The sequence below is a fragment of the Macaca nemestrina genome, chromosome 14 (genome assembly GCF_043159975.1).
Source record: "Macaca nemestrina isolate mMacNem1 chromosome 14, mMacNem.hap1, whole genome shotgun sequence".
NCBI lineage: Eukaryota > Metazoa > Chordata > Mammalia > Primates > Cercopithecidae > Macaca > Macaca nemestrina.
Genome location: NC_092138.1, coordinates 85444296 through 85514369, shown reverse-complemented (window position 1 = coordinate 85514369; position 70074 = coordinate 85444296). Strand labels below are relative to the sequence as shown.

General features: G+C 42.0%; 1 protein-coding gene across 1 annotated transcript; it reads left to right on the top strand.

Moving 5' to 3' along the window:
* Window positions 1-9407: 9407 nt before the first annotated feature.
* On the top strand, window positions 9408-30574 carry LOC105487089 (TNF superfamily member 15). The gene is made up of 4 exons (XM_011750390.3): window positions 9408-9740; window positions 22032-22074; window positions 23143-23190; window positions 24644-30574. The coding sequence occupies exons 1-4, from the start codon at window positions 9531-9533 to the stop codon at window positions 25096-25098; spliced, it is 756 nt and encodes a 251-aa protein (XP_011748692.2). The 5' UTR covers window positions 9408-9530; the 3' UTR covers window positions 25099-30574.
* The last annotated feature ends 39500 nt before the right edge of the window (window positions 30575-70074 follow it).

Here is a 70074-nt window from a genome sequence, read left to right as displayed (position 1 = left end):
TCTACTTGATCAACCTGAGTCCTGGGGTGAATATGGGTTGGAGCAGAGTAAAGTTGTTTTAGCCTGTGTTAAATACATAGCGTGAGCAGAAAATTAACCTTTGCTTCTAAGAGCTCCTGAGATCTTGGATTTGTTTGTTACTACAGCATAACCTAGCTTGTCCTGACTAATAACACCAGTGAAGGAAATGCAGGAGATTGACCCAAAGAAGAAAGAACATAGTTGGGAACAAGGTTGTTATCATCAACAACCTGAAGAGCCAAGAGAAAAATCAACACTAGATTTGCTCATGTGTCACTCCCAAACTGTGGAAATCACAGGGATATAGCTCAGTTTAAGGAATGATGTTCTGGAAGAGTAATGAGCAACTGGTGATTGGAGTTAATTGCAGAGGAGCAAGCAGCAGTCTGAGATAAGAGAATGGGAGATGGCTCCAAGGCCTCACTCTTCTGGTGCTAAGATGCTATCATTACATGAAAAATCTGTATTAAAGGCAGCCTTTGGCCCAGGAGTTTCCACATGTCAGTGAGTACTATGGTCTGAAGGTCTGTGCGCCCCATAAAAAAAAAAAAAAAAAAAAAAAAAAGATATCTTGAGGCTTAATCCCAAATGCAATAGTATTAAAGGGTGGAGAGAAGTGATTAGGTCATGAGGGCAGAACCTTTGGGATTAGTGTTTTTATAAAAGAGGCCTGAGGGAGTTGGTTTTTCCCTTCCTCCATGTAAGGACACAGCAAGAAGGCACCATATTTGAAACAGAGAGCGAGCCTTCACCAGACACTGAATCTGTTGGTGCCTTGATCTTGGACTTCCCAGCCTCCAGAACTAAGACCAATAAATTTCTATTATTTATAAATTACCCACTTTACGGTATTTTGCTATAGCAACCATAACAGACTAAGACAGTGAGGAAGGCACAGAGACTTAGGACCATGCAGTATCTCAGCTAAGCCAAAGAACCCATCCTCCTGGGGAGGCCCCAAGGCCCAGGATGCAGTACTTCCCAGGAAGTTTCACTGTGTTTTCTCCTTTTTTTTTTTTTTTTTTTTTTTTTTTTGAGACGGAGTCTCGCTCTGTAGCCCAGGCTGGAGTGCGGTGGCTGGATCTCAGCTCACTGCAAGCTCCGCCTCCCGGGTTCACGCCATTCTCCTGCCTCAGCCTCCCATGTGTTTTCTCCATTAAACACAGCTATGCATTGGGCATTTGTGTCATTGGGCCGCTTCCTCTTTCTGTCTCTGTCCTTTTCTCCCTGTCTCTGATTCTCTCTGTCCCGGTTTCCTTTTGTCCCTGGACCTCCGGTCTGTTATCCTCCTCTGTGTCTCTGGGTTACTGTATTTGTATTTCTTTTGCCTTTGTGTATTCCTGCCTCCATCTCGGTCTGTCTTTCTGTTTCTGTGTGTCTTTTCACCTCTTTCCCAGTCCTCCCTCTATCTCTCCCTTATACAAGTTGCCTCCATCAATAAATCACTCAAACACTTTTTTATGAAAAATGCACCCGTAGGAAACTGGTCCTTGAGCATTTCTCTCTCACCATAGCTGGTACTAAAACCATTTACTTGTTCAACTGCATCTTCAGTTTCTGACTTGTTGTCTTTTTATTTTTTTAATCACTTTCTTTTCATCCCTCTAATGAAGTTTCTCCCCTAACCAGGCAGACATTACTCATCTCCAGCCCCAGTGACTGAAACCTTGTGCTCAACCTCTCCACTCTAAATTCTAAAATTGTTGTCTCTGGCCCTGATTCCAGGGCAGCACTTTTCCTTCCATTGACCCTGAGCTCTGTGTCCAGTTCCAGAAACATTCCCCAGCAAGGTCATGCCAAGGGTGTGAGCTTCCTCAGAAATGAAGGAAGAGAATGTTCCTGAACACAGATGCCTGAATAGGGTACTTTATCCACTCCAGCCCTAAGGACCCTGCTAGACCTCTTCTAAAGCCATATCTCCTGCTTTTTGCCCACATTCACCCTTGGGCCTATCTCATGGCTCCTGCTCAAAATCCAGTAGGCATCTTCTCTCTGATCCCTACTGCCCATACCTTCCAGAGAGAACAGAGCACAGTCCTAGCAACTAGGAACCTGGGCTCAGCTTCAGCTCCAGCCCTGCCACTCGTGTCACCCTTCTGAGTCTGTTTCAAAATTGAAGTAATAGTGCCTACCTGTCAAGGTTGTATGAGAATCAGCAAAGGTCATATACAAAAAGGTCCTGATACAGAGCTGGAATAAAGGTGGTGATGCTGAAACATTTATTCCCATTCTACCACAGCACCATCATGGCCCCATGCCCCTTCTCATCTTCAGGGCTGACCTGTAGCTAGGAGGCACAGGAGTGGCAATGCTGACTGTTTACAGCCAGAATCTACTCTGGTGGGTCAGCAGGGATGCAGTTCTAGTTATTACTTTGAATATCCCCATACCACCACCACCACCAATACCAAAACTCCCTCATCTCCACCTTCACTTTCCCTATCATCTCCATCCATAAAATACACTCAAAGCCCAAGCCAAACCACCCCTTCCTCACTCTAAATTCCCCTTGGATCCCTCCTAACCAGTGATCATCTATCCACACCTTGAATTTCACTCACCAGGCATCAGCTACGAAGTGTAATGTACGGTGTCCCCTCAAAACACTTATTTAGCACCTACACTGTACCCTGGACTTGGGAGACTTGGCAATGAAAAAGACAAAACTCTATCCTTGAGATGCTCACAGGCTAGTGGGTGGCAGCCACGGGTAAATAAATCATGACAATGCAATGTGATAAGAATACAGTCATAGAGATGTGGGCTGCAGACACACTCAAAAGAGGGAGCTCTAACTTTGCCTGGGGCTGCCACTGTAAATGCAGTCTATAGCTAATCCCTTTGCTCCTTAATAGCAAGATCCACTCAACGCAGCTCAGCACTAAAAGCTAGTACTGTCCTCGTGAGAAGTATGGCTACAACCATGGAAAAATAATAACAATCTCCAACTTCAGATCGAGGCTCCATCTATATCTCCAGGTTCTGAAAGAGTCTGGGCCACAGAGTCAGTATCCAAGGAATGAGAGATGGTCCATACTCTCAGCCAGGCCTCACAATTTAGCAGCATTCTTAGTTAAAACTGAGTAATAATCTCAAGGCCAGAGAAGGAAGAAAGGGTCCAACGAAATAGTCTGGTTGGCCAAGACTCCTTGGGCTCCACCTGGCTGGCTCAGAATTGCAGATGCTCTGTCACTACCAGGTGCATCTCTCTACCTCGGTGCTGGCTGTTCTCTATTCCTGAATCTCTGCCAATCCTCTCTCCACATGGACACCACTCTCTCAACCAGAGCTTGTCACCCACCCAGAGACAGGTCTACTCCTACATTCTAACTGGAACCAAATAGCCATCAAATTCAAAGTCATAACTCCAGGCTCTTTCAAGGAAGTGCTTATTAGCTTTAAGAGTGGGGCCAGGTTCTGCAAGATCTCATGTGTCCGGCAACATCACCTGCCTGGACCAGCGCCAAGAACAAAGAAAAAGAATTTAAAAATGTTTCTCTGTGAAGCCAAAATAGACACTGTGAAATCTGTGCACTAATGCTCATCCCATGACTCAGGGAAAGTTTGTTAGGACCGCAAACAGTGTCCACTGACTCCCATTTCTTTTCTATTTTTGGATCTCAGATACACAAAATCGGAATCATCATCATTCTCAAATTATGTCACATTGTCATCAAGGTTCATACCTGGACTTATTTTTATTAAGTCAATTAGTTAATTAGTTGCAATGCTATAAGTACCTAATAACTCATGACATAAAATGAAAGCTAGGACCTGGATGGGGCATCAGATGACACCATAAGAAACCCCTTGCCAACCCACCCTCTGATCCCCCTGCTCAGAGTATCCATCACCCAGATTCCTGTATTCATCAGTGCTTTGCTCTCCATTTCAATGAGTGCTATGTACATATGTCCATATGTGTGTGTGTGTACCACAAACATGCACTTCTTATTTTTAACTTTATGTAAGCTTTGTTGTAGATAATCTTTGGAAATTTACATCTTCAATTAATATTGTTATGTTAAGATTTATCCGCATTGAAGCATGTTGCTGTTGATCCTTTATCTGGATGGCTGAACAATGCCCTATTGTGTGGCTCACCACAGTTTATTTGCTGCCTCCCTGATGATAGGCATCTGGTGTGCATCCAGGTGTGAGGGCTTCTTTCGGGTATATGCCTATAAGTGAAATAGTTGGCTTTTACACTCTTGAGAATTTTGATTAATCCAAAGGGAAGCTAGATTTAAGCAAAGCAGGAAGAAAGAAAATAATTAAGAAGAAAGGAAAAGAAGAAAGATTTCTGAAAGCCTGATTTTCAGGGCAAATTCCGCATAGGAATAACATTGCTCTTTGTGATTCAATAAGTGCAGAAGACTCAATTGTCTTCTATTTCTTTAGTTTTCTAAAGTTAAAATGTTACTTTTATAATCATAAAAAATAAACTGCTTTAAAAGTTTAAACCATATTTTAGAAAGGTTTCTATTCAAAATGGTTGCACTTTTTCTGTTGCCACTTAGAAGACAGTGAGTTAGCCACTGAAATTTTCTATTTCATCAAATAGCTCTTTTCCCAAGAGAACCAGAGAGGGGAGGTCTTGCCAACCATCAATGCCAGTCCAGGAAAGTAGCGCTATGCCCAAATAAGCACCCTTGCAGAAAGGCTGTGGATATTGCTCAAGTCCAAAAAATAGCTAGAAGTAATTGCTGAAAAATGAGCTTTTTTTTATTAACTAGAGCAACAGAGAAAACATCTGCTGACCCAACCCAGCCGCCCTTGCTAATCCCTCATTTGCACATCATGAGGAAATTGCTATGGCACATTCTGAAAAATATATTACTTAGCAAACAAGGATGTAAGCAAAGATGTGCAGAAATGGGTGGAAGGAACAACCAACAAGCAAAGAGAAGACACAGGGAAGCACGAGACCCTGAAAACGTTAATGGTAGAAGCATCCTTAAGCTCCCTCTTCCCATTTAACACATGGAGAAAAGAAGGCCTGAAAAGTAGAAAAAATGTAGAGTCATCTTGTTTAAATAAGAGTAGAAGCTGTAAAAGACATCAACTCCAATCACTTTTCCAATAATCAAATTTCCTCTAAAATATTCTCAATAAGTGGCCATCCAGGTCCTGTCCTTACCCTTGAAATGGAGAGCTCCCACCTCTGGAAAAACATGATTTATCTTTGGACATTACTGACAAAGTCTTTAAATTGAGCTGAAGTGTGCCTTTCAGTAACTTCTACTTATTGCCTAGTTCAACCCCCTGAATGCCATACAGAATGGTAACAATAATAACAGCAACAATAATAATAATACCAGCCCATAAACAAAATCCAAAAATCTCTAAAAACTGAAAGCATTTGGCAGCAAAAGCTGACCTGAGAGGGCATGTGTTGTTGGGAATCACTACCTATTGCATTCAGTATGAGCATGTTGGGCTGCAAAATTATTTCTGTAGTTGATTATTAGGTGTTGTTTCAGACCCCACCAAAAGTGTTATGAAATATAAGGTATGTGTAATGGATTATTCAGGAGAACCATATATAACTATTATTATTACAGGTCCAAAATGACCAGATATATGCAATTTCAGACAGTTCAACTGAATGCTTTTTGAAACCTGGCTCCAAGGACTTGAGATACAGGATTTGAGGGCCTGCAACCATATGGAGAACCTCCGCTTTGAGCATTAACCGTGTGGTAGGTGTTGTGTCAAGCATGACTCTCAAATTAGTATCTCCACGCCACCCTCTGCCTGGAAGCCCCACATAACCATCCATCTACATATTAATTGCCTCCACTTGGTCATCTAAAAGTCCCCTTAGACTTTGTTTATCTCAATCTCCGCTCTCAAGCATCTAGCCATAACCTGCCCTGCCTCCATTAAAGACGTCTTTACACACCCCATGCTCAAACCAAAAACCCTCAACTCAGACTTTTCTCTTTCTCTCTCACTCCACATCTAGCATAATATGAAATTATGTCTGCTCTAGTTTAAAACATTAATATGTCCAGGATCCACTATTTCTTGTGACCCTCAGTGTCATCACCTCATCCAGGCCACCATCCTGCCTCTCCCGGATGATTGCAGTGGTCTCCAAATGGGTCTCCCAGACTCCACACTTCCTGCTCCAGACTGTTCTCAACACAGCAGACAGGATGATCTTTTCAAAGTAAAATCAGAGCCTGCCACCTCTCCGCCCGTCACCTTCCAAAGAACCCCTACTCCACTCTCCACCACCCCTCTTCCCGTCAAACTCAGTGAAGAAGAAGCCAAGTCCTACCTGGACCCAGGAGGATATACACGGTGAGCCTCCTCCATCACTCTGACCTTGTGCCCCGCCCCCGCCACTCACCCTCACCCACTGCCCCAGCTGACCTGGCCACCTTGCTGCTCCGTAAATACACCATGTACACTGGCTTCAACGCCAGGCTGTCTTCCTCCTGACACATCCATGGCCTCCCCCACCCCATTCAAGTCTTCACTCAAATATCTCCTCTCAATGACGTCTATTCTGACAACTCTATTTTAAATTGCAATTAAGATCATTTTCTATCTTTTTTCTTTTTTTTCTAAACCACTTAAGGCTATCTAATATACTGTAAATTATTTGTTTTAATTACTGGTTATCTCCCCCCACCAGAATATAAACTTCATGAAAGCAGGGGGTTTTGTCTGTTCTCTTCACTGCTTTATCTACAGTACCTAGAACACTATCTTGTACATACTCAAGTGCAGTAACTCATCATTTATCTGTAAGTGATTTACCTTTTGCCTTTGAATCCACTGAGATTCAAGAAGGAAACAAGAAATACCTCGTGACAGCCAAAATAGATCTCTGTGTTATCAAAGAGGATATACAGATGGCGAATCAGTATGTGAAAAGATGTTTAACATGATTAGCCATTAGGGGAATGCAAATTAAAACCACAGTGAGATATGACCACACCCTTATCAGAATGGCTAAAGCAAAATATAGTAAAGGCACCAAATGCTGGAGGGAGGATACAGAGAGGATGCTGGATTTTTCACACATTACTTGTGGGAAGTAAAATGATACAACCACTCTGGTTGTAGGTAACTGCCATACAGTTACCTACAAAATTAATTGTAGGTAACTGCCATATTTAAGCAACTGCTTAAATTTTATAGGTAACTGCCATGGTATGTTTTTATCATGGCAGTTAGTTTTACCATGGCAAATTAAATATGTGTTTACCAGACAGCCAACAATTTCACTTTGGGCATTTATACCAGAAAAAGTGAAAACATGTTCACACAAAATAATCTGTACACAAATATTTGCAACAGCATTATTCATAATAACTCAAAACTGGAAATAACCCAAAAGTCCTTCAGTGGGTGAATGGTTAAACAAACTGCTGTGTATCCATACCATAGAATGCTACTCAGTCATCAAAAGAAAGGTTAAGTTACAATAGCAAAGATTTAGGTTAATCTCAAAGATATTTCTTAATAGATTTGTTCAACCCGGAATGAGTAACCATGGGACCTGAAAATCATCCTTCACTAGAATTCTTTGAAAATACATTAGATGCTTATTTTAGTAGGTGGTAATGAGTCTGTTGCATAACAGTTAGGAGTAATAGTCATGGGAAAGGGATATGACTTAATACCTGCTCTCCCAGACCTGATGGGGAGACAGAAGAAATGGTCAAACATGGTCTAGTAGGACGTATTCAATGATAGGGAAGAAAGGGAAGCAATAGGAACATAGAATATGAGCATCTTACCCAATCTTGGAGGCAGGGAGATACAAGAATGGTTTCTCCACACAATTAAGGAACAGGAGCATAGAAAAGAAAGGTTAAGTTACAAGAGCAGAGATTTAGGTTAGTCTCGAAGACATTTTTTAATAGATTTGTTAAACCAAGAATGAGTAGCCATGGGACATGAAAATCATCCTTTGCTAGAATGAGCATAGGAGCATAGTGATATGAAGGAAGAGGACTGAACACTTCCATTTTGCAACAGTACAGCTAGTCAATAGTGTATCCAGGGAACTGCAGCTTGGGAAAGTAGTAAAAGTTGAGGCTGGACACTGGGGAGGGGTGGCAGTGAGCAGGGACCAAGCCATGAAAGGCCTTTCCAAGTAGCCTGAAGAGTCCAGGCTGTGAAATAACCAGAAGTAGCAACTGGATGGAGGCTCTAGTCAAACTGGTTTCTACCATACATCACAGGCCATTCCTTAAACTTTCCTATTTCTAGAACCCATCTTTTCCCAGGGTCCTCTACTCTCCTCTGAGATCAACCCTCCCTGAGCTCTAAGGCCAAGTTCCAACACCACCTCTTTCTCCAGGAAGTCCCCTCAGCCCCCTCACTGCAGGGTATTACTCCCTCCTGGTTAAGAGGGTGCAGATATTTATGAACATACATGATCCAGCAGCACCTACAGTGAAGTGTGATGGTGAAGAAGCCAGCAGCCAGCCTGCCTGAGTCCCCATCCTGGCTCTACCACTTGCCCTCTGTGCTTTATTTCCTTATGTGTAAAATGAGAATGATAGCTTTATTGTCACAAAAGTTATCTCAGGATAGAATAATTTTATTGATATATTTAACTTAGAGCAGTGTTTGGCACAAAGTAAGCACTTAATAAATATAACCTTTTATTACATGTTGTGGCCCCCACACCCAATTGCAGGCAAAGCACATCACATGATTAATTAACTTTAATCAGGGAGTAGCGGTTAATGTTCTACCCTCACAGACAGTCACCTCCATATGTGACCTCGTACTCTGATTAAACAATGGTCAGTGCAGGCTGGAAATACACTTTCCTTTCATAGGCAGTCATGTGCTAGAGGTTACAACTCCAAGCCGTGATTTGGAACTAGGTCATCTTCCTAGCTCCTCTGTCTTCATCCTTGGATGACCTAGGACAAGTGCCTTCACCTTTTAGAACTTTGCTATTCCCATCTGTACACTGAGAATGAGTTTCTAGGAGGTTCAAAATGACAGAGGGCTAGGCAGCACTTCGCAAAGGGCTGATGCAAATGTGATTTCCGTTTCCCAACCTGCAAACCACACACCTCCCATCCCTCACTTTCACTTCCAGAAGCACACTCCCCAGACTGGCACAGCTGGTAAGCCTCCAGTGCAGGGAACAGGTATCTTTTAATTTGCCCCACCCACTGACTTGATGAATTCTTTCTCTCCTCCTTCAGGGACTTTCCTAACTTCCTTCTGTAAACGAAGGAAGGAGCACATGATCATACTGTATATAAATATGCTTGGGAAAGCTTTCTTCTTCTCCTTCTTCTTTTTTTTTTTTTTTTTTTTTTTCCTTAAACCAAACTTGGTTTCTGTTGTAGGCGGTACATTCTCTAGCAGGGTAGGGCCACAGTGTGCTCTTGAAGAGGGGAGGGGAGAGGAAAAGGGAAGGAGGAGACTGAGTGATTAAGTCACCCACTGTGAGAGCTGGTCTTCTATTTAATGGGGGCTCTCTCTGCCCAGGAGTCAGAGGTGCCTCCAGGAGCAGCAAGAGCATGGCCGAGGATCTGGGACTGAGCTTTGGGGAGACAGCCAGTGTGGAAATGCTGCCAGAGCACGGCAGCTGCAGGCCCAAGGCCAGGAGCAGCAGCGCATGCTGGGCTCTCACCTGCTGCCTGGTGTTGCTCCCCTTCCTTGCAGGGCTCACCACCTACCTGCTTGTCAGCCAGCTCCGGGCCCAAGGAGAGGCCTGTGTGCAGCTCCAGGTAAGCCACATGCCACTCTGACCTTGGGGGAGATCAGTGGACTCTCTGCAGGGAGCGGCCACTATTTCAGCTCTGGACAGAGGACAGAGTTTCTTGGTGTATCACATTTCTTGTTTCTACATGCAGAGGAAATGTAGAGTGGGAGGGGTGGAGAGGTTCAATTTGGTGTTTATTCTCAGTATTTCTAGGGAATGAATAGTCCCTTCTTTTAATACGGGAATAACCTTAAACCTCATATTTGTTAGATAATTATAATCATAGTATACTGGTAATTTGGGAACATTCTTTTTATTTAAGAAAAAAACTTTTAAAATTACATAACTAACACATGGTCATTGAAAAAAAGTTGGAAAATACATATAAGGAGAGGAAGAAAGTTATCATTACCCATAATTCTTATAACTGACCACTGTTAACAGTTTGGGATATAGAATTCTGTACAGAATTCTATGTAAGATGTAAAATGGAATTTTTTTAATGAGATAGATTATTCTGAGTCTCCTAATATATTACAATTTTATTTATATGCTAATGAATTCACAACAGCATGATGCTATAGATACACATTCCTATATGTGGAAGCTATAATTTCTTACCCACTCTTTTTCTTGGGTTTAGAACTTTTTCTCTTTTTAGAGCTTAAGAAAGAACCTCCTTCCTTATTATCTATCTCTAAGGTCTTGCTGGGGCCTGGGAGAAGCCTAGTCAGAAAAAGAATATACGGTCTAGGGAGAACAATGGTAGGGGCAGGGATAGGTGTCAAGAAGAAAGCATAATTCTTGGCTAGGAACATCAAAGTTGTACCTCAAAACCTAAGGAATGTGTCTTTCCATTAATATCCTTTTTAAAAATGCCCCTTCATAATCTATGATGGCTGATTTCATTTCACTTCAAAGTATTAAATTGCAAAGGGAAAAAAATTGGGTTTTCAATGGGTGTAACTGGAAACCTCGTCTCTAAGCAATCCTGGCCAGCTTCAAAGCATAGACACCATGAGTAAGCCATGGAAAATCTGTAATTCTCGCTGCCCCATCAGGGTCAACAAACAGACTGTGATTCAGGCAGCAGCGTTCATAGCCAGATGCCATTGCTTGTAAAATGTAGAAATATACAGACAACCCGGAAACACTGTTTATGATAAAGGAGAACCGCAGGTCATGGGAAGTCAGACTTTGACCCCTTGACCACCAAGGGGCCAGTTTCTGCTAGAAGTCAAGCTGCAGCCCCCAGTTGGTGCTCTGGGACTCTGTCCCTCTTTAGCCAGGAGGAGACAGTTGTCCTTGAATGAGACACTGAGTGGCCTCCAGAAACCTGCACTGGGGTCTGAAGGAAGCCCAGAGGCATGACATGTTCCCATTGCCACCAAGATGATGTCTGAGAGCCCTTGGTCAGCAGAAGGCAAGGAATACTTTTGTCTATCTAGAAAACCAGCAAGCAGAACGTCACAGTCCAAGAAGGATCCATGACTTGCCCAGCCAGAAGGTGAGATGAAGACATGCGCTGTTACAAGACAGGAAGCTCAGTGAAGAAAGCCACGGGGTCTTTTTTACTCACTGCTACCCTGCCAAATCTATCACTGTGCCTGTCCAATTGCAGATGCTCAAGAAATGAATAAGGCTGACACCATCCATTCCATTATCATTAAACTCATCTTCCTGGAGAGCAGATGTGTGGGGATGATTGCAGCTCTGGGTTGCCCAGGCTCTGTAACTTCTTAGTGTGTCAGAAGAAAAGGAGAGGGAAATGGTGGTGAGGCTGGGCTCATGTAGCAATCAGGGTCCTGAAAAGAAACAGCTAGCTCACTCAAGAAAGTGTGTTTATAGAAGAATATTTAAAGAGTTTGAAGGGGTTTAAAGAAGGACCTCTTTGCTGAGATGCAGACAGATTGAAGGGAACTGAAAGGGCTGGAGCATCCAGGACTAGCAACAGTGGGAAACCAGCGACCATGCCTTGGTGCGAAGGGCACATGGAGGGAGAAGTGTTAGAGAAACCCAGAGAGAACTAAAGCCTAGCAGAGGGCCTGCCTGGAAGACCTAAGGGCTCTGGAGAGAAAGGCAGTCACTGCCAAAACAGCAGCGAAAGTGCAGAAGGAAGGAGGGAATGCTGACTGCTCCCCCATCCCCCACCCTGCCTCCAATCCAATCCCATTGACCAGGCTCAGCAGGAAGCCAGGGCTCAAAGGTCCAGGGGCAGCTGAGCCAGGAGTCAGCTTCATAGGACAGAGCAGGGCCCGGGAAGGGCTGAGAGGGGATCTGGAGGGACTGATGGAGAAGAAATGGTTCAGAGGAGATGGGAAAAGACTGGATTCAAGGAGGGAAAACCAAGGCACTAAGGAGAGCTTGGGTAAACATACAGTGAAATATGGCTCACTTCCGGCTATGAAAATAGGCATGTGGCTTCATTTCTTTGAGCCTTTTTCCTTTTCTCCAAAGGGGGTATTAATATCAATACTCTGACAGCACCAATAAGGCGTGTGCAGGAGGAGCACTGTGCATGTTGGAAATGTGGGGAGAGCTACATGCACAGAGTGGCTGTGATGTGATCATCACTCTACCCCAGGCACCAGGCAACTACTGAGAAAATCTGATGTTCGCCTCAGCAAGTAGGCTATTTCAACAGAGAGGCACTATGGAATTCCAGATGTTCTCCTGGCCCAGTCACAGGGATAGGGGTGGTTCAGGAAAAGCTTTCTGGAGGAGGGAAGGAAGGCACCTGGGCTAGATGCTGTGTCTGAGGTCCAGATCACAGACCCCATTATGGATAAAAACCAGTCAGATGATCGCAGGTCTTTGGAGATAACAAGGCCTTTGAAGGTCAGCTAGCCTAAAGCACCTAATTTTGCAGATAGGGACACTGAGGCCCAGGGGACTGAAGAGATTTGCCCAAGTCCGTACCTCTAGTCGGTGACAGAGCCATGATTTGAAACTGGACCATCTGACCTCCTTCCCTGTGCATTCAGGCAGCCATGTTTGTGCTGTTTCAAGTGCCAGGTGGCCACACCATGGATCAAAGGAAGAAGGAGATCAGTAAAACCATGGAGAAAACTATTACTACAACTATACCAGTTACTGAGCCTCACCCCTCTCCCAGTGAGGAACTTCACACGGCAAATCTTATGTCACCCGTAGAGTCACCCATCGAGAACTCCTGGCCCAGCAGAAAGTGAGGCTACCTGTGTTTTTCCAAAGAGAGAATTAAGAATCAGAGAGCTAGCACAGCATGCTTATGTTACAGAAATACAATTAAAAACAAAGTCTGGCCAGGCGCAGTGGCTCACGCCTGTAATCCCAGCGCTTTGGGAGGCCGAGGCAGGTGGATCATGAGGTCAGGAGATCGAGACCATCCTGGCTAACATGGTGAAACCCTGTCTCTACCAAAAATACAAAAATTAGCCGGGCGTGGTGGCAGGTGCCCGTAGTCCCAGCTACTCAGGAGGCTGAGACAGTAGAATCACTTGAACCCGAGAAGTGGAGGTTGCAGTGAGCTGAGATCGCGCCAGTGCACTCCAGCCTGGGTGACAGAGCAAGACTCCATCTCAAAAACAAAAACAAAAACAAATTCTTCTCCCAACCTAGAAATCCTGTCCACAAAGGTAGTGGAGAAAGAAAACAGTTTTATTGTTGAATAAGCATTAAACCAGAATGTGATGCACATCACAGGCAATCTACCAAGAGATGGCAAAGACAGATATCTTACCCTCTTATGCAGCCAAGCAAATACAACCCATTACACACAAGTTAACTGGAAAAAAAAAAAAGTACATAACAGTATATATAATATGGTACACTCATTTTATGAAAATATTTACTGATATGAACATGTTTGTAAATACATATTATATCTCAGGAAGAGCACAAAAGAAATTGGTAATTCTGCCAGCATCCAGGTAGAAAACTGGGCGGCTTGTCAACAAGGGAAGGAGGGAGTCTTTTATAAACCTAGCCTCTTTCATACAAAATGTGTACGCTACCTATACAAAAAAAGTATAGAAATAATAAAACCTGGTAGGACCTTTAGATTTCTGCAGAATATTAGGCAAATGTATCTTGGAAGAGCTGAGGGTTGAAAGTTAAAACCCAGTTTGAATTCTGGCCTAGACACTTCTTAACCATGTTACTTTTAACTCTTTCGGGCCTCGGCTTCTTTATGTGTGAAATGGGGATAATTACAAATAAAGTATTTGCAATGTCTGTCATGGAGTGAGGGATTAGTAAATGTTAACAATTATTTTTATTATGATCAGGGAATTTCCCTGCTCAGGGAAATTACATCATAGAGGACAACTTCTCCACCTGCCCTGGAATTTGCCGTCGCCTGGCCAGAGAGTAGGTGTTGATGCTAGAGGGATTCTTGGTCCATGTTTATGAGCTGTCTCTGTGTTTCATTCCCCACCCAGGTCTTGCCTCCCAACCCCCACTAATTTCTCAATCCATTCTTTACCTGGCTGCACTTGACAGCCCTGTAGGCTGGGTATTCTTTGGGCCCTACAGTATCTTCCACTGCCCTCAGATTGGGTCCACAGGCCCTACTCTGGCCCAGGTCCCCTGAGACCAGGTTTCCATCCTCTCTGGACACAGTTCTGGCACATGGAGTCTGTGCAGGCAAAGCAGAATGCACCAAGGTGATTCAGCCCAAGCCCAGCAGTGGCACTCAGTACCACACAATGTATCCTCAGGGATGCCATAGGAGGCATTCCTGCCCAGCATTTAACCACTGCCCAACCTTTTCAGTCCTTCCCTTTTCAGTCCCACTTCTAGCATCATCTGCACACTCTCCCCACATTCTCCTTGGTTTCCTCCAACCTCACTTCCACACCTTCCTGAAAATCTCTACAATGCTCATGACTTTTATTCCCTGAACCATTCTTCCCCACTGAGGCCTCCTGGTCTCCAATCAGACCAATAGGGTCCTGTAGTGATGGCTTGGGCTTCAGAGTCACACAGACTTGAGGAAAAGCCGTGGCTCCACCACATCACAGCTGCGACTTCTTAATAACTTATTATATAGCAGAAACCACGCTAAATTTTTTCATATTAAAGGTTTTGAGACAAGTACATGAGATCACACCTATAAAGCATCTAGCATGGTATCTGGTAGGTAAACATGTGCAATACTTGTTTGCTATCAATACTGCATGCATCATCTCAGTTAACAATGGAAATCGCACAATGAGGAAACTACTATTATTATCCACATTTTAGAGATGATGAAGCTGAGGTTTAGAAAGGCTAAACAATGTGCCCAGCGACACAGTTAAAGAATGTGACACTAAGATTTAAATCCACTCTATATATTTATCCTAATCACCATGTTGTCTGCCTCTGGGAATAAGTCCAACCAAGTATTCACCTCCTGGAATAGGCAGGAGGGTTTAACTATGAAAAGCGCCTACCCCATATTAAGTGCTCAATAAATGCCAGTCCTCTTCCTCCCCTGTGGGCACCTATCTGTACCTGGCACACAGAAAGCACTAAGTGTTTTCTGGATGGAGGGAGGGTTGGAAGGGCAAGCAATGTACTAGATCTCCCTGGGACATAGACTCGCTGTCTATAAAATGAGGAGATTAATACACTTTCTATATAGCACTAGGGTGAGAATTCTGCAAAATGTCCAGAAAGCTGCTGTCAAAGAGTAGATGCTCAGCAGACGTGATTCCCTCCCCCATCCCCACTCCACCTGGGATGAGCCCTCTTATCTCACTCAAGTTGTTTCCTCTTTCGGAAGGATGATGGATCATGATAATCTCTTTCAGTCTTGTCTAGAGAAAACAAACAGGTAGTTGAGATAAAAGTACTTTATAAATTGCAGACCTCTAATCGCTCGATGAAGATTCCCCTGCTGTAACCCCAGGAAGCATCAGCATACCTGGAAGATATTCACTCCAAAGTCAGGTTGTGGGCAAAAGGAAGGGAAACCAGAAGCAGTGAAGGTGCACTGAGGAAGCGCAGAGGCAGGAAGGGCGAGCAAGCCTGGCTGTGAATCTCGGACATCCGGGCAGCTTGCAGCTGATAACGGCAGAATCCATTCAACGTGAACATATTGCAGCTGGTAATGCCAGACATATTGAATATTGAACGTGAACATATTGCAGCTGGTAACGGCAGAATCCATTTAAAGTGAACATATTGCTGAGTGCCAGGGCAGCTTGGAGAGCTCCTGCATCCCCACCCAATGGAGCACACACTGCAGACCACACACTGGCTACAAGAGGTCATCTCCCAGCCTGACCCCTCCTTGTAGCTGACAGCAGCAACAAGCGGGGGATGTGAAGTGGGTAGGGCATAAATTCCATTCCCTCAACCCATTTGCGTTCTGAAAGGGCAGAAGTTCAAAAGCCTGAGGAAGCCTATCGAATGTCTGTCCTTGGTGAAAAGCAGATGCCTCCCAGAGCTCCTAAAGCATCCAAATCTACTCCTTGTGATAAAGAGATACAAGGGTGACTTCTTGTACAACTGAAGTCGTAAGACCAAAAGGAGGATGTGCAGAACCAACAATACAGCCTACAATCATACACTGAGCCCAAAGAAAGAAGGAAAATCAACCTTATGTATGTGGCCTTTCTGAGCCATCACAATAGACCTGGGAGGAAAGAATTATTGTCTGCTTTTATTGATGAGGAAACAGTTCCATTGAGGTCAAGTGACATGTCAAAATCAGAGCACCAGGAAATAATGGAGCTGGAATTTCCAAATTTGCTCAGCTGTAAACACCAGCATCGTTGCTTTGCACTGTGCTGAACGTTGCACATAAAGCCCTATCCAGGGCACCTTGGAGGATGATGAAATGAAATGACCTCAGAATAAAACATTTCCAGGTTGGCATTATCTTTGTGCAAGTATAAACAGGGAGAAGCAAAAGGAAGAGGCAAAGAGGCAAACTTCTGCATATTTCTCCTGGAAGTGCTGGGAGGATGTTTTGGATCATAAAACATTTATGCCTTTGCAATTACAGCATTTACGACAGCAAGAGATGAATATCTCTCCCTGTTTGTGAATAGAGATAGAGAGTGACTATAGTACCTGAGAGGAAAGGCTACATGGATCATTAGTTAAAATACACTTAGGGGATTTTTCTGGGGAAATGCCAGGAAATCCCAAAGACTATCTTGCTTCAGGCTCGTTCATCTATTGTACATTCAGCTAATGTTTATGAAGCTCCTAATATGTGCCAGGGTCTGTACTTGTTCTAAAGGTTCAGATCCCAAGCCCTCCATGCACTCTTTGACCTCGGACAGTTGCTTAACCTCTTTTCATGCCATTCTAAGCCACAAAAAGGTGATGCTGACCCCTCCTTTAAAAGTAACTGGAGTATTAGATGAGGCAGACACATAAATGCCCAATACAGGACCTGGCACCTGGGAAGCATTCAACTAAACTTCAATCTCCTCTTTCTGCTTTCTTCTACTCAATTTAAACAATTAAAGTAATTCCAAAAATACCTATAGTAACAGACCATGGTTAGTTGGAGTCAGGGATTACCAGTCAACATACAAAAAAAAAAAAAGCAAATGAGAGGAAAAGTTCCCTGACCTACAAGAACTAAGGAGGGTAGACCAAGGGAAGTACCAGCTGTTTTTTGCTGGGCCTAACATATGCTGGTGGGAGCAAGCATCCCATCTCCCTCTGAGATGCATTCCCATGGCCATACACATTTGCTTTTTCTGACTCTGGCTCCTGGCTAAGCCTTGCCACTTACAACAAATCTTTCTAGAGCCACAGCTATGCTCCACACAGAGCATGATGAAGACCTTTAGAGGCCCTAGTACTAAACGACAAACATTTTTAATAGGAACAAAAAGTTGTCTTTCCTAGATTTTTGGATTGTAAAACTCTGGCTGAAGTCACTGCATCCTCAGCCCCTCTCTGACTCTCTTTGTCTGCCTCTGTCTTCCTGATGCCTGACAATCTGTGCATTTTGCCAGTTGGATAATCTGGCAAAAGTGCCAGGCACTGTCTGAGGCACTAGGAATATAGGTCCCCACATGTAGGCAGATTGAATTTTCACAGTGAGAAAAGTCATAAGCACACAAATAAATAATAAAATTGGATCCTGGATCTCAGCCAGTGGTTTGAGAATATATGTATAGAGGAATAATCTTCACTATCAGACACTATGTCAATTCAATTGGAGGCTAATGTTGCCATGACCAGCACCTCTCAGGAGCCAACATCTCTTTGGTGCCCCCAGAAAAATGACAAGTGATGGAGATGACTCAGGGCTGGAACACAGAAGACATTGCATTGGCCTGGTGTTCCCAGGAACCAGCCTGAGAGCAGGCATTGGGACAATTGTAGTGCATAAACCTTTTCCCAAATAAGCTATTATTCCATCCTGTCAAATTTCTTCCTCATTCATTACTGCTTCCTTTCACAATAATTTTCCTCCTGTGATAGACAGAGTTGTTACTAAGAGAAGCAGCACGGAAGGTTTAGATGTTGTTCTTGGAGAAAGAGTTTCAAATGATGTCCTTCTTGTGGACTCTTGGAATGTTGTAGTCTTCAACATCTGCCAACAGGCTCAGTCACCACCTCCAGATGTTTAGTGACACACTGGACCATGTTTGTCTATGCATATATGAAAATAAAATGTGTGCCCAAGTTATAGAAGTCCAGCAGAGCAAACAGGGAAATGTGTCCACAGCTCAGATACATGCTAATGACAATGGGATTCTGAGTCAAGAAGGAATGTTGTAAACTCTTAGCTGAGTGTCATCTTAGCCAAAGACAAGCAGGATATTCAAAATTTCTCAGCAGAGAATTAAATAAATCAAAAGAAGGCCAACCAGGGCAGGTACCTTTCCTACACCAGCGGATGCAATCAAGATCTCTCTGATTCTCTTTGAGAACTCCACCTTCAGTTTTCTGCCTTGTCAAAGGATCAATTCCTTCAGCTCTGTCAATATCAAGGAAGACAATAGGCTACAGAATAAGTTCATTTCTGGGCTGCTTCTCCACTCCCTCAAGACCATCCAAGTTATTGATTCTGGATAAGTGATCACAGCAATTGGGCTTAGGTTTTCAAAGACTGCCGTACTCATGACCCTGTGCTAAATGCACATAATGTATTCAATTCCCAGCAGAAAGTCTTGATGTTTTCCAACTATCCCCGTGTCCTGTTGAGCCTCCTTACATGTCGTATCCATACATATGACACCACATCACAGATGCAGGGTATTGAGGCATTTGCTATTGTGCAAGCTGTTGGCCTTGTCTGGAATGGTCATTACCTCTTTTATCATCTGGCTAATACCTGCAAGACCTGCAAGACTCTGTTCAGGGGCAATTTCTTCTGATTCTCCCATTTCTGGGCCAGGTCTTTGTGTCCCAGAGTCTTTATTGAATGAATACTCATTCAATAAAGTAACTACACTTACTCTGTTTCTTCAGATACCTTGAATCAATTCACAGTGGTTGCCTCTCATGGCTTGGAACACAGAGAGCTTAGAGAGAAGTAAATAATGGATAGCAATACTGGGATGATAAGTTAGGACTTTGAATGCCAAGACAAAATGAGATTGGACTGGGTCTGAAGGGCCATGAGGAGTCATTGAAGGTTTATGAGCAGCATAGTATCTAGACAAAGTGATGCTTTAGAAAAAGCCCTCTGAAGGCCGGCCAGGAAATAGATCAAGGAAAAGGAGAAAACAGAAGTACAAAGACCCTGCCAGGGGCTGATGAAAGAATCCAGAAGAGCAGCAAGCCAAGGCCTGGAATTGAAACCCCATGAGAAACACAGCAAAATAGAAGTGACAGCCCTTGGTTTTGTGGAAGAAGAAAAAAAGAAAATTTCAGGACTGGTAATTGAGAGAAAGCAGTAATGGTGGCTTTAACAGAATTGAGAAGTGGACGGAAAGGGGCTGGAGAGACCATAAAGTCAGTTAGTCATTCAAAGACAAGATTTCTGCCCTCAAGGGGCTTCTAGTAGAGGTTAGGTAGCATGACCTGGGAGTGAAAAAAGGCTGCATGTCCCAGCTCTAACAAGATCACTGATATCGCAGACCTGCTCATAGACCTAGGCTCAGCAATGACACAATTAAATCCACATGATTACACAGGCAGATAGCAAGACATCCAAACATATGATGCCACACCACAAACACGTGCACAGATGCTAAAACACGTCAATATAGTCTCCCCACTGATGGAGCTGTATTCTCTCACACTCACACAGACACACAGTTCCTCATTCATGAGACAGTCCTCCCTCAGCATCCACGGGGATTGATTTCAGGACCCCAATGGATATCAAAATGTACAGATGCTCAAGTCCTTGATATAAAATGCATAGTATTTGCACATAACCTAGTCACATCCTCCTATGTACTTTAAATCATCTGTAGACTAATTGTGATACCTAATACAGTGTAAATGCTATATAAATGGTTGCTATGCTATATTGTTTGTTATTTGCATTATTTTTCATGGTTGTAATTTTTTTCAAATATTTTTGATCCACAGTTGGTTGAATCTGCAGATATGGAAATCATAGAACCTGATTATACACTCACGATACACACATTTTGAGACGTAAAATAGATCAAGTGTTCATATAATAAGAGGATCACTCTATTAGTGGAGATTGTGTAGCAACAAAAACCAAATCAGAAGATTGGGTTGAGTCGAAATCATATTAGAGAAGGCTTTTTTTAATATCATAAATTTTGCTTTATTTTTATTTTTATTGATACATAATATTTTATATATGTGTGGGGTACATGTGATTTTTTTTACATATGTAAAATGTGTAATGACCAAGTCAGGGTATTGAGGGGTATCCATCACTTTGAGTATTTATCATTTCTATGTGTTGGGAACATTTGAAGTTTTCTCTTCTAGCTACTTTGAAATGTACAGTGTAATATATAGTTGCTAACTATTGTCACCATACTCTGCTATCAAACATTAGAACTTAAACTTTCTATCAAACTGTACATTCGTACCCATTGTCTAACCTCACTTCATCCCCGTCTTCTCCCACTCACCCACCCTTCCCAGCCCCTATTGTCTGTCATTCGACTCTTTACCCCCATGAGACCAACTCTTTTAGCTCCCACATATCAATGAGAACATGCAAAGTGTGTCTTTCTATGTCTGGTTTATTTCACTTAACATAATGACCTCCAGTTCTATCCATGTTGCTGCAAATAAGATGATTTCATTTTTTATGCCAAATGGTATTCCATTGTTTATATGTACCACATTTTCTTTATCCTTCCATCTATATCTTGATAGAGATGTGTATCAGATTGATTCCATATCTCTACTATTGTGAATAGTCCTGCAATAAGCATGTAAGTGCAAGTATCCCTTTGATATATTCATTCCTTTTCTTTTGAATACATACCCAGTAGTGAGATTGCTAGATTGTATGGTAGTTCTATTTTTAGTTTTTTTGAGAAATTCCATACTATTTTCCATAGTGGCTATACTAATTTATATTCCCATCAACCATGTATAATAGTCCAATGCATGATATTATTTCTAAGCTAAGAGCATACTTTTGCTATTAAGCTTTATGCTCAGGTATGTGAGTGGTGGTTCCTTCATTATCCATGCATTCTTTGCACCGACTCATAGATTTTCTGATTTGCTCTTCACCTCAATCCTATGAGTAATTTAAGGCTAAGTGTGTTATTATTCCCACCTTAGAAATAAAGACACCAAAGCTCAGAGAGGAAAAGTCTTGCTCAAGATCATATTGTTAATAAATGATAGAACAAAGATTTAAATTCAGATCTGTCTGTCTCCAAGGCATTTACTCTTCCACCATCATGTGGTATCTGAAATAGCTCACAAACTAGGGTAGCAGTCATTTAAAAAGTCTTTATGTATTGCATAGAAACAAGGAAGAATTGTTGAGGCTGATGAAAAGAATATAGTCATTATTTCCTTTTCTGTATCATTTTTAAGAAGAGTCCCAGTTTTTAAATTATGGTAGAGAAAAGAAAACAAAGCAAGTGCCATTATTTGTTCAAATAACAAAAGCATAGACAAGGTGCTGAGTTCCCCTAGAATAGAACAGGAAAAGCTCTCAAAAAAAGAACCTTAAAGTTGAGCTTCAAGACAAGCCTAAAAGAGAGGAAGGTCATTAGAAGTGTCAGGGGAGGAAAGTGGACAGCAGAGAGGCAAGATTCCCATCAACAAAAATATTTTCATTCTCATTTCCCTCATCACAGAGTACCCAGGCTGGGCAGCAGAAGCTTTGTAATCATACCTGTGCTATGGGCAGCTGTGTGAGTGTTGGGATCAAAAGGACCACAGTTGGTCTAAACTATGCTTTCTTTCCCAATAGGATCTAAAAGGACAGGAGTTTGCACCTTCACATCAGCAAGTTTGTAAGTATGCTCATCTTCAATGCCTTTCCTTGTGGGGAACAAGAACATTTCTAGTGGTTCTATATGTAGGAAGTTCAGAGATGAGTCTTTAAGTATAAGTTGCTAAGCTGAGGGATGCAAATCCAGAGGAGAAGTGAGGCTCCGCTGCAGGCACGAAGAAGGCAAAATGGCACCATGGCCAAGTGCGTGGACTGTGGAGCTGATGGCCTGAACTCAAACCCCAACTCTGGAAGCTACTAGCAGTGTGACTTTGGGAAAACAATTTCACCTGTCTCTGCCTGCATTTACTCACCTGTAAAAATGGTTATGCTAGATCCTACTCCACAGGGTTAATGTGAATTAAATCAGATAATTCCTATAAAGGGGTTAAAACAATGTCTAGCACATCAAAAGTATGCAACCGATTTTTGCTTTTTATCATCAGCAATACCATATTTATAACTGCAATTAGACCATGCCTAATCCAACATAATAGTTTCTGATAATCAAAGGGAAATTCTAAGGTCTTCTCCAGAACTAATAGGCAAACAGAGGCCCAGAAAGGGAAAAGGATCCACCAAGGTCATATAGCTAAAGAATAGTTCCCATCCACTCCTCGTCCCATTTCTTTTGGGTCATCTATTCAGTGAATATAGTTAAAGGGACCATGGAAGAAGGCAAAAAGCCAGTTCACTCCCATGAAGGAAGTTTGAGGGAAGGAGCAGTGGGTTGTGCTTTATTGAGCATTGGCCATGTGCAAAGTTCATGCTAAGCACCTCCATCTATACTGTGCCCATCTTAGATGAGATGAGAAAACAGCATCTCAGACAGGCTAGATAAACTTGCCCAAACCCATGGGGCCAAGATTCATTTGTGTTCAAGACTCTTTCTTCTGAGTCTTCCTGTTCTTGTTGGTGCTTGCTGCAGGTGCCACATTCCAATCCAAAATCCTGCAAGGAGTGGCACTGGACCAAGCTGGAAGAGATCAAGGTTTCTCTCCTATCATAGGCACCGTGCAACTCACAAAGGGCCATCTTCATTTCAGTCACCCTTTGTCTCATATGAAGCACATTTCTCCTTTTCTTACAGATGCACCTCTTAGAGCAGATGGAGATAAGCCAAGGGCACACCTGACAGGTAAGCCTCCCTGCTGTGTTTTACGGGAGACCATGGGCCAGAATCCTGAGATTTCTTTCAGCAGTTTAGCAAAATTCATTCTAGGGGCTTAAACTGAAAACTACATTCCTTGGTAAGAGACTCCTCCCCTCAATATTCCAGTGTGTGTGTGTGTGTGTGTGTGTATACATATGTGTGTGTGTACACACACACACACGTTTTCTTTATCCACTCATCTGTTGATGAACACTTAGGTTGATTCCATATTTTTACTATTGTGAATAGTGCTGCAATAAGCATGTGAGTGCAGGTGTCTCAGTGGAGGGTTTTTTGGATGTCTTCTTCCCTGTGGGTGGTCCAAAGGCCCATATCTCTTGGACATTTTCTTTCAGATTCTATCAGCCCTCTTTCCTTCTCTCCTGTCTCTCTCTCTCATTTATACACTGAGTCATTCAGAAATGGCTTCTCTCCAACTAAGACCTGCAAGTAATTCTGGATCTGGTCACAGACAAAAAGTCCCCAGAGTTGCCAATTTATCTAGTTCATCTGTGCCCTATTCAAGATGATGTAACTAAACATTTACCTTCAGGGAGGTGTTTCCAAAGAATTTTCATCGGTGTATGGAAATCAAGAGAAATTCCATACTATCACCAGTTGGCCAACTTTCCAAGTCTAGTGTAGAAATCCCATGCACCTCATACCTAGAGTTCCTATACCTCTGAGACTCCAGAGGAAAGAGCAAGACAGTACAGAAGGATATGTTAGAATCCATTGAAAACCTAGAAGGTTAAAAAGGAAGCATACCCTCCTGACCTATAAGAAAATTTGCAATCTGCAGGGGGATATCCTTGTGGCCCAAGACATTGGTGTTATCATTTGACTAAGAGGAAATTATTTGTGGTGAGCTCTGAGTGAGGATTAGGACCAGGGAGATGCCAAGTTTCTATCACTTACCTTATGCCTGTAAGACAAGTGTTTTGTTCCAATTGATGAATGGGGATAAAACAGTTCAGTCAATTACTCACAGGGCAAAGAATGGGAATTTGAAAGGTCTGGTGCCTGGCCTTGTCATAGGTAAACAAGAGAGGCATTCGTTAGTTTTATTGGAGTCATTTGGGAAAGGATAATTCTTGCAGCAAGCCATTTTCCTAAACACAGAAGAATAGGGGGATTCCTTAACTTTCACTGTTCTCCAGGATCATAGGTCTCGGGTAAAATTAAAAATTTTCAGGTCAGACCACTGAGTCTCAGAAAGACAAAGTAATTTGCCCCAGGTCACTAGTCCAAGATACTATTCTCTTTGAACAAATATGTTTGTCCAGTCACATATTCTTCATTCGTTCCTCCCCAAAGCAGTTTTTAGCTGTTAGGTATATTCGATCACTTTAGTCTTTTTTGAAAATGATGAGACCCTTTTTTAGCAAAGTCTACAGTTTCCAAATGAGCAAATTAATCCTCTCTCTTGTCTTTGCAGTTGTGAGACAAACTCCCACACAGCACTTAAAAAATCAGTTCCCAGCTCTGCACTGGGAACATGAACTAGGCCTGGCCTTCACCAAGAACCGAATGAACTATACCAACAAATTCCTGCTGATCCCAGAGTCGGGAGACTACTTCGTTTACTCCCAGGTCACATTCCGTGGGATGACCTCTGAGTGCAGTGAAATCAGACAAGCAGGCCGACCAAATAAGCCAGACTCCATCACTGTGGTCATCACCAAGGTAACAGACAGCTACCCTGAGCCAACCCAGCTCCTCATGGGGACCAAGTCTGTGTGTGAAGTAGGCAGTAACTGGTTCCAGCCCATCTACCTCGGAGCCATGTTCTCCTTGCAAGAAGGGGACAAGCTCATGGTGAACGTCAGTGACATCTCTTTGGTGGATTACACAAAAGAAGATAAAACCTTCTTTGGAGCCTTCTTACTATAGGAGGAGAGCAAATATCATTATGTGAAGTCCTCTGCCACCGAGTTCCTAATTTTCTTCGTTCAAATGTAATTACAACCAGGGGTTTTCTTGGGGCCGGGAGTAGGGGGCATTCCGCAGGGACAATGGTTTAGCTATGAAATTTGGGGCCCAAAATTTCACACTTCATGTGCCTTACTGATGAAAGTACTAACTGGAAAAAGGCTGAAGAGAGCAAATATATTATTATGGTGGGTTGGAGGATTGGTGAGTTTCTAAATATTAAGACACTGATCACTAAACGAATGGATGATCTACTCAGGTCAGGATTGAAAGAGAAATATTTCAACACCTTCCTGCTACACAATGGTCACCAGTGGTCCAGTTATTGTTCAATTTGATCATAAATTTGCTTCAATTCAGGAGCTTTGAAGGAAGTCCAAGGAAAGCTCTAGAAAACAGTATAAACCTTCAGAGGCAAAATCCTTCACCAATTTTTCCGCATACTTTCATGCCTTGCCTAAAAAAATTAACAGAGAGTTGGTATGTCTCATGAATGCTCTCACAGAAGGAGTTGCTTTTCATGTCATCTACAGCATATGAGAAAAGCTACCTTTCTTTTGATTATATACACAGATATCAAAATAAGCAAGGATGAGTTTTACGTGTATATCAAAAATACAACAGTTGCTTGTATTCAGCCGAGTTTTCTTGACCACCTATTATGTTCTGGGTGCTACCTTAACCCAGAAGACACTATGAAAAACAAGACAGACTTCACTCAAAACTTACATGAACACCACTAGATGCTTCCTGATCAAATATCAGTCAGCATACTCTAAAGAATAACTCCAAGTTTTGGCCAGGCATGGTGGCTCACGCCTGTAATCCCAACACTTTGGGAGGCCAAGGCGGGTGGGTCATCTAAGGCTAGGAGTTTGAGACCAGCCTGACCAACATGGAGAAACCCTGTCTCTACTAAAAATACAAAATTAGCCGGGCGTGGTAGCACATGCCTGTAATTCCAGCTACTCAGAAGGCAGAGACAGGAGAATTGTTTGAACTGGGGAGGCAGAGGTTATGGTGAGCCCAGATCGCACCATTGCACTCCAACCTGGGTAACAAGAGCAAAACTCTTTCTAAAAAATAAAAAATAAAATAATAACTCCAAGTCTTTAGAAAATATCATCTGAAACTGTTACATCAGATTTGTGGCACTCTCCTGACTGTGGAAGATAGCCAACTGACTGTGGATAGCCAGCTGATTAGTTCCCTGAAGAAACCTGAAGGCAGACACCTAGTTAACTAGATCAACTATATACTGCCAACTCATTGGATGCTGGGAGACAATGGACTTATTCCCTGGGGGAGAAGAAAAAAGAAGTCAATCACAAAATCTGAAGAAGTTAACCTAGATCTTTGAGGTTTGATTTGCAACTTTATATACAGAGTATTATGTGGGTATTTTCCCTTTAAAATATTCAAAGGGATTTACATATGGGATTAGCCAATGAGCCAAGACCTTCCCTGGAGGAGAGGCTGGACATTGCGGAGGTCCCTTCTGTGTTTCAGTGGGTTCATATCCTCTAGTCTGTATGAGTTTCCTATGCTAATACGTCAAGGGCAGGAGAGGCAGCTCTGTTCTCTTAGCCTTTGTTGACTTGCCTGTAAAGCAGGAATCTGCCCATTTGTTTCCAAGGAGCAAATGAGCTCATGAGAATGAAACATGTTAACTTCATGCATTCTGTGCCATCTGAGCATTTTGGCATGATATGACCCTATTATAAATACTTCCTATTCTGGGAGACCTCACAGATGAGTCTGAGAGCAAATCTGGCACCAAAATCACTCTCATGCTGGTTTCCAGTAGACTGTAGAGGCAGAGATGCATTTGAGAGGCTCCTGAGCAGAGTGTCCAGTGTAGTAGGAGTACTTGATCAGTATTTCTTGAGTTATAATTAAATAAAAATTAATTTCTGATTTCTCAGTTTGGAGGTTAAGGCTCTAAATATATTTTCTACCCTCTGCTAGGCTAACTTAAACCAGGCTTTTTTCTTGCCTTCAGTTTCTCAAAACAGTCAGCACAGACTCAGTGGGAGCACAGAGGAGTGTGGTCACCTCCACCTGGCTCACCAGAGTCTTCATAGAGGAAGTGAAGCCTGGAAGAAACTGGGGGGGCCCCAGATGACCACAGGGAAAGGGCATCTCAGATGGGGGAATTACCCTTGACTTAAAGCAGAAAAGAAAGATTTCTCAGTAACTCCAAAACTTGCTTGACGAGAGAATATTCCCTCAACCAATTCCTAGGACAATATTTATTGGTAGATCAAGAATGTTTCCTCAATAACTCTAGTCTAGCTCCATGATCAGAACTAACACCCATTAAAAGCATAAAATGTTCTTTCTGAACCAGTCTTCATGGTGCATGAGAGCACCAAGCAGCTTGGGTATGCAGGAGGAGATTTGCACAGAAGAGTGGCCTGCTCAAACCTGCCCACTGTTCTGTAGGTGATCTGGTGGATCTGGAAATTTATCCCAAGACAGGAATTTCCTGATATTCGAAGACAATTGAGGCTTTGGGAAATTTTTTGCTGTGTATTTATTTGGCTCCTGTCATAAGCTTGTTTTTTAAAGAATGTATCATAGCTCAAGTTTTTACTGCTGATTTTGTTAAATTCTGTACAGTACAGTATATTTTTTACAGAAAGGCACAGTCAGACGTTCCTAATATGGCTCATGTCAGAACCTCTGTTCCCAAGGCATTACCTCCATAGCAAAAATTAGTGCACTGTTTTCAAAAGTGAGGTGGGAAAATGCTTTTAAGATCATGTGATGTTTCCCTAAAAGGGGTTAATGGGGTATATTCAGGGTTTGGGAGGGAGGAGGAAGCATGCTTTAGAAAATAGTAAATTTAGGGAGAAAATGCTTTGCTGGTTAAATGTCGCTCAAAAGGCTGAATTCAAATCAATTCCACAAACATTTACTGAGTACCTACTGGCCCTGGGGACACAGAGATAAATTATTTAGTCTCAGACGCGCTCATTCTAACTTCCCAGCACCTCTACTGTCTGCAGATTCTTTAATTTATATTGGCTGTATCTGCTAATTAATTTGCTAACTTTAGGCACGTGGATCTATTCTCATTATGAAAATGGATACCATTTGATGAAGGCTGATGACTAACAAAATGATTTGTGTTTAAGTGGTTTTTAAAAAATAGCTACTCAAGGATAGTTTTCCATAAATCAAGAAGGTAAAAAACAAAGTTACCATTTTTTCTTGTAGAATCCATTATTTAAGTCACAGGCAGAGAGAGGTTATTATTTGCTATACTCAAGTTTGATCATCAACAATCTTAAAAATATTAGAACTTCATGGATGACCCAGAAATGCTTTGAAAATCTGTGTTTCTCAGCAATTACAGAGACCATGAACAAAATGCACAGAATCACTAACAGTTTGATGCTAGCATGGTTTCAGTCTATTTGGGAGAACAGAATTGCTTATGCTACTAAAATTTCTAATTTTTTTTTTTACTAAGCTACAGTAAGAAAAGGGAAAAGTGTACCTTTTCACTCCCTGAAATATGTCAGGTTGAATCAATAACAGAGCACACCAGAACTCTTGGCTCCATTTCAATCTAAACTATTCAGTTCTCATCACCCCAGAGGAAATTCCGCCTCTGTGCTAGTCAATAATCCCCCTGGATTATAAAAGTTTAACTAACTCACTGTACACAAGGCATGGCCATTGCCAACATTCTCTTGCAATGTATTTTCCCAAGCCCTTACCCAATTCTGTTTCCATGATTGTGACATTGGGGATTAATTCTGCAGGACAGAACTGTTTATATTCTGTACCTTAAAAACACATGCAAAAGTCTCTTGCCTCAAGATTTCTGGCTTTCCTATGGCCCAGAGTCCTAGAAGTGTTTTAATATTTGTAGCAGAATTTTCAAGTGTACATCATTATCCTGCATATTAACATTTTTGCATCATATTGGCAGCTGGACCTACAGAGAATTTAGTAGACTGTTAACCTAATAACCCTTGAATTCTTTTGCACCAGTGGTGAGAGAATGTGGATCAGAGCCACCACATCCATGCCCTGTCACTCTCTAATAACCACATTTACAACTTCCCCAGCTCTGAAACACACTTGCCTCCACCCCTTCCATCACCCCATTTTAAGATGAAAATACCCTACCAGCCTGGATGGAAGAAGTTACTTGCCCAGGACCACATGATGAATTAAGAGCTGATCTAGAACTAGGATGCTGTCTTCCTGAACCATAATCCTGGACTCTTCTAACCGCTCTACTCTTAGCAAATAGAGTTCATTTTAATGATTGGAAGAAAGATGGGAGAAGTATTTTCAAATACCTGTAGGACAACATGGAAGTGGGAGGAGACTTCTTCTGTATCTCCCCAGAGAAGAGAGCTGGGGCTACAGAGTTGCAGTTACAAGGTTGCCCTCTCTGGCTTGATCCCCAAAGGAACTTTCTACTCCAAAATAGAATTTTTCTAGGAAGCTATTTCTCAGTCCCTGGAGATACTCAAACAAAGGGCTTGTCACAAGGATTTTTGTAGAAGCTATTCTTCACAGAGGTTAGGGGAGAGATTAAGCCAAAGGATCTCTGAGGTCTTTTTCAAATCTATGATTATGTGGCCTTTTTTTCATTGACTTCCATGTGTTCTAGTTGATCATTACAAACCTGGCAGGCCTTCTCAAGAGTTCAGTAATCCGCTATCATTTCCCACTTGTCCAGAGAGTGTCCGACACAAAATACCCCTAAGATCTTGGCCAATAGAGAAATGTCATGGAATTTTAGAGATGACGGTATCTGCAGAGTTTATTCCAAGTTACATCATTTCAAGGATGAAGAAACCCAGGCTCAGAGGGAGCCATCACCTCCATGCCCTGTCACCCTTGGTGGCCAGTGCCAGACAGTAGCTAGTTGGAGTGCTAAAAGTAGAATTTAGATCTCCTAACAATAAGCCCAGCAGTCTTTCAACTTCATTCATAAATCATTTTTATTTTGAGCATCTGTCACATGGCAGCACTTACCCGGATACTAGGGAGGTGAGAGGGAACGTGACAGGCAAGTCCTACTCTCACAGTGTATACATTCAGGAGGAACAAGACACACAGTGTCAATAAATAAAGTAGCTGAACTTCATCAAATGATTTTATTCTTAAAGTCATTAAAGCATGTAATGTTCCCCTTTTTTTGTTTCAGGGGTGTAAAGTGTAGGTGTTTATGTGGTTTTAGTGACAAACCCCATGTGCTTTCATTGATTTTATGTTTTATGTTAAAACATCAACCCCAAGGTAAAATGCATATTGTATGTTGTTGGATACATACTTAACTGGTATGCATCCCATGTCTTTGGGCACTAGTGTGTATGAATTCTAATCTCTGTAAATGAAATGTTGTATGTGTTAATATATTTAATAGATGTAACTTAATAAACTGGCATTGAAGACTGAAGAATTTTCACATTAATTGTCAATTCTTTTGTTAATGTGTTCCTTTGTTTTTCTTTCTAGATTAAGTCTAACGGTAACCTCTTGGGATTTAAAAAAAAAAAAAAAAAAGCATCTAATTCTCCATGTACTTGGCTGCAAAATGGCAACTGACTTCCATGGTTATAATAAAACTTAAAACAAACTTAATTTTAAGGTTATAATAAACCTTAAACTGAACATCACAGATGGTATCATTCTGGTCAGATGAGGGAAAGGAAGGGAAGGAGAGAATCTACAGGGTTCCTTTTATGAATTATAAGACTTCGTAGTTGAGTAGCTTAATCTCACATTGAACAACCCTGTAAAAGAAAGAGAGACCAGAAAGACCCATGCCAGTATATGGAGGAGTTCGAATTTGGATCAAGGTCACTCCCTGACACTACACCTTCTGCCTCGCATCAAAACAGCAATCCACAGGAGTCAAAAAGGTTCAACACATCCATCACTTTCTATTTTCCAGCACAGTAACTAGGGTTGCTGTTGGTGCTCAGTCAATGATACTAGATTGAACCATATTAAATTGCCATTTCCGAAGGTCAAAAGGGGTCACATGCCAGAAATTTCATTTGTTTCCATGTGATAGTTGTATGTAGAATCAAACTTTAAGGGAGAGGGGGTAAGGCTTTCCTCTAAAATATCAGACTCAAAAATTTCCCTCCCGGTGGGGAACCAGAATGTATGTATTGATGGCCTTCTGAAATTCAGTTCTCACTCTACTCCTGGGGGTGATAAGAACAAAATATTTTTACACTTGGGGAGAGAAGTGAATTATTTTCCCTGAATTTATTAAAAACCAAGTATCTGCAAAAGTCATAGTACCAGTTCTCTAAAGGAAAAATATTGATAGTCATTTAATCTAGGTCACCAAAGACAACCTTTTCAACTAATTCTCAAATGGACCCTCTATGCCTAAGAACTTCGGAGCAAAGAGACAAAACTATCCAATGGTTTCTCCTGATGTTTGTCCAGTTGTCCACAGGGGATATCTAGTGTCCAACCAAACCCCAGTTAACATTCAGTCAGGACACACATGGGTGGCATCTGTTCCAATTTGTTAGATGTGATTCTGATTAATGGATGCTCATACCACACTGGTTGTTACTCTGACTACTATTCCTGTTTACATTGCTTCCACTCCCCCCTCCACAACATGCGCACATCATCATTATCTTCATCATCAGCCATACTAAAAATGCCGAAGATGGGATTGAAAAAGATGCAATGGATCAGAAGTCCATTGCCCAGGGCTCCAGACCCGGGTCTGCCAAACTGGCAAATTCTAAGGCCTTGAACAACCATTTCAACAGGTTTCAGTATCCTTCTCTGAGAATCCAGAGGAGGGGTGGATGAAGTGAGCTAAACTCCCTTCCATTTGCAGGTCTCAATAATTTTGTGCTTGTATTGTTTGAGTTTCAAATAAGCTCCCTTTTTTCAGGTATGTGGTAGAAGACAAGAGGGTTTCTCCAAGAAAAAGCAAAATCCCCCCATGTACCTTAGACTGCAAAGCTCTCCAGTCAATATATGGGGACTTTTTACCTCTTCAGTGCAGGAAATAGAAAGGTAACTGGAACTGAGCTGTGAACTCCCAGGTCTGCCAATGTTGTCCCATTCTGACAGCACTTCATTCCTCCTCTCCCCACCTAGTCTCTCTGACCTTTGGTGGGGCTTGGTGGCGCACTTTCCATTCTGTATAGCCAAGGATGCCATCCTCACAGGCTCATTTTGTACCTTAATACCAGTCCTCAAACCAGCTAGTGTTTCCTGTGTTCTTAGGCCATGTTAGGCATTGAGCTCAACTCGTCACATAACTCATCTTATTTCACAATGCGATAAGATAAGCATGATCCTCTTGTTTTATAGATGAGGGAAATGAGGTCTGAGGGATTAAGTCCACTTTCGCAGGATGACTCAGTTAAAACAAGTTTCCAACTCAGTCAGGATAAAAGTGCCCCACTTGCTGAATTCATTGCCAACAGAGAATAATAGCAGCAAACATTTGGGAGCATTTACAGTGCTGGACACTTCATCTGTATCATCTCATTTAATCCTCAATCAAGGGCAGAGTGTGGTGGCACATGCCTGTAATTCCAGCACTTTGGGAGGCCAAGGCGGGCGGATTACTTGAGGTCAGGTGTTCAAGACCCGCCTGGCCAACATGGCAAAACCCCATCTCTACTAAAAATACAAAAATTAGCTGGGCATGGTAGCAGTGCCTGTAATCCCAGCTATTTGGGAAGCTGAGGCAAGAGAATTGCTTGAATCCAGAGGCAGAAGTTGTAGTGAGCCAAGATCGCACCACTGTACTGTAGCTGAGCTACAGAGTAACACTCTGTCTAAAAAAAAAAAAAAAAAACGCAATCCTTAATCAAAGGTGGATTTCTGGCTCCGAGTCAATAAGCACATCTACTCCTACCAAAAGTGGCATTCCCAGGAATGAGCCATCAAATCTGCAAAGGATGACTGGGTCTTCTATTCAAAATAGTAACCATTGATTGGCTACTATTGATTGACCCCAAAGGGATCCAAGGATATCCTCTTTCTAGAACGCAGGTCCTGCTTGATCCCCCATCCCTGGTTCCTGTAATAGAAATATTGGTACCACCACTATCCTGTCAGCCTATCCTTGCCGGAGCTGGGGAGCCCCAGCTCTGGCCACAAGCAGACCAGCTCCAGCTACCAACCTCAGGATCATGGGGTTCCCTTCTCCACTGGCCTCAGGATCCTCTGCAATGTTACCCTCCACCAAGCTTGGCCTCTGGTGCCCATTTTGCCTTTGTCTCTATTCTCCATTCTGCTTTTGTCAACCACAGAAAGATTTGAGCACCTACCCCAGGCCAAGCACTGTGCTAAGCACTTAGCAAATACAATTTCCTCTCCTCGTCACAGAACCCTGGAGAGCAAGTACTATTATCATCATGGTGATTTTGCAGATGAGAAATCTGAGGCTCAGTGAAGCACACTGACTTTCCCAAAGCCTCACAGCCAGAATGATAAATGTGGATTTGAACCCATCGGTCAGTGTTACTCCCACCTCTCATCAACTGTCTTGGTCTGCTTCTCAGGTTTGCCCACATCTCTGCCTCTTAACCATTGTGTGGTCTTGAGTAAGTCATTTAACTTCTTTGGGCCTCGGCAAGGAATGCCACTTTCACTCTCAGCCCAAAATTTCTAGGATTCCAGCTAAATAGCGACCAGCTGAGCATTCCCAGGTAAGTCAGGTCTCAATTTTTAAGTGGCATCTTACCCAGAGCCTCTCCTCTTCAGCCTGTGCATCTACCCCAGGGAACCATGAAGCACCATCACCAAAGCTTTTCCCAGTAAGTTCTGCTGTGGCTGCTCCTGAGGAAAGATACTTAGTGGGTTCCATGGTTATCTCATTACCTTTCAGGCCAACAGTCCTCAATTTTGACTGCACATTGATGGGAACAGGGATGAGGATAGAATAAAAAGCCCAGTATCTAGGTCATGCCCCAGGCTAATTAAAGCAGAATCCTTAATGATTGAAGACACACAATAGTTTTTTTAGAGATAGGGTCTCACTCCTCTCTCTGTTACCCAGCTGGAGTATAGTGGTGCAATCATTGCAACCTCCAACTACTAGGCTCAAGCAATCCTCCCACCTCAGCCTCCTGAGTAGCTGGGACTACCCCACATGCACCACCATGCCTGGATAATTTTTGAATTCGTTGTGAAGACAGGGTCTCTCTATGTTGCTCATGCTGGTCTCAAACTCCTGGCCTCCAGCAGTCCTCCCACCTCAGCCTCCCAAAGTGCTGAGATCACAAGCATGAGCCACCATGCATGGCAGACAATGATATATTTTCTTTAACCTCTCAGGTAATTCCAGTGCGCAGCCAGAATTGAGAATCACAGTTTTCAAAGCACTGGCACATGAGAGAAAGATCAGGGCCCTGAAGCTAGATAGATGTGCATTATGTTTTCAGTTCTGCCACTTTTTAGCTATGAGATTTCAGAGAGCTGAGTTAATCTACCTGAGACTCAATTTCTTCATCTGCAAAATGGGAATGAAAGTAGTACATGTTGTGAGTCACATACCTGGCCAGTGACCATGTCAAGATGAGAACTCTAGTACCAATACAATATCAATATTTTTTGATATCTCATAAAAGTTCTCAGTGGACTGGATTCCTTTGTTGTTGATTTTTCCCCAATACACAGTTATGCCCATTGAGTTTGACACTCTAGTTATGTTAATTACATAAACCACAATTCATCCATTGAATGAGAGCAGAATAAAGCTATTCCTACGTGCCAAGGTTTAAGAATGCTTTAGACAATGCAATGTATTGTGTTTTGTAAATAAAGACATTAAAACGTTTATATACTGTGAACTGAAAGCTCATGGGTACCTGCCAATACCAGAAGGAAAGCGTCTCAAAAAATATGAAATGCTTTAAAAAAAGAAAGTAGTATATTCCTCACCACACCCTTGTGAGGATAAAATGAGATGAAACCCACAAAGGTACCTGGCTCCTCATCAGTGCTCAATATAAAGCAGTTGTTCTATTAGAAAATTACCTGAAAATTCTGCTGTCTCTATTTCTTCTCTTCTACATTTAAAGAAGCAACACCAAATTATAGAAATTATAAGATCATAATAAAAAGGCACATGAAGGGCTGGAAACTTGGTTATTCATTCATGCAACTGATACCTAATGAGTACCCTCAATGCCAGGTGCTGCACATGAAATAAACATAGCTACTAAACTCATAAAGCTTCCATGCTATTGAGTTGAAGTTGGAGGGGTATGGGAAGGTTTACAATAAAGGAATTACTGTGCAATAATATATTGTGATGAGTTATCTAAAGGGAAAAAAAAAAGGCTGTAAAGACAGAGAACAAAAACAGACCCAATTTCCAAGTCAGTGATTCAGTGAAGGCCTCTCCAAGGCCACTCTGCACAGTGTGTTTGATTTAGTTAACATTTAGACTCATGACTCCATAGCACAATTACTGGCTGATAGCAATTGTGATTCATTCAGTGAATATTGCTAATTACTAGAGCCTTCGTGGGCAAAGGACAAAGTGGCTGGTCACTGGCCAACTGCCAGCTGTTTCTGGGCCAAAGCAAACAAGTTGTGCCTTAGAATCCACTGGCACGGTTAATGACAACCCCACCAATCCCTAGAGCTCCACTCCAGGCTCTCAGTGGAAAACTTTCCTCCTGCAGCCACTACAGGAAGATCCAACATTGCCCTTGGCACTCCCTACTGTTTTTCAAGAATGACGCCCAACTAGACTTTGCTTTCGTGTGTGCCAGGAAGTTTTCCTGGGTTTTGCCCTTGCGCTAACAAACATAATCTGACATCATAAGGATAAGGAAAATTATCATCATGTGTCCCTTCTTTCAAGAGCTCCATGGGGAGGAAAGTACAGTCTGGATGTGAATACCCATTTTACAAAAAGATAAATCAAGGCTCAGAAAGGAAGCCATCATAGTCATAGGAATAAAGGGACTGAGCCAGATCTGACCAAATCCAGTATCATGCTTCTAGTCCCATGATGCTGTCTTAGGGTTTCAGTCCATGGGCAAAAGGGTCAGAGAGACCCCAGTCTGCGAGTCTAACAAAAATAAATCCCTGTGTTTATGGGCTTGATAAAGGCCGGAATTGAGGAGTGAGGTCTGAATGCTTTGGGATCTGCCCTGCCCTTCTCTCCAGGACACTGTCACACTCTGTCCATGTGCCCATGGGCACTTGTTCTTCTGAGGCATCACCATCTCTCACCAAGTGTTCCAAGACAGAACCCTGGGTCATCTTAGGCTGGCCACTCTCCCCATCCCTCACATTTAATCACTCACTAAGGCCAACTCCTGAGTCTCAAATTAGACCCCTTCTTTCCTTCTTTATGTCAATAGCCTCCCCACTGGTCTCCCTGCACCAAGTGAAGCCCACTGTAGTCCATATGCTCTACAGCAACTAGAGTGGTCTTGCTATTACAAAAACAGGTCATAAAATTCTCCTTCTCTGAAAGGCCAGGGTAGCTTCCTATCACCTTTAGAGGGAAATTCAAGCTCTTGGATTTGGCATTCAAAGCCCTTCTTGATCCAGTTCCTACCAACCTCTCTGCTTCATTTGGTTTCCCATGTCCCATCTGCCTATGTTATAGAGGCAGTGATGTGCTAATAAGTGGTGAACATCCAGCTCTCCAACGTAAAGCCCTGATTTGCACCATTTGTTGCTATCTGTATTGTAAATATTTCCACCATGACCAATTACAAGCAACCAATGTGTTGCCAGTGAGTTCAGAGGGAATGTATTTCAGCCATATGGATACAATAGACATTTACAACCGCAAGAGGATAAATAATTGTATAATGTAGTGATAATTAAGAAGCGATAATGTAGGAGTATTCATTACCTTTGTTGTAATATAATTTATATAAATGTAGGTTTATGTAATTTAATTTTATTATGGTTGTGTTTAATGACCATCTCACAAAACCCCTAGTAATTTAATATTCCCTTCTTGTAAATTGGTACACATTGGCCCTAGCACCCCTGATTAAAGCACTCTGGGTAGAATGCCTGCCCTCCCCTACCCCGTGGTGAACTGCTAGTCATTTGTCAAGACTCTGCTCAGCTGTCCCTTCATCTGCGGGGCCGACCCTGAATGCCTCGTGCAGGATCTCTCGCAGGCACCCTCCCCATCCCTTGTCTCAGGCTTGTTGTCTGATCATCTGTCTTTCCCCATTTGATGGTGTCTTACTCACTTTTAAGAACTTGCATCAGCTGAACCCTACTAAATGTTTGTGAGACAAACTATTCAACATAGATTCATATCTGGATTCCTTCCCTATATACATTTCTCTTCCAATTTCCAGTTTTCTTTCAGTCCTACCTATTCGCAAGGATGTCACCCAGACCAAAAACAGGCTTTATATGGGAAGTAGAAGCAGGTTGGGGAAAATGGAGGGGGAAGTTCCAACCCAAATCTGCAAAATGCATTTTAATCATTTATGGTTTTGAATAAATATAAATCCATATTCCACTCATATCTTCACCCCAGACCAACTTTCCCTAGTGAGGAAAAAGGAGAGGGACTCAGAATGGAAGGACCTAGACTTATCAAGTAGCTGCTTGTAGGGTGACAACTGGAATTGACCCACAGCTAAACTGGAAGAGAGAACCCCGGGCACTTGCCATGGAACAGGTTTAAGTGGCCACTTCTCATTTACTCAGTTTTTATTCAAGTCTCACAATAATTTTATCAATCAGAAATAATTACCTCTGTTTTACAGCTAAATAGACTGAGGGTTGAAGATATGCTGTGACTTTTCCAAAGTCCCAAAGGTAATGAGCTGTGGAGCCAAGATTTAAACCAAGGTCTGGCTGACTGCAAAAACCGTGTTGTTACCCACTATAATAAAACATACTATTCCTCTCTTCCCTGTCCTCTTTAAGAGAACAAAGAAAAAAAGAGAGAGAGAGAGGGAAAGAAAGGAAAGACAGAAAGAAAGAAAGAGAGGGAGGGAAAGAGAAGAAAGAAAGAAAGAAAGAAAGAAAGAAAGAAAGAAAGAAAGAAAGAAAGAAAGAAAGAAAGAAAGAAAGAAAGAAAGAAAGAAAGAGAAAGAAAGAAAGAAAGAAAGAAAGAAAGAAAGAAAGAAAGAAAGAAAGAAAGAAAGAAAGAAAGAAAGAAAGAAAGAAAGAAAGAAAGAGAAAGAGAAGAGGAGGAGGAAAAAAGAAGGGAAGGAAAAGAAAAGAAAGGAATATTCACACCATTATTGAGAACCTCCCTTGAGGCAAGTATAACACTAGGTGCTTTACCCTTGTTAACTCATTTAACTATTACTATGGTTTGGGTCTGTGTCCCCACCCAAATCTCATGTCTAATTGTAATTCCCAATGTTGGGGGAGGGACCTAGTGGGAAGTGATTGGATCATGGCAGTCGATTTCTGTCTTGCGGTTCTCATGACAGTGAGTGAGATCTCACGAGATCTGGTTGTTTGAAAGTGTGTAGCACCTCCCCCTTTGCTCTTCGTCTCTCTCCTGCTCCACCATATGAAGATGTGTCAGCTTCCCCTTCGCCTTCCACCATGATTGTAAGTTTCCTGAGGCCTCCGTAGCCATGCTCCCTGTACAGCTTGTGGAACCACGAGCCAATTAAACCTCTTTTCTTTATAAATTACCCAGTCTCCGATAGTTCTTTATAGCAGTGTGAGAAGAGACTAATACAACTATGTATAGAAGATAAGTATTATTATTCCCATTTTACACATAAAGAAACTGAGGTTCAGAGAGCTTGAGAAAATTGGCTAATGTTGTATATCTCATACACAATAGAACTTAGCTTTCAAAAGCCTTCTTCCTTCCAGGGTCCACATTTCTGACCTTGAGACAAGCTTCTAACCCCACTTCCCTCTGCAGCCACTTAAACTGTACCCCACTTCCCCCTGCAGCCACTTAATTTATATTTAAGCCACTTAAGAAAGTGACTTAAATAAAAATCAATATTTCAGCATCAACTTGAAAGAATGTAGGCCAATAAATAGTTGCCCCAAGAGGACCTGGCTAATCAATAGAATTATTCAAGAAACCAGGGAAGTAGCTCAGCATTTTATCAGACAAATGATCTAAGCCATGTTCTGTGGCTTTGTTAAATGAAGAAGGAAGCTAAGAAGATAGTACTGAAAAATTCCAGACATTTCCATGTGCTTCCCCCACAGTCCCCCAAAGTGAATCCCAAAAGGTTAAATGTGGTTTCATCACAAGCGTGGGTATCAATTTTATAAAGGAGGGAAAAAAAGTCATTTATGGGAAACTTAAGCCTTTTATCCACGCAGGTATATGTTGAGTGAACTGTGAGCCCCAATTCAGAACCACAGGGAAGAAAATGAAGCCCTGTGTGATACAGCATAGAATAGCCCACACCAAGAGACCAGAGACCTGGGGGTCTACAACATTTTGTTTTGCCATGTGCCCTTATCCAGGTCAGTATAACAAAATTTTTGTGCATTCATTCAACTAACCCCAAGCACTTAGTTCTAGGAACTACTCTAAGTTCTGAGAAAAGCAAAGATGAATAAAACATTGGAACTCCCAGTTCTAGCCAAGACAGAGCAATGGCTACAGGACTTGCCTGCTTATTATAACAACTATAAAGCTGGACATTAGACAACAGATAACAGGTCTACAGTCTTTGAGAGAAGGAAAATATGTGAGATGTGCTGCATGTTTACCTCAATTTTCTGCCTGTAAAATTGCCAGTGACCCAGGAAAGTGAACCCAAAGAGAGAGCATCAATCTTACAAGGTTGGGGAAATATGTAACAGGTTTTGGGGCTGTAGTAATCACTAGAATTTATAGCAAAGAATAAAGGAAAGAAGGATGCTATGCAGAGAAGCTGCAGAAATCTTCATGTAGGTCCCTTTGGTTGAATGTTAAACTATGCAAGTGCAGAAGCCTCACAGAAAACAGCTGCAGGGGCCCAGGAGCTGAATGGGGATTACAGAGATCTCACACTATTAGGATAAGATGGAACTATGACAACCCAGCGTAGAAACAGATCACTGTAACCACAGGTATTCATTGAGACTCTAGAAAGACCATGAGTAGGAGTAGGCTGTACTACACTACCTTAGTCTCATTTCAACAAGCCCTTAAACCAAGGACCAACCCCCCACCTAGGGGAAAGGGGTGGGAAACTCAATACTTTCCAAAGAAATGGAATGAAGTTAATTACAAAGATTTTCTTTGTACTCCTAGAAGTTGTTATGTCTCTCCAACCGAAGTAGTTGAGCATCTGGGGTCCAGAATAATCCCCCAGATAGCCTGGGGTCTCTTCCTAACTCTACAGCTAATAAGCCACTAGTAGAAGAGTTTTCAGATCCTGAGATTCAGAATCAGGATGCTATGGAATGAGGTACTCTGGATTCCTTACAGTTTGACCATCTTGGTATTTAAGGCACCAGTGACTCTTCAGAAGCTACTGCAGCAGGCCCTTTTGACTGCAACTTCCAGCAGCAGCTCTTTCAGGGGACGAATGAACTAAAAATTCAGCAGTTAGCACAGTTCAACAGCAACAATACATATTAGTTCCAGCTCAGCAGTCACATATAGAAACTCTTCTAAGACTGAATGAAAGGAAATGAAACTAGATCCCATATTGCCATAAGCAATCTGAAATGAGTCTGCTGTTGTCTCAGATGGTTTGTTGAGACTGTCCTTCTCATCCATGCTTTCGCCAATAGTTAGTTATTCAAAGTCAGCCAATTCATTGATGACCTCGTTAGTGTGACCTTCCCAGATCACTCTACATAGAGCTCTGCATCTCTTTCGTTTCCTTCATAGCCTCTTGCATTATTTTTTATTTCTTTTAATGTGTTTTAAGGTAGTAGTAACACATCTGCCTTCTCACTGCTGACTCCCAGCACCTGGCCCAGTGCCTTGCATATATCAGGTTGGTATATAAGTAATTGTAGTTTTGCCATTTTTTTTAAGAAATGGCAAAAACTGCAATTACTTTTGCACCAGCCTAATAGTAGGCACATAATGAAATTATGCTGAATGAAGGAATACTTAATTGAGAAATAGCCTACTGAAAGGAAGAAATTTAGATACTATACATCTTGAACTGTTTACATTGAAATGCTGTACAATTTTTAATTATAGTGAGTCTTTTAAAAATGTTAAGACTTTATATTTGAAGTCAAAATTAAAGCATATAAATAAAATATTTCTACAAAAAAAAGTTAATTCTATTCCTGAGACCTATTAAAGCTATGAAATACATTAAAAATACTGCAGCTTAAACCACATTACAAAAATATCTTTAAAGCCACAATATATCTACAGTTTTTCCTCCTTAATAGAGTTTTCTGGTGCTGAATTTTCAGGACACAAGAGTTTTTCATTTTGGCAACCTTAAGCATTTTAATTTTCATCTAATTCAATAACTCTAATTGTGTGATAGTTTTAAAAGAGTTAGATTGAGAGCATAGGGATGTAACGTTTTAGAATGAAAGTAAACCTTAGTTTTAGTAGTGCCTTGGAGAAAATGTAGAGAACCTGAAGGAGTATAACAGAAAGATACCAAAATAATGCAGTCAATATTTTTATTTCATCAAAATAAAATTGTGAAAATTTGTTTTCTGTCTTGTTATATAAGAGTCTACCTAATATCTTCTATTTTGCCTCTTAGCCACAAAGCTTAAATACTTGCTGTCTAGAGCTTTACCAAAAAATTGCTTGCCCACACCTGCTCTACACTGAAAATTACTGAACAATGTTTGGAGAACTTAAAGAAGACCTTAAAAAGTGCAGACATTGGCCAGGTGCAGTGGCTCATGCCTGTAATCCCAGCACTTTGGGAGGCTAAGGCAGGCAGATCACAAGGTCAGGAGATCGAGACCATCCTGGCTAACACAGTGAAACCTGGTCTCTACTAAAAATACAAAAATCAGCTGGGCATGGTGGCACTCGCCTGTAGTCTCAGCTACTCAGGGGGCTGAGGCAGGAGAATCGCTTGAACCCGGGAGGCGGAGGTTGAAGTGAGCCGAGGTGGCACCACTGCACTCCAGCCTGAGTGACAGAGCAAGACTCCATCTCCAAAAAAACAAAAGTGCAGACATTTACCACTTTTTGGATTATTAAACTCAGTATTGCTAAGATATCATTTCTCTCTATTAATGATTAATAAATAATTCATTACCATCTAAATCAAAACCCCAGTAGACTTTTTTTTTAATAGAAATGATAGGTTGGCTCTAAACTGCATAAGAAATTGCAAAGGATTTAAAATAACCAACAAAATCTTGTGAAAGAAAAATATGGTTGGAAGTTTTACTCTGCCTGCCTTCAAGACTTATGGTAAAGCTATAGTAATCAAGGCAGTTTCGTATTGACGCAAGGAGAGATCAATATTTCAGTGCAATAAAATAAAGACTCCAAGAATACTCCTTTATTTATGCCTTTTATTGATTTTTGATAAAGGGTCAAATAATTCGAAGGGGAAAGTCTTTTCTATAATTGATGCAGGAACAACTAGATACATTTTTGAAAAATATTAACTCACATCATGAATCAAAAAAATTATTTGAAATGGACTGTAGACCTAAAAACAAAAGCTAAAAGCAAAAGAGTATATCTTCTTAACCTTGAGGTAGACAGAGATCCTTTAGACAGGACACAGGAAACACTAACTATAAAAGAAAAAATAATAAATTAGACATCAGAATGCATAAAAAGAATGCCTATAACTCAACCTTTAAAATTCATAGCCCTTGGCCAGGCGAAGTGGCTCACACCTGTAATCCCAGCACTTTGGGAGGCCAAGGTGGGTGGATCACCTGAGGTCAGAAGTTCGAGAACAACCTTGCCTCAAATTCTGATGCAATCCCTTCTCTATTAAAAAAATACAAAAATTAGCCAGGTGTGGTGACTTATGCCTGTAGTCCCAGCTACTCAAGAGGCTGAGGCATGGGAATCACTTGAACCTGGGAGGTGAAGGTTGCAGTGAGCCGAGATCACACCACTGCACTCCAGCCTGGGTAACAGAGTGAGACCCGGTCTCAAAAAAAAAAAAAAAAAAAGTTATATAATCCAAAGCAAAAACGGACAAAGACTTGAACATACACATCACCAAGGATGATATGTAAATGGCACATTAAAAAGTGCTTAAGATCATTAGTCATTAGGATAATACAAATAAAACCACAATGAGAAAGCACAGCACACCCACTAGAATGGCTAGTATTAAAAACACTGACAACAGCAAATGTTGTCCAAGACACTGAGCATTTTGAATTCTCACACGTTGCTGGAGGGAATGTAAAATGGTACAGCCACACCGGAGAACAGTTGGCAGCTTCTTGTAAAGTTTCCATGTATAACCACCCAGATCAAACAATTTCACTCCTAGGTAATACTCAAGAGAAATTAAAATACATATCCCCAAAAGGGATATTTAGAGAAGATTTATTCATAATAGCCAAAATCTGAAACTAACCCAAATGTCCATCAACAAGAGTATGGATAAACACACTGCAGTATTGTATACAGTAGGTTACTACTCACCGTGCAACCACATGTACGAATCTCAAAAACATCATGTTAAATGAAAAAGCAATATATAAAAGAAGGCATATATACTATTCATATGAAGTTGTAGAATAGGCCAAACTAATCTACAGTGATAAAAATCAGAATAATAGAAATCAAAACAATGTTATCCTCTGAGCAGGGACTGGCAGGGAAGGCACACTAGGGAACTTTCTGGAATGAAGAAAATAGTCTATATCTCAATAGTGATATGGGTTACATCAATATATATATTTATCAAAACTCATCAGACTGTACACTTAAAATCTGTGCATTTTACCATATGTAAATTGTACATCAGTTTTTAAAAAGAGGACAACCTTGACATTGTCATGAAGAGGCTCACACTCTAATCTGCAGATTTCTTCAGGACATAGATGGAACCCTTCCTTATCATTTCTTCGTTCCATCCACTTCGACTGCAATTTCATTTCCTCCATAATAGTTGCAGTCCTACCCCTGCAATGGCTTCCTAGACAGACTGCCAGTCTGTAGTCTGACCTCTCCAGTGAGGCCCTCACATGGCAGTCAATGATTGGTTTCGAAGAGAAATATTCCAGTGTCACTCTCCATTGCCCTTAGGATAAATTCCATCTCCTCTCAGGCATTGCCCAGCATGATCCAGCTCATATATACCTCTGCCTCACCTCCCACCACTCTCCCTTTGCAAACTGTATTGCAGTCCACTTAAGTCACTTAGCTCTGATTTTGCACATTGCTTCCCATTTTTAACGTTCAAACACACATACCCCTCTTCACTTAGCCAACTCCTCTTAATTCAGGACTCAGATGAGATGTCATTTATAGCATTTCCTGACATCCTCCTTCCCCTCCTCTGCCACCACCAGGTTGGAGGCCTGCTCTGAGCTTGTACAAGTACCTCCCTATCATTTTATGTAGCCATACTGTAGTCAAATTTTTAGTGTCTGTATCTGTCACCCCCACTATACTGTGAGTCCCATAAGGGCAGGGAACATGTCATATTCTTTTTGTGTCTAGCTTAGCAGTGGCACATAGTGGGTGTTCAGTAAATCAGAAGATGGAATGGGCCAGAAACTCAAGAATGGCCACATTCTGATAACTAGGATCCAAGAGCTCAGCCTCCCAACAAGGCCCAGGTACAATGAGCACCAAGCCAAAGTGGGAGTTGGTGAATGACCTAACCAGTGAAGACTGACAGGTCTTTCTGTTGAAGTAGGAGCTGGAACTCATGCACCTTGGATTTCCTGAGAATGCCAGAATCTACCAACTCCAACACATAAACTATTCTAAGCACTTAATTTCACAGACCTTTCCACAACCAAAGTCTCAGAAAAATGCAGATCCTTGAAGATTTTTCTCTGAAGAAAAATATTCACCCCAGTCCATTAAAAAACAAGCAGTGAGCGTCTTTCCAAATGGAGCCCCACAGTGATTGCAAATCTTAGAGAAATTTCGACAGTGGATACACCTTGGGAGGTCGAGGACTGGAGTCAAACTACCGCGGTTCTGTTCTTCACTCCTCTCCTTACCTGCTGAGTTTCTCTGGGCAAGCAACTGATGATCTCTTAAATTCCACCAGCTGCAGGACTATGGGCAACCTCTCAGAGCCCTGGCCTCTTCATTAGTAAAATGAGAATGAGGATAATTATGCCTCCTCATTCAATTATTGTGTGCCTTAAATGAGACCCCACGTGTAAACAGCTTAGCTCACTCTAAGCTCTGAGTGTTATTATCTTTATCCCAGAATTCTATTTCCATGGGCTGAACACTATCTAATGTTTTCATGCCCTTCTCCATTTGTGTGAAGTATTCAAGAAGGAAAGTAAAAGTTCTCTTAGGAGGTATCAGCTCACAACTGATTTGAGTCAGCTTTTGTGGGCGAGCCTGTATTTTTTTTTTCTTTTCTGCTAATGTGAGCACATTTCTATCTTGTGTAGCCTGCCATGTGGACTCAAGGCCATCAAAGCAAGTTAATTTAAATTTTACTACAAGGGTGAAACAAGAATTCTAGGGAGAGTGAGATAAGCTGCCAGGTGCTTCTCTAGCCAAAGATGCTGGTTTTGTGAAATCACTATTAACCCTCTGGCTCCTAGAACAAAGTGGGACCTCAGAAGTGGTATTGTTTCATTGTGTTGGCTCCCAGCCCTCCTCTCGTCTCATTCCAGCTGCACACCACACACATGCACATTCGTCCCCCCCGCCCATGCACACATAGACATACACATATCACGCCTATACACACACAGACATATATACATTAACCTCATGAACACACACACACACATAATCACTCTAAACACACATTCACTCTCAATTCACACATTCACCCCTGTGCACACAGACACACACACATTCACCCTTCATGCACACAGCCACACACATTTCCCATTTACTCCATACATACACACACACACATTCACACGCACACACACATTCACACACACTCCCATGCACACAAACACAGATACATTCACCTTCGATGCATGCACAGACATGTACACATTCACCCCCATGTACACACAATCACTCTAAACACACACATTCACACACACATGCATTCGCCCCTCGTGAATACACATGCATATTCACCCCTTGGGTTAGACTGTTTGGGCCGCTGTAGCAAATTACGGATGGAACCCAAAGCTTGGAGAAGGGGAATGACTTGCCTGATTTACCCAGAGAGAAAGTGGAAGGAACAGGCTTTGAGGCCAGATCTGTCTGACCCAAAATCAGTGCTTTTTCTGAAATGTCAATAGGAAGGGAAGTCCTCAGAACTCTCTGGATCACCTTGTACATCTACTCGCCTCTCCAAAAGCACTTTTATTGCTGTGAATCAATGATATGCTGAGTGTCTTAATTCCACAAAGAAACCAAATTTCAGGCATCTACTCATTTATTCAAACAATTTTCTGGGTGCATATTGGGTGCCAGACACTATATTAGGTACCTGGGACCCAGCACTGGACAAGACAGACATGATCCCTGCTCTCTATAAGCTTATGGACATAAGCTTATATGGACATGTCATATTCTTTTTGTGTCTAGCTCAGCTGTGGCACATAGTGGGTGTTCAGTAAATCAGAAGATGGAATGGGCCAGAAACTCAAGAAATCTCAGTCCATTTGGGATGCTATCACAGAATACCATTGCTTGGTTGGCTTATAAACAACAGAAATTTATTTTTCACAGTTCTAGAGTCTAGGAAGTCCAAGATCAAGGTTCTAGCAGATTTGGTTTCTAGTAAGGGCCCACTACCTTCCAGGTTCGTTGATGACCATATTTGTGTTGTGACCTCACATGGTAAAAGGGACAAGGTAGATCTCTGGGGTCTCTTTTATAAGGACAGTAATTCCAATCATGAGGGCTACAATCCATGACCTAATTTCCTTCTAATACCGTCCTATTGGGGGTTAAGATTTCAACTTGTGAATCTACCAAGGATACAGACATTCAGTCGATAGCACACTCCATGCAGGCACACATGTTCACATACACGTTCCAGTGCCCTCATGCATGCACACACATACACATACACATACACATCTACCCCCAAGCACATACACACATATTCAACCCCATGCATGCACACACATTCACACACACATCCACTCACCCTCCCATGCAAACGCACATATTCAACCCCCATGCATCCACATACATTGACACAATCTACCCCATGCGCACACATACACACACATTCCATCCCCATTCATGCGCACACTTGTATATATCTGCACACTCACTACCCCAATGTATGCACACTCACCCAGAGAAACTAAGACTCCCTTTGCTCTACCTCTCAGGGGACCAGTCCCACATACCATTGGCCTCACATTTAGAGAGGGAGCAGAATGATCCTACTTTGCTAGTCCTGTAACTTTTGCCCTTGCTTTGGGGGTTCAAAGAATGATATGGCATGATGTCAATAGAGTAGAGGAGCAAAACTAACTTGGAAACTGGATTGGAATCTTTGTCTTCAACCATATCAATTCTAATACAATAAAACCAGGAGCCCCTCTTCCCACAGAGCCCTTTGTACTCAGTTCCCAGAATATCTGGCACTCTCAGCCACTTGAAGCTCTCTCAAACACTCTTGGACAACTTAATGTCTTTACATGAAATATTCCAAAAATCTGGACAGCTCTTTCCCACCTTCAGTCCCCTCTCCTCCCTCAACCTTCTCTGGTTCACTCCTATTCATTGTTTAGGACTCAGGTGGAATGCCCCTTCTTCCAGGAAGTCTTTTCTGACCAGACATCCCAGCTGGGTTAGCGTCTCCCTCTTTGCTCCCTGGCAGGCCTTAGCTCACCTGCTTATCCACTCTGCCACTGTCGTGTACACTGGCCTCTTCCACTGGACTGTGAGCTACTTGAGCCAGAGGCTATGCTTTCTTCATCTCTGTGTCCTCATGTTTCTCATGTAGCAGGAACCCACCACACATTTGTGGAATGTGCATCTTCTGTTACTCACACAGGTAAACAAGAAGTGAGGAGCTACTGATGCAGAACCACTTTCTGCAAGTTATTTTCTGATATGTTTGGACAAAAACATAAGAAGCTCAAGGCTAGAAACCCTGAGACATTAAGGGCCATTGCCTAAAAGCAACCCTTTGGGTTAAAGCTTACATAGTTGAATCCCTTTTTGAAGCCTAGTGCCTATAATGTATTCAATAAATAGTTATTTAAAGAGTAGAGGAATGAATGAAGTGGATAACACTGTCAGGACGTGAGGAGTTCTATAGAAAGCCGTGACCTATAGAAATAAGGAAAACAGGCTGGGCATGGTGGCTTATACCTGTAATCCCAACATTTTAGGAGGCCAAGGCAGGTGGATCATGAGGTCAGGAGTTCGAGTAAAACTCCATCTCTACTAAAGATACAAAAAATTAGCCAGGCATGGTGGTGAGCGCCTGTAATCCCAGCTATTCGGGAGACGGAGGCAGAGAATTGCTTGAACCTGAGAGGCGGAGGTTGCAGTGATCCGAGACGGTGCCTTTGCACTCCAGCCTGGGCAACAGGGCAAGACTCCATCAAAAAGAAGAAGGAAGGAAGGAGAGAGAGAGAGAAAGGGAGAGAGAGAGAGAGAGGAAGTGAGAGAGAGAGAGAAGGGAGGGAGGGAGGAAGACAGGGTTTTACCAGTCTTCTTTGCACCACAGAGTCACTGAACCTGGGCATGCCCTGTCCCCTGTCAGTCTTAGCCTTCCTAGCTTTGCAATTAGAGCAGTAGTTCTCAAATGGAGTTCCACAGAGCCCTGGGTGGCCATAGAGTATTTTCTTGGCATCTACAGGCAGGAGGGGATACTGCCCTCACTGCACATGGCATGCCCTGACACTGCCTCAGTTGAGACAAATCACTTTGATTTGCTTTATATTTTGACATTCTGTCTAATATTTGGTACAGGACATGATTACACTCCTGGGGAGATGGGAAGTCCTAAAACAATTAGATTAGATTCATTCATTCAGCAAATGCTTATTGAGCATTGTGCCTGTTCCAGGCACTAGGGATATTAGCAGCACACAAGAGAGGCAAAATCCTGACCCTCATAGTGCTTAAGTCCTTGTTCAAGAAAACAAACAATTGAGAAAAAAATCAAAATAATTTCAGATAATGATACATCCATGAAGGAAAAAAGTTATGGTGATGTGATAAAGGATTCTGGGGGAGCGACATAGTTTGGATCCAGTGGTCAGGGAAGGTATTTCTGAGAAGGTGACCTGATGAAGGGAAGGAGCCAGCCATGAAAAGATCAGGGGGACGAGCATTCCAAGGAGAGGGAATAAGAAGTGCAAATGCTCTGTGAGGGGAAGAAGCTTAACATGTTCCAGGAACAGCAGAGAGGTCAGTGCAGCTGGATGTGGGAGTGGGAGGGGAGTGAATAGGGGAGGGCAGTGGAGGAGGAATAGGGAGATGAGCAGGGGGCCTCATAGGCTATGACAAGGACTTTGGAGTATAAGTCTGCAAGTCCCCATCTTCGGAGGTAACCTACAAGGAGCAAGAAGCCCAGCCTGGCAGGATAGGTCTAGAATTTTTCACATAAACTGGAGCAAAACTGAGACTCTAAAAGAGGCAATATTTCAGTCTTTACAGGAGATGAAATCTATAAGGTCTAGGGCTTGGAAATTCTAAAACCATAAACTGATATAAATTCAGACCGTCTGAAAAATGAGAGAGGCTGTTTTCTAATTGATTATGGCTAGGAATGTATGAGTTTATCTCAAATCCAAGACACAATGTGAAAATGATGGGTCTGTCTGTGTAGAAGAGGAAGGAACCAACCAGTCCTGTCTGACGCCCTATTTCTACAACAATTCTCTTCTTATCTTAAGGCCCAACCATGTACTTTCCGGTCACATGACCTTAGACTTTATCTGTAGTCCAAATGGGATAATATACCTAGCTTCCATGCTTCTTATAAGTATAAATATGGTCAGATACACAAAGCACTAGTCCAATGCCTAAGATATATAATCGGTTCTCAACAAAGAAATAGTACAGTAGTAGCATCCCATTTCTGGCATAATTTCCTAATTTAATCATTCTGTTACATTTATTTAATTGTAAGCTTCATTAACATCTAAGCAGGAATGTACATAATTCATAATGTATGGGCTTCATTTTCCAACTTGTAAACATCTACTGCAAAATAAGATCTAATTCAGTGGCACTCAATCATGGCTGAACACCAGAAATACCCGGAAAGGGGCCAGCATACCAATTCTCTACAACCTGATAAATCAGAATCTCTAGGGTCAGGCTTGGATCTAGGTATTACTTTAATCCTTTCTCTGTGATATAATTTAGAATGTCTGATTTAGTCCTGCTGCAGGGGAATAAGTTCATCCAGCAAGCAGAAAATGATTATATATGAATGATCCCATTCTCCTGCTTAAAACCTTCCAATGGCTTCCCACTGCAATTAGCATCAAATCCCCACTATGGGGATTTGCTGACTGTGGTCTGCCAGACTCTCACCCGCCTTTGGCGGCTATGCCAACCCTCCTCCTCCAGGAATTCTCAGGGACTTTGCACTTGCTGTCTTCCTGCTTATGATGGTCCTCCCAGAATGTTGCATAGCTCCCTCCTTCCCCTTAGTTGGTCTCAGCTCAAATTGTAACAAAGCCTATGTTATAAAAATCTTTGTTCTTCCTCCATGCATCTTGCTTGCACTTAGTCATTTTGGTAGAGGGTAGTCACTAACAATTCATAAACCTCATATACTGACCCCGCGTGCTACCCACAAGATTAATGAACCTGGTTTTCTTTCAAAGAACAATGTCGCTTAGTCATGCAGATCTCCTTGATGGTATCCAGAAGTTTGATCAGCTGAGGGATGCAAGCAGCTTTGATCATTGGGGATCTCACTTTCCACATACCTACCTTACTCACAAAAACCCCCAGTTATGTTCAAAGACCAGTCAGATTTGAGAGTTTGCCTCTCCCATCCTCACACTTTGGCCAAATCAAATAAAGCTTTCTCTGCTCCTAAGCACTGATGTGTCAGTGTTTGGCTTACTATGCATCAGGTACTTGAACCTAGCTTTTAGGGTTCTACAACAAACCGTCCCCTTATTGGCGAGGTTTTTCTCAACCCTAGCAAGCCTGATCCCCATCCTTTGTTCCTAGCACTTCCCAACTGCTACTTTGCCCATACACAGCATACACCACTCTCCAAAATCATGCTGGGTTTTTGTTTTTTTTTTAATTATGTATATCTCTCCAGCCCCATTCTGCTGGAATAATCTTGAGGGGGGAGACCTACCTATGTTGTTAATAGTATAACCAATGCATACTGAACACTGTCTAGCACAAAATAAGCACTCCATAAATATTGACTGAATGAATAAACTGGATACAGTAACCTCATAAAATGACATCAAGCCTATAGGTCCTTTCTGTTCAGCTGGTGCCACAGGAAAACTCCCCTCCCGAAATGCACTAGGGTATTTTAACAAGGGTTTGAAAATCCTAATCACTCAGTTCCCACACACTTAATGAAGCTGCTTTAAGTTTACTCAATTAGGAAACTTTCTCTCTCAACCTTGCTAATTTAATAGGCTTAAGTTCCGAGAAGTCAGGATTTTTTTTTAAAGCATCTTGATAGCATTCTTTTTAGCCAGAACAGTTTGATTTCATTCTGGGGATCCGTATTTCTAATGATGTGTCACTAACTTTTGTAGTTATGGCACAAGGTGATAAATTCCCTGCTCCCAAAACTTCGAAGCAATAATTACACTGTGAGCCTCAGACTTTCTCAAAGACATATTGCACACGAATATTGCATAACGCAAATTCAGCAATTTGCTGAAGCACAGAAGACAATGAGGTATAGAGCTGTGATTTCAATATTTTAAGATGTTCAAGTGAATGTGAGATGTTTACGTAAATCTGAGATGTTTACATGAAAGTGAGATGTTTACTTGAATGTGAGGTGTTTACATGAAAGTGAGATGTTTACTTGAATGTGAGGTGTTTACATGAAAGTGAGATGTTTACGTGAATGTGAGATGCTTTGAAAACGCACCAGTCAGTGGGCAAGATCTCAACTAACATGGCACACAAAAAGAGAGAACACAAAATCAGCAAGTCAGATCTCATGGGCGTCTGCTGATCGTTCTACCAGGGCAACAGATGTGACACTACTGGACCCCTGGAGGGTCTCACCCCACACTTCTTTTAAGAATGTGAGCTGAACATAGGTGGGAACTGAACAATGAGATCACTTGGACTCGGGAAGGGGAACATCACACACCAGGGCCTATCATGGGGAGGGGGGAGGGGGGAGGGGGGAGGGATTGCATTGGGAGTTATACCTGATGTAAATGACGAGTTGATGGGTGCTGACGAGTTGATGGGTGCAGCACACCAACATGGCACAAGTATACATATGTAACAAACCTGCACGTTATGCACATGTACCCTAGAACTTAAAGTATAATAATAATAATTAATTAATTAATTTAAAAAAAAAAAGAATGTGAGCTGAAGCTGATTCTGTCATTTAAAGGTATAGGTGTGTGTTGTTTATACAATATTCCCAGCAAACAGAGGACAAAGTTGATCAACTAAAGAAACGGCGGGCCAGGTGCAATGCCTCACATTTAATCCCAGTTCTTTGGAGGGCCAAGGCAGGGGGATTGCTTGAGGCCATGAGTTCAAGACCAGCCTGGGCAACACAGTGAGACCACCATCTTTTAAAAAAAAAAAATCAGAAAGAAAGAAACAGCAGCCCCACTGGATATAAAACTGGCTGTGTTGCCCATGGGTCTGCTCTTCAAAGCTAAGTCTTTCAAAAGGGTTTTCATGGGCCGCCTTTAAAAGCTCACCCTGGTTAGATGGGATTCTACCGTATAAAAAAAAAAATAAAGACGGGCCAGGCACAGTGACTCAGGCCTGTAATCCCCGCACTTTGGGAGGCCAAAGTGGGCGGATCACGAGGTCAGAAGATTGAGACCATCCTGGCCAACATGGTGAAATCCCGTCTCTACTAAAATACAAAAAAAAAAAAAAAAAAAATTAGCCAGGTGTAGTGGTACACACCTGTAGTCCCAGCTACTCAGGAGGCTGAGGCAGGGGAATCAAACCCTGGAGGCGGAGGTTGCAGTGAGCTGAGATCGCGCCACTGCACTCCAGCCTGGTGACAGAGTGAGACTCCCTCTTAAAAAGGAGAGAGGGAGAGAGAGAAAGGAGAGAGAGAGAGAAGGAAGGAAGGAAGGAAGGAAGGAAGGAAGGAAGGAAGGAAGGAAGGAAGGAAGGAAGGAAGGAAGGAAGGAAGGAAGGAAGGAAGGAGAAAGAAAGAGAGAAAGACAAACAAAAAGAAGGCCTTATCTGGTGCAGAGATCTGGGATAAACTCTGAGAGTCTCCCTCACCCAATGCAGCCTCCCTTGACTTTCTTCACCTGTCTAGAGACCAAGTTCAGGACCATCTGTAAAATGAGCATAAGGTGTGGTGCCTGCCCTGACTGCCACTAAGAGGCCTGCCTGAGCTCACATGACTAAAAAGCCCTCACTTGACAAAAGAGCTTAATAAAGGTGTGCAAACCTGTTGAGGTGGGGCATAAGGTGAATTTTGAAGCCTATGTTGAGACAAAAAAGAATAGGCACTTCAGTCGTGGAAACAGTGTGAAAAATACAGGAACACAGGGAGAGGAGTTGGCTATACAGGAACACAGGGAGAGGAGTTGGTTATTTAGGGAAGAAGATGAGTTTACTGGGAGAGAGACTGGCATAGAACAGCAATAACTAGTGAGACCACAGTGGTAGGTGGAGCTGGGCTGTGGACGTCCTGAGGCTTTATTGCGAGGGCTGTAAGAGTCACTGTATATCATTAGGCAAAATGGTGCTTCTAGGAGATCACTTTGCTCTAGTGTGCTTCCTCCCTGGTGACCCACTTGTGTTTTTCATTTATTGTGGCATTTTACTTACCTCTGTCTCAAAGAGGACAAAAAAGATGAGGAGATTAAAAAGAAGAGTTATTTCAGTGAGCATTTGTTGAGTACATGTCGCATGCCAGACATTATTTTGGAAGTTCTGGAGGCATCATAATGAGGAAGACAGGTAAGGTCTTTGTTCTCATGAAGATAACATTCTACTGGGGGAAGCTGGTAACAAACCAAGTGCTACATGGAGAACATAGCTAGATAGAATTATATGACAATAGATAGATACCCACATGGATAGACCTCAAAAATATGTTTATTTTGTTGTTTTTAAAGCAAGTTATATAACAATATGTATAGGATAATTAATAACACTTCATTTTTTTCAAATACACAAAAAATAACATATATCATTTATGGGTAGTTACATATTTAGTAGAAGTATAAAAATAGACATAAAATTTGTGAATGTTATTACCTTTGGAAAGGAAGGAAGGGAGAAGGCTATAAAGTTTTACTTCTTTAAAAAAAACAGCATGAAGTAAATATGACAAAATCTTATTTATTAATTTTGGAGAGTGTGTAAAATGTCTGCTGTGGAAAATAAAGCTGAGGGGAGGAAGTAAAAAACAAATTCAGCGATGGAATCAGGAGTGATTGGATGAGCAGAAAGGAACGAGTTGTTGATGATAAAAAGAGAGACAATTACAGGCACAGAGATTAAGTAGCACAGCGGCTTTAAAGTACGAATGTGCTTGAAGTGTTCAAGGAACCAACAGAAGCTGGTGTGATCCAAGAAGAATGTGTGGGAGGGAATGCAGTAGGAGATGAGGTCAGAGAAGAAGACAGAGGCCAGATCATGGAGGGCTCTGGATAAGGAGAAAGCGTTGAGTTTAAGCCAATTAGAATCCACTAAACATAAGCAAGGTAGTGACAAAATCTAAGCTATATTTTCAAAGATCAATCTACCTGCAGTTTAGAGAACAGATTGGAGAGGCAAAAGAGTGGAGAGAAGGACACCAGTTGAAAGACTGTTTGGATGAACCAAGGCAAGAGAAAGTGGGGCTGTGATCTTTATATGTAGATTCAAGAGAAATTGATTATTTTAAACTATGTTTTTCAAGTCTATTCCACATGATTTAATACTGGATTGATTGTGGGGATCGAGGAAAATAGATGAAGGTAACACGTAATTTGGGGGACTTTAGCATTTGGGTGGCTGTTGTTGTCATTTACCAAGGTGAGGTCAACAGATAGAGGGATGGTCTTGGGTACAGGGAGAATCCAGAGCTATACTTTCACTATGTATGTTGGGGGATGCCTATGCAATAGCCAGGTAGATGTGTCAGACAGACAATGGGCTCTGTAAGTCTACAGTTCCAGGGAAAAGTCAACACCAGCCAATATGCTTGGGAGCCATCAGCACAAAGATATTTGTAAAGCAATGGGACTGATGAGGTCACCTAAGAGATTGTACAGACATAGATGGAGAAAGAGGCTCTTGACTACTCTGCGGCATTCCAAGACTTAGAGGTTGAATAAAAGAGAAGGCAAAGAAAATTGAAAAGTGCCAGTCAACAAAGCAGGGAAAAATCCAGGAATGTGAGAAGTCAAAAAGCCAAGGAAAAGAGAGTGTTTCAAAATGTGATGCTGCAGGGAGGCCACACGAGGTGAGAGCCAAGAAGCGACCACCAGATTTGACAACAAGATCATTGGCAAACTTCAATGTGGTGGTCACTGCATAACAAATCAACAAATGGTTAAGGCTTTAAAAGAACAATTTATCATCTCTCATGATTCTGTGGGATGACAGATTGTTCCTCTGTTCCATCCAGTGTTGTATGGTGTCCTGGGATAGTTACAGTCATCTGGAATTGATCAGATTGGAATATCCAACAGGGTTCACTCAGTGGCTGGAATTTGATGCTAGCTGTTGGCTGGGACCTCAGCTAGGGCTTTGGACCAGATTGCTTACACTTGGGCTATCCATGTGGCCTGGGATTCTTATAGCATCTCAGTTCTAAAAGGCAGTGTCCTAAGAGAGACCATTCCATGACATCTAGGCAGAAGCTACAAGGATTTGTATGAGCTAGCCTCAGAAATCAGGAAGCACTGTTTCTACTATGTTCTATGATCAAAGTAAGCCCAGAATCAAGGGCTTTCAATATGAGATTGGCAAAGAATTTTCAGCCATCTTTAATATTTCACAGAATCATAGCCGATGGAAGTGGGTTGAGAGGAGAACTTGTGGTAAGTGAGGAAGGCGAGAGAAAAACTTCAGACAACTCATAATTGTGTGCACTGAAAGTCATGAGTACTCAAACACACACACACACACACACACACACACACACACACACCCCATGGCCCTCATTCTGCTAAGCTTAACTTCCAATTTGCAAACCTATGAAAACTGAGAAATAGGAAATTAAATAGTCATAAAAAATAAAACAGTAAAAGTACCAGAAGAAAATATGGATAAACTATTGCACATACAAAAGTAGAGATCTATGGGTATACAAAGGCATACAGAGTAGTATAATGAACATTGGAGACTCAGAAGTGGAGGTAGAAGGGGGGTTAGGCATTAGAAACTACATTTTAGATACACTGTACACTACTTGGGTGACGGGTACGCTAAAATCTCAGACTTCACCACTATACAATTCATTCGTGTAACCAAAAACCACTTATACTACAAAGACTACTGAAATAAAAATATTTTAATTAAAAAATTTTTAAAACTATCCCCAAAGAAGACTATTAAATGGTAAAAAAATAAAATAAAGGTGGAGCTCTTCGTAAAAACTGTGACAGTAGAGTCATAAAGTAAAAGGCATTTTGACTAGATGAATATTTTTAATTCCCACAAATCAAAAATGAAGATTAAAAAAATAAAAAACTAGGAAAATTATCAATAAAATTACTATTTAAAAAATTATTTCAGATCAAGGAGGAAAAAGAAAACACTCCAGTGGAAAATGGGCAAAGGATATATAGACAAAAGAAGAAAACAAAATAGCCAATAAGCAGATAATAAAACTTTAAACTTCACCGGCAATCAAAGAATGCAATTCAAATGCTGAGACTCTATTTTCCAGAAATTTAAGTTGCAATTTTTGTTGTTTGTTTGTTTGTTTTTGAGACAGGGTCTCACTCTGTCAGTCACGCTGCAGTGCAGTAGCACAATCTTGGCTCACTGCAACCTCTGCCTCCTGGGTTCAAGTGAATCTCCTGCCTCAGCCACCCAAGTAGCTGGGACTACAGGCAGGTGCCACCACACCAAACGAATTTTTGTATTTTTAGTAGAGATGGGGATTCACCATGTTGGCCAGGCTGGTATCAAACTTCTGGCCTCAAGTGATCCATTCGTCTCAGCTTCCCAAGTTCAGGGATTACAGGCGTGAGCCACCGCACCCGGCCAGTAATTGTTTTTAACTGAACACCCAAGGTGGGCTAGGCTCAGGGAAAATAGCACTCCCATATATTGCCAAATAAAGTCTAAATGAAACTTGCCTGTCAGGAGGAACATTCAGCAATAGTTATTAAAATTCCAGCTGTATAAAGTGTATGTTGTTCTATGAACAGAGCTTATTGGCATTTTCATGCCTTTACATGTTCCCTTCACTCTCTCTGGAGATCCTCACCACCCCCTTGGTGGGAAATTCCTATTTGTCACTCAAAACCCAACTTAACTGTTAACTCCTCCAGGAGACCCTCCTTAAACCCACAGCCCTCCAAGATAGGAGCAATCCTACCCTCCCTTTTCCTATTTCTGTGCTTTCTGAAGTCTGTGTGGCTGTCACGCTGTGATATAATTTTCCACCTTTTAGCTGGGCAATCTTTAGCAAGTCACTTAAATGACTCTCAATTTCATCTGGAAATGAAGATAATAGTACTGATTTTGCAGGACTGTTGGAAGGATTCAGAAACGCTCAGCTTGGTATATAAACCACAAATGACTATGTTTCAAATTCCTGGCAAATTCACGCTCAGTCCAGCCTTCTTTTGCTTCTGGGTAATGCGCTCCCTTAAATATGGTTCTGTCCATTTTTGCTACTTCCCAGTCAGCTTAAATATAAAACAGTCTCATTTCTATTATTATAGCTTAGTCCAATCTGTTTTTGAATTCCCATCTCATAAAAGTTCTCCTCTCCCTGATCCCTCTGCCCAGGTTGTGCTTGGGTCTCAGCTGCAGAGGGCAGAGGGCACTACATGTGGTGCACTCTTGGCCCATTGGCCCACTGTTCTCTGGCCACCCTCCTTTGGTGTTGGAATGGGAAGGAAGGAGAAGGAAATTTGTCTTTGTCTTCACCTGACTATTGCTGGAGGATGTGGCTGTTCTCTTCATTGCTCATAACTCCTGTTCCCTTATGTGAGCAAACCCACAGGTTCTTCTGGGGTGATGTTGAGTTCCCTTCTTGTCGGATATCTCTGCTTCTTAGTCTCCCTCCTGAAAGGACTGGCTGTTTCACTCCAGGCCTGGTGCTCGGATGCAGGTCCTTTTGTAGAGGCAGTTTACGGTTCTCTGAAGGGCTCACTGGGGATTGCCCTCTACCCGGTCCCCTGGTATGGCAGATCTGCCCTGGTGTGGCAGATCCAGCTGAGGCTTGACCTCTTCCTCTTCTCTCAACCCTCCCCTCTGCAGGTGGTCCATCATATAGCCTCTGCCTGCAAAAGCCCCTTCTTCCAATTGGTGGTCCACTTAGAGGAATCAGCGAGAAAGTTTAAGCCCCAGGCACCTTCCTGGGGCCCACTAAACCTACGGGAGACTCCCTATCAGTTCCCTGAGAGCCCAGCCTGCCCACACTTCCTCTCTCATTTCCACCTGCTCTCACCTACCCTTTCCCACAACCAGAACCACTAGCTTCAAGGTTTCTTTTTCTCCCCAGGTCATGAGATTCAAAAGCCTTCAGAAGTAAGATAATTGGCCCTCTTCAATGTGTTGAAGAGGGTGAGGGAACAAGAGTTTGACTTTGGCAATTCTTTTAGGGAGGAGAAGGACAAGTCAAACACCCTCCTCAGAGGAGGGGAAGAGAAAGGAGAGTTGACAGTCCACAAACTCAGTGTCCCCTCCAAAAATTCCCCCTGCTGACTCCTGTGCCCTTCTTCTTCCCTTCTGACTGATAAGACAAACAACCTTGTTCAGCCTCTGGATCCTGGGGACCCGTGGAAGTCATTCACATAGAACTAGACCTTCTTTGATTGAGATTTAGAAGAATTTAGTAACAATAGGGTGCCATCTCTGCTACAATCCCGGTACTACATGGTAGCCTCCAGTGACATGAAAACAGGCTGTTTTAGACCAATCTCTTTGATTCAGAGACAGAGAACAGGTACCTAGCATAGTGCTAGTGTTTGGGGAGTTAATAAATCATAGTTATTGACCTTGTCTTGGCTGGGAAGCCTTTCAGAAAAGGGACTCTATATGGTTAAATCACTTCAATTTAATCCCATAATTATCAGCTAAAGACCTTATGTGCCCTAGATCTATGGATAGTACTAGCCTTAAGGAGCTTGTGTCTAGTATGGGAAATGGACAAAGAACCAGATGATTACAGGCAATGAAGGGGGTGAAGGGGTATCCCAAGGAAAGTTTGTCCCAAGGCAAGAAGGAACAACTGAGCTACTCCTCCAAGACTGAATAAGAGTTAGCTTAGCAAAAAAGAGCCTGTTTTAAGCAAGGAGAGAGCCCAGGCAAAGGTCTGGAGGTACAAGACAGGGTGGGAAACTGGAGGGGCTTGAGTACAACGAGAGAAGAGCACTGGGGGTGAGAAGGGAAGATGAGGGGCACAAACAGAGAGAGGACATTGGAGCAGTAGAGGGTGCCAAGGAACAAGGTGAACCGTAGGCCACGTTAATGATTCCAGATCTTCTCTAGAGGGTTGCGGGGAGTTGTGCACATGCTTGAAACAGAGAAAGAATTGGTAGGATTTCTAGTTCAAGAAGGCTAGTCTGGCCACACTCAGGAGAAGAAATTGGTTGGGAGAGACGTTGGAGTTAGGAAGGCCTGTTGGAGACTGTTGCTGTCCTCCAGGGAAGAGGTAACACTGGCCTGGACTAAAGTGTTGGCAGAGGGATGGAGAGGTGAATGAGGGCCAGAGATATTAAGGAACTATATACAGCAGCCTTTGGCAATTGATAAAATGTAGGAGTTGAAAGAAGAAAGTACAAGTATGATGCCCAGATTTCTGGCTTGAGTAATTGAGTGCATAGTAGTGTTGCTCTCAAAGCTAAATGACCCTAGAGGAAGGTCAAGTTTGGTTCAGGATATAGGATGGTGGTGCATTTAATATCATATGTTATTTATGTGCTGTTTGCAACAAGCCTTGTGAAATAGATAGCACTCCTCCCATCATTTAAATGGAGACTCTAACAGTCTGTGAGGTGAAGAGTCATAAAGTTAAGAAGTAGAGCTAGGAGAGAACCCCTCCTAACTATATATTTCCTAAAAACAAGGGAACACCAGGAGGCCAAATTCCCAAAATCAACACGGGTCTGATCATCAATAATATCACCCTGGAAGCTCCAACTTCCTGTTTAGGAGAACAAAGGAAGAAAATCCAAGCGATTTCACCCCTAGTAATTTCTGTTCATCTCAAATTCCCCACCAGAGTTGGAGCCTGGACTTCCTTTATCTCCACTGCACAAATTGCCAGCCCTTCACCCGTGGTTAAAATGGTTCCTGTATGGAGCGAGGTCAAATCTGAGAAAAGGTAGCATTTCCTCTTATGGCAGAATTGTCCCCACCTACTCCCTGGCCTCACCTCACACACCCATAGCTCCTCAGCTGCTGTGGTCTTGGTGTCATAGCAGGGCCCACTGCTCTTGCTTCTTCTGGCAATCATGCAAAAAGGAAGTAACATATCACCATAATTATTCTGCCTAGAACAAACCACTTCTGTCTGCTCAGAGCCGAGCCTAATTTATGCTATCTGATGTCTGTTGCTTCTGGGCTTTTGGAGCCTGCAGGTTTCAACCTTCTCCCCATCTCAGCAAATGCAATCAACCACCAGATTTGTATCAAACACCTGCGCTATGTCCGTCATCAGATCTTGCTCAGTGGAAAGCTCAGTGATGAATTCATATTATAAGCTGAGGCCGTTTTGCGTATAAGGCCCAAATTAAAGGCACAAATTCAAAAGGTAGGAAAAAAAAAAAACATTTTCAAGCACCTACTATATGCCAGGTACTGTATTAGTGCTTTCCATATGGCAACTCATTCAATTCTCACAATAAATCATGAGATGGAATTTAGTCCCTACATTCTGTATATGGTGGGAGAAGAAACTCCATACAACGACGACTAGCAAGCTTTGAACAAACTTATGTTCTCTTTTTACTGTTCATACATGTAGACTACATTTCTCAGACTTCCTGGTAGTTAGGTATAGCTATAAGTCCTGCCCAATAGAAGTTACATGTGCTACTTCCAGACCTGGCCTAAAAAAACTCTGTATAGGCCAGGCATGGTGACTTACACCTGTAATCCCAGCACTTTGGGAGGCCAAGTTGGGTGGGTAACTTGAGGTCAGGAGTTCAAGACCAGCCTGGCCAATATGGTGAAACCCCATCTCTACCAAAAATACAAAAATTAGCCAGGCATGGTGGCACGCACCTGCAATCCCAGCTACTAGGGAGGCTGAGGCAGGAGGATTGCTTGAACCCTGGAGGTGGAGGTTACAGTGAGCTGAGATAGCACCACTGCACTCCAGCCTGGGTAACAGAGCAAGATTCCATCACAAAAACAAAAACAAAAAACAAAGAAAAAAACCTCTGTATAATCCTTTACTCTCCTCTATGTTATACCCCAGAGGACCCTGGAAGCCACATATTGAAGATGACAGAGACTCTTTCAGTCTGATTCCCTGAATCATTGCATGGAGCAGAGTGCCCCTGGCCCCTGCTGTTGGACTTTAGGTGAGTGAGAAATAAAATTCTATTATGATCGGGATTAGTGACCTTAGAATAAGAGAAAAAAATTATATTGTAATAAACCACCAAAATTTAGAAGTTTATCTCTTGCTGTAGCTAACATTCTTTAATGAATACAACAGGCTTCAAAAACATCAAATTACCTGCACAAAGTCAATCCCCCAGTGTCAGAAAACACATTTTTTTATTATACTTTAAGTTCAATGTGCAGGTTTGTTACATATGTATACATGTGCCATGTTGATGTGCTGCACCCATTAACTCGTCATTTACATTAGGTATATCTCCTAATGCTATCCCTCCCCGCTCCCCCGACCCCACGACAGGCCTCGGTGTGTGATGTTCCCCACCCTGTGTCCAAGTGTTCTCATTGTTCTATTCCTACCTGTGAGTGAGAACATGCAGTGTTTGGTTTTCTGTCCTTGTGATAGTTTGCTCAGAGTGATGGTTTCCAGCTTCATCCATGTCCCTAAAAACCCTAGAAGAAAACCTAGGCAATACCATTCAGGACATAGGCATGGGCAAGGACTTCATGACTAAAACACCAAAAGCAATGGCAACAAAAGCCAAAATTCACAAATGGGATCTAATTAAACTAAAGAGCTTCTGCACAGCAAAAGAAACTACCATCAGAGTGAACAGGCAACCAACAGATTTAGTCTTGCTTTATTCAAAGTCCCAGTAGATAAAAATTTTCCTTTTTTTTTTTTTTTTAACATTTTGCGTATATATTTGGGTGGTATGGAGAGGCTTTCTGGAAGAAGCACAACTTCATTATTACTATAGCAAATAGGATTTTAAAAGACAGAAAGAAGGGTGGCAGTGAGAGGAGTTAGAGGAAGGAGAATACAAAGTATTCTTAAGGAAACTGAATGGAGCAATGCTTCTGTGCTAGAGAATTACGAAGCAGCAAATTGGGACTGTAGATCAGGCTGTATCTGTCAGGATAAATTAGGTTACATTGCATTAACAAAAAGAATCAAAATCTCAATGGCTTAACACAACCAGAGTTTATTTCTGGCTCACAATATATGTTCAGTGTGAGTCCCCAGGAGTTTGACACGTATCACACTGGTCATTTCTTTGGGCAAGGAAAATAATATAACTATACTAAATTCAGAGATGGTAGAAGTACAATTCTACCATATACCCAGAAAGCAAAGATCTGGGAGTATTTGATAAGCCGCACTAATGGCTACTATAGAGTCAAAATGGTAGGGATGTCAAAGTAAAGAAATACATGTACCTTCGGGAAAGTTTTTATTAAGGCTTAACCATGTAACTTTTATCAAAAGCCAGAATTGTTATTTTATATAGAGAGCAGAATTATAGATAGAAAGACTATGTACAGCTTTTGAAAAGACAGTTTGGGAATAAACATAGGAAATTTTGAAAATGTGCATACCTGAAACCTCTCAAATTTACATATACAAAATTCCATAGTATTTAAGCTCTTTGATTTTTTTTTTTTTTTTTTTTTTTTTTTTTTTTGAGACGGAGTCTCGCTCTGTCGCCCAGGCTGGAGTGCAGTGGCGCGATCTCGGCTCACTGCAAGCTCCGCCTCCCGGGTTCACGCCATTCTCCTGCCTCAGCCTCCCGAGTAGCTGGGACTACAGGCGCCCACAACCGCGCCCGGCTAATTTTTTGTATTTTTAGTAGAGACGGGGTTTCACCGTGGTCTCGATCTCCTGACCTTGTGATCCGCCCGCCTCGGCCTCCCAAAGTGCTGGGATTACAGGCGTGAGCCACCGCGCCCGGCCTAAGCTCTTTGATTCTAGAGGCAGACATATCTGAACTCAAATCCAGACTCTGCTATCCACCAAATATGCGGTAATAGACAAGTTATCTAGCCTATCTTAGCCTAGCTTTCTCATCTGTGAAATGAGAACAATGGTAGCAGCTATCTTACAGATTTGTTGTGAGAGTTAAATAATTTAACACATGTAAAAGCACTTAGTATAGTGGCCGTCACTAAGTAAATTCTTTAAAAATTTTAGCAGCTCTAAACAGTTGAGAATTCACAAAGATGTGCACATTATCTGTGGTAGTTTGTAACAGTTAAAAAAGAAAAAAAAAAAAAAGTAAAATTGGGCCAGGCATGGTGGCTCACATCTATAATCCCAGCAGTTTGGGAGGCCAAGGTGGGCGGATCACCTGAGGTCAGGAGTTTGAGACCAGCGTGGCCAACATGGTGAAATCCTGTCTCTACTAAAAGTACAAAGTTAGTTGGGCATGGTGGCAGACGCCTGTAATCCCAGCTACTCGGGAGGCTGAGGCAGGAGAATGGCTTGAACCCGGGAGGTGGAGGTTGCATTGAGCTGAGATCGTGCCATTGAACTCCAGCCTGAGGGACAAGAGTGAGACTTCGTCTCAAAGAAAAAAAAAAAAAAAGTAAAATTCTCTATGTTTCATCAATGGAAAAATTGCTACATGTGTGGAGGGAGAGAATAAAAGAGAGTGAGAGAAGATCAAATGTTTTTAAAAATAAAATAGAATCATATATATTGATCTGGAAAGATATACATACTATATTGTATAGTTGAGAAAAGCAAGTTGCAGAACACAATGCATAGCTTGATGTCAAGAGTATGTATATCATACCCCATATACATATATATTGAAAACTTAAGGACCCCTTAATTTGTCCAGAATTCCCTATGAAAAAAAAAAAATGTGCTAAGTTCTGGGGCAGTGCAGAAGACTGGAGAGCAAAACTCAATAAAAGACAGAGCAAAAGTTCTCACAACATAGTGTGTGGGAGTCCTACTGGAGGGAAGGAGGCTGGCTCAAACACAGGGCATCAAGACACCTGCCAGTGTTTGAAGTTGTGGACAATACAAGGCCCAAGAACTAAGCCCCAAACAAACAAACTACATAACTGAAAGTACCACAATCTTCCAAGCACAAAAAGATAGGGAGTGAACAGGCTTTCAATCACAAACAAACAAACAAACAAACAAAGTCCATGACTTAAGAACAAGAATGAAACACAGATTGACTGAGTTTTACTAAAATTGCAACTCTGTGCCAACCCCACTTAATCACTGATGAGGTTGAAATAGCAGCCTTTCCCATTGTGGAAGACAGTGTGGCGATTCCTTAAGGATCTAGAACCACAAGCACCATTTGACCCAGCAATCCAATTACTGGATATATACCCAAAGGATTATAAATCATTCTACTATAAAGACACATGCACATGTATGTTTATTGCAGTACTATTTACAACAGCAAAGACTTGGAACCAACTGAAATTCCCATGAATGATAGACTGGATAAAGAAAATGTGGCACATATATACCATGGAATACTATGCAGCCATTAAAAAGAATGAGTTCATGTCCTTTGCAGGGACATGGATGAAGCTGGAAACTATAATTCTCAGCAAACTAACACAGGAACAGAAAACCAAACACCGCATGTCCTCACTCATAAGTGGGAGTTGAACAATGAGAACACATGGACACAGGGAGGGGAATATCACACATTGGGGCCTGTTGAAGGGTGGGGGACAAGGAAAGTGATAGCATTAGGAGAAATACCTAATGTAGATGACAGGTTGATGGGTGCAGCAAACCACCATGGCACGTGTTATATCTATGTAACAAACCTGTAGGTTCTGCACATGTATCCCAGAACTTAAAGTATAATTTGAAAAAAAAAAAAAAAAAAAGAAAGAAGTATCAGCCCTTCATCTAACAGAGCAAAGGGGGAGCCCCTATGGTATGCCTCTATGGCACACAATTAAAGATTTTCTTTCTTAAAAACAAAACAAAAAAAAAAAAAAAAAACAAGAAAAACAGGGTCTCTCTCACCCAGACTGGAGTGGAGTGGCACAATCACAGCTCACTGTAGCCCCGATCTCCTGGGCTCAAATGAAGCTTTCGCCTCAGTCTCCTGAGCAGATGGGACCACAGGCACATCTATGTGGCCTAACAGGCCACCATGTCCTCTTAATTTTTTTTTCTTTTCTTTTCTTTTTTTCCTTTTTTTTTTTTTTTTGTTTTTTTGTTTTTTGTTTTTTGGTAGACATGAGGTCTCACTATGTTGCCCACATTGGTCTTGAACTCCTGAGCTCAAGTGATCCTCCCTCCTCAGCCTCCCAAAGTACTGGGATTACAGGCATGAGCAACCATGCCCAGCCATAAGATTTTTTAAAATGCAGCAAAATATAACTAATGATCAAGACAAAAAAAGCAATACAGGCAGATATTGGTGTTACCAGGTAGGGACTTTTAAATGGTTATAAGCAATAGATTAAGAAAACAAAGCAAGAGGTAGACAAAGCAATTAAAAAGATGAAGGATTTCAACACAGAACTGAATCTACAGATAAGAATCAACTGGACATTCTATAACTAAAAAAATTCAAAAATTGAAAATACGTAGAATAGGTAAAGAGCAAACTACACACAGAAAAACCAGGAGTAGTGAAATAGAAGACCAGCCATACAAAATATGTGAACTGAAGCAACAAGAATTTAAAAAGAGAACAAAAGAAAAGTGGAATAAAATGTAAGATAGAGATGTATGTTGGATTCAGTCAACACGTATAAAATATGCATAATCAGAGTCAGAGAAAAGAGAGAGAGAGACAAAAATACATCAGGAATATTTCAAGAGCTATCAAGAGATAATGACTGAGAATTTTACAAAACTGTGATAGTTACCAACATACAGATTTAAGAAACTCAGTTAATTTCAGTCATTTTCTTTAATAGTCAAAATGCTAAAGATCAAAATCAAAATGAAAATCTTGAAAGCTAATTGAAGGAAAAAGACAATAGAAAGGCTGACAATTGACTTTTCAATAGAATCTGTGTAAGGCAGAAAACAGTAGAATAACACCAGGACAAAACACACACACACCACCACCAATCTAGAATTCTAGACCCCGTGAAAATATTCTTCAAAAATGAAGGCAATGGGCTGGGCGCAATGGCTCACACCTATAATCCCAGCACTTTGGGAGGCCAAGGTGAGTGGATCACTTGAGGTCAGGAGTTTGAGAACAACCTGGCCAACATGATGAAACCCCATCTCTACTAGAAATACAAAAATTAGCCAGGCCTGGTGGTGCATGTTTGTAGTCCCAGCTACTCAGGAGGCTGAGGCGGGAGAATCGCTTGAACCTGGGAGATGGAGATTACAGTGAGCAGAGATTGTGCTACTGCACTCCAGCCTGAGAGACAGAGTGAGACTCCATCTCAAAAAAATAAAAATAAAAAGGCTATAACTTTCAGTTCCAGCCATGATAGAATAGTTTATGACAGATTATTCTCCCACTGGAAGTAACTGTTAAAGTTAAAGTACATATAATAATATATAGTATTTCAAAGCATTTGGTGTACAACCAACAAAGACAGGAATTAAGGAGTTACAGTCTTTGAAAGAGAGAATGCAATTGAGGCAAACTTTACATTCTCCCTAGTGTATTTTATGAGGACATTTTCCAAATCACCGTGTGGAAGACTACAGCTCAGACAGAAAGCAGCAGTCTCAGTGGGCCAAGGGGTAGATGTTGGAATTCAGGGCTGCTGAAATGGTGAGAACTTGAAGAACACAGGAAAATACAGAGAAAGACTCCTAAATTCCACATATAATCCACATGTGGCCAGCTCCCAAAATGCTTAATTACAGGCCAAGACTCCAAGAAACCCAGCAGAAAAAAACAGCTTAAAAGCTAAAGAGACAAGAACAACTTTCAGCAACTCCACGGTGTTGGGAGACTAAGGTTGAAATTCAAGCCCTGCCAAGGTGAAAGACCTTGGTAAATACCCTAGATTTTCAGTTGAGTCCCCCAAAAGACCATCCATTAGAATAAATGACCATGTACTAACAGTAAAGTCTGTACGCTAGGGGTAAGAGGAACCTTGAAATAGACTGGCTCTAATAAAGATTAAAATCGGGCTTTTGACAATTTCAAGGTGATCTGCCAGTACTTTATCTGCCTTTCAGAAGAAAACTTAACCATCTTTGGAGGAAGATAACATCATGCAGAACCTCTACAATTTTTCATCCACTATGTCTAGCATCTGATCCAAAATTATGAGGCATGATGAAAATTAAACATAGACAAAAGAAACAGACTCAAAGATGATTCAGATCATCTCAGATGTATTAGATGGAGACTCTAAAATGACTATTTTAATATAGTCAAGAAAATAGAAATTAGAATAGTGGGAAAGAAAGGAATTTCAAGAGAGTCAGAATTTATGAAAAAGAATCAAGTAGAATTTCTAGAACTGAAAAATATATTTGAATTAAAAACCATGGATAAATTAACAGCAGACTAGACATAGGAGAAGACAAGTCAATAGAAAATATGCAAATAGAAGCATGGAAAGTAACAAGAATGTATGAAAAAATTGGACCAGTGTCTAAGAGACAAGTGGATCTCAGTCAATAAGCCAAGGCTTAAAGAGGATAGTTTCCCAGAGGTCACAAAGCTAGCAAATGTCTGTCTGGGATTTGACGTCAGGCAGTCTGACTCCAGAGTTCACCCTCTTAGCCATTGTACTATACCGCCTCCTGATATTTAAAAAGAAAAAAACAAACAAACAAAACAATCCCAAACAATAGATGCCAAAGGCTGTCAAAAGCAGTTTGAATAGATTTCCCTTTGTTGAATTCAAAATCAACACTTGTGAATTATTAGAACTATGTCAAATAAAGAAAAGCACACAGAAAGCCTTTTTAAAAGCTGAGCTGGCATCTAGATGCTCCTAGAGACACAAAGCCTGCATCCTCCCCTCTCCCCTACAATCACCATCACTGTCCCACGACATCTGTATTCATTGATAGCCATGGGAACATTTGTTTTATAACAGGAGAAGGAAGAGTTTGGATAAAGGTCTGGAGAACAATTTTTTAAAACCAGATGGAATGGGATTACATTGCCTTTATTCCCCCAGTCTGGCCTTCTGAAGTGGGTTTTTGTCCCTGTGATTCATTCATTCAAACATTTATTGAGGGCCTTCTCTGTGCCAAGCACGGTTCTAATGTCTGGGGATTCACCAGTAAAGAAAACAAGAGGGAAACTTCAATTTGCCAATTAACAGTTATCTCAGTAATTTCCATGTTCAATAGCCTCTTTCTTCTCAGGTTCTTTTGGGTAAAGCCTCACCTTTGCTTTTTCTCTGTTCTGGGTGAGTGAGGAGGCTGATGTGGTGTCACTATGATATTAAAAGAGGGGGCCTCCAATCTATGCTCTGGCCTCTGGGTCCTCATGCATGACTGAGAGATGCTGGGCCTGATATGGACCTGTGTCTTCGTCCCTGGGTGACTCAGTCCCACCTCAGCTCTGGCTAGCCCTGCAGGTTCTGCTGGGTCTCAATCACATATTCCACTGGGCCTATGACAAAGATACCCATGCTAAGCCTCTTCCACAGTCTCCTCCCCAGGAAGAATGCCCCCAGGATGGATGCAGGAATTGTCTGGATGCTTCTCACTCCTTGGGGGAGCAGCCAGGACCAAGACTGCTCCCCGCCCAACAAGTGGTACCACATCTGGCTCTGTAGCTCTGCCTCTGTGCTTCTTAAAATGCTGCCTCTTCTCTGCACCATACCCCTCTCCCTAATTGACATGGGTGACCCAGCACAGAAGCATCCTCCAGCGACCCAGCACAAACCTCCTCTGCTTGGGTGCTCCCTTCATCTTGAGGAAGGCCTCCCCTTCCAGATGTTAGTCCAGACAAGCAGGGGCAGAATGGGACACACATATCTGAGTCTTCGCATCCTCTGACCCTCACCCTAACAAGGTTTTCCCCTTCCTCTCCCAGCCCAATCAGAACATCTCTAACATGACATCCCCCCTCACTCCTCATGGTCTTGTTGTCTCAGTAGAGGGGAATCCTCTTCACATGGCACAGGAGGCTCTGTGGTCTAAGCTGGCTGAATTTGACTATTTACATAGGAGCCACTGGACTACTAGGAAGCGAGAGTGATCACTGACAAAAATACATGGTTTAGTCACCAAAAAATAACACTCCTGTACTCCACCCGTATCCAAAAAAGATAATTGTACACAGTTCCATAAATGACTTAGATCCAAAGGTCAGGCAATAACAAATGTTGGCAAGGACGTGGAGAAAAGGAAACCCTTGTACACTGTTAGT

Coding starts and splice junctions, on each gene's coding strand:
- LOC105487089 (XM_011750390.3), top strand. CDS start 9,531: ATGGCCGAGGATCTGGGACTGAGCTTTGGGGAGACAGCCAGTGTGGAA. Junction 9,741..22,031: donor AGGCCTGTGTGCAGCTCCAG/GTAAGCCACATG, acceptor CTTTCCCAATAG/GATCTAAAAGGACAGGAGTT. Junction 22,075..23,142: donor ACCTTCACATCAGCAAGTTT/GTAAGTATGCTC, acceptor CTTTTCTTACAG/ATGCACCTCTTAGAGCAGAT.